Source organism: Pelobates fuscus, chromosome 4 (genome assembly GCF_036172605.1).
Source record: "Pelobates fuscus isolate aPelFus1 chromosome 4, aPelFus1.pri, whole genome shotgun sequence".
Classification (NCBI taxonomy): domain Eukaryota; kingdom Metazoa; phylum Chordata; class Amphibia; order Anura; family Pelobatidae; genus Pelobates; species Pelobates fuscus.
In genome coordinates this window covers 375,738,335-375,810,423 of record NC_086320.1, presented here as the reverse complement: position 1 = coordinate 375,810,423, position 72,089 = coordinate 375,738,335, and the positions used below count along the sequence as shown (strand labels likewise).

At 42.9% G+C, this 72,089-nt stretch overlaps 2 protein-coding genes across 7 annotated transcripts in view; both read left to right on the top strand.

Annotated features, from left to right (window-relative positions):
• The window catches only part of HIGD1A (HIG1 hypoxia inducible domain family member 1A), a 14,877-nt gene extending 3,599 nt beyond the window's left edge, over positions 1-11,278 (top strand). For 3 of the 6 annotated variants that reach the window (XM_063452802.1, XM_063452803.1, XM_063452806.1), the window contains exons 2-4: positions 3,317-3,424; positions 8,342-8,476; positions 10,572-11,278. In XM_063452802.1, coding sequence (XP_063308872.1) covers positions 3,317-3,424; positions 8,342-8,476; positions 10,572-10,621 — 293 coding nt within the window. In that variant the 3' untranslated portion in view covers positions 10,622-11,278. Of the gene's footprint in view, positions 1-3,314; positions 3,425-8,341; positions 8,477-10,571 lie in introns of all 6 variants that reach the window. The other 3 variants (XM_063452804.1, XM_063452807.1, XM_063452805.1) reach the window with 2 other exon arrangements.
• Positions 11,279-18,836: 7,558 nt separating this feature from the next.
• CCDC13 (coiled-coil domain containing 13) lies at positions 18,837-64,609 on the top strand. Its single transcript, XM_063453159.1, has 16 exons — positions 18,837-18,869; positions 44,854-45,077; positions 48,121-48,269; positions 48,841-48,983; positions 51,392-51,481; positions 52,677-52,793; positions 53,111-53,215; positions 53,960-54,124; positions 55,355-55,531; positions 56,555-56,761; positions 57,126-57,253; positions 58,744-58,821; positions 61,036-61,149; positions 61,850-61,989; positions 62,094-62,208; positions 62,800-64,609. Exons 1-16 carry the CDS (start codon positions 18,867-18,869, stop codon positions 62,969-62,971), a joined length of 2,127 nt encoding a protein of 708 aa, XP_063309229.1. The 5' UTR covers positions 18,837-18,866; the 3' UTR covers positions 62,972-64,609.
• Positions 64,610-72,089: the final 7,480 nt, after the last annotated feature.

Below are 72,089 nucleotides of genomic sequence, written 5' to 3'. Positions count from 1 at the left end.
TTGGGAGAACGGGGCCCTCAGTAGGCGTGTGAGAGGTCCCGCCGGACTAAGCGCGGGAGATCGGCCGCTTCTCCCACCAGAGCCTCACTGCAGGCCGCAATCCTATCCGCCCAGCAGTCAGCATCGCCGGTAGGACGGGGCCGACAGCTCCTCCGAGCGTTGTTGCTCGGCTCCCCTCTGCCTTCTAACAGCTGTTGGGTGTTTTTTGGGGGGGAGATAAGGTAGTTTTGGGCTGGATGTTGTTGTTTCATCGTGGAGTCGAGGTGCCCCACGTCCATCCAGCTCTGTGGTCAGGCCCCCCCCCCAGAGTGTACTTTTAACACAGACTGTTAGCATACCTGCAGTTTAAAAATACATGTGTAATGTTAGCTTAGTTCCCGCTGTAAGTTTTGGATCTAAGATGACTACTAGTACTTTGCAAGTGTGGCTTTTGTGAATATGTATGATTTATTTTTCTCACTTTCTTCCTGAATCCCTTGATCAACTGAAATCTTTAAACTTGTTACAGAGATTTGCTGGTTATAAAGCACCCCCATATGCATTCCAGTGACATGGGCCAGAGTCATGTATCTGTAATGGAGTTTCCATAATGCTCTTAGACTGTAATGACTGGGTTTTAGCTCAGAAATTCTCCCCTTTTTGGGGCTTTTTTTACCCCCCTCCCTCTCCCTTACTGCTTATAGAGGAGAGTGATGTTGATGTGTGAGCCCCCTGCTCCCTCTCAATAGGACGGACTGTAATTTGCATTTTGTGGTAACTTGATACCAAGTGCGTGTGAGTGGGGAGAGTAAGTCTCTTCCGATGGCTTCTGAAATGAGACTCCTCCTTGTGAGGAGAGAGGGGGGGGGGGGGGGTCTGTTACTGTACAATCACAGGGTTATTCACTAAAGTGAGAATTCCTCTGAAGTTTAAATTTTAAGGCCTAAATAGCCAAACTAAAAATAGAATAGACTTGGAATTTTCTTTTCTGGTATTTAGCCTAAAATTTTGAAATAAGCTTTGAATTGCTGTAAATTCTGACTTTAGTAAATAGCCCTGGCTGTTTAGTCATAAGTTCATTGGTGATCTATGTGCGCCTTGCAGTGGGGTTAAAGGAAATTGCATATGGTGTGTTATCAGGATTTGCACAAGGTGGAATCTTGTGTAAGAATGGAAATTACATTAATATGAGTGTAAGGGATGTAAAGCTGCAATGCAGGAAATCGTTTAGGCTTACTTTCCAGCTCCTGTACATATGTCCGCGTGTTACGTAATGTTTGCTGTTTGTTACAGCCTGTTATCAGCTATATTGAAGGGGGAATTCTAAGTGACTTCTTGTTACATGACACTTTCCATGATACAATGTTACTCCATTTGGTTGGAATTTGAATTATTGAGATTGAATGTCACGTGCAGAAAGGGTCTCTGGTATGTGAACTATGTATTTTGTTCCATCATATGGGGTTCTTACATTCTTACGTCTATCTTCTGTCCGTACTCCCACCTCCGATGCTCGCCTTCAAGACTTCTCGAGGGCTGCACCTTCCCGTGGAACTCGCTTCCCTCCTCCGTTAGATGCTCACCCAGTCTCCACTCCTTCAAAAAATCATTAAAAACCCACTTCTTCATAAAAGCGTATCAATTAAACTGTTAATTGCTCTCAACTGATTCCTCTTCTGCAACTGTCATTAGTCTAATACTATCCTTACCTTTTGTGTCATTTTACCCCACTCCCTCTAGCGTGTAAGCTCATTGAGCAGGGCCCTCAACCCCTCTGTTCCTGTGTGTCCAACTTGTCTGGTTACAACTACATGTCTGTTCGTCCACCCATTGTAAAGCGCTGCGGAATTTGACGGCGCTCTATAAATAATATAATAATAATAATAATGCTGACTCCATGCCTGGCTCTGACTCTGCTAATTGTTTGTAAAGCACCAACCTATTCAATGGCGCTGAACAATTGGCAGCCTAGAAGACCAGTAATTGCAACAAGACCAGTTGGGCACACAGGAAGTTGAGGTAATAAACAGTGACTGAGCAACTCCAGGCAGCCATGTATAGACCATATAGCTACAGATCCATCAGAATGGACCGGTTAGGGCATACAGGCAATAGTTTTATGTCAATATCATAATGCAGGGGTTCCCAACTCAGTCCTCAAGTACCCCCTACCAGTCCAGGATTTAGGGATTACCCAGTTGTCTAAAGCAGGGCTTGACAAATTTGCTTTATATCTAGGAGCCAGCTAAAAAAAAAGGTGGGAGCCAGTTTTTTTTGTTTTGTTTTTTTTATCCAACGACAAAAATACAATTCTTAAAGAAACACTATAGTTTAATGTAATGGCTCTGGTGTTTATAGACTGTTCCGTTAAGGATTGTATTTCCAACTCCTTACAAAAGTGTCTATCTCAGTGCTGCACAATGTGCAGCATCTTCATTCAGCATCTTCACGCTCTGCATGGAAGAGCTGAACGTTCCCCATAGAGATGCATCTCTATGAGGAGATGTTTATTGGTGGGGGGGGGGAGGTAAGAAAAAGCAACATTCCCATGTGACTGGAGGGTGTCCTAAACACATACATTCACTAATATACAGAATTACACACACACACTGGCAGACATATATTCTCTCACGCACTCACAAAGTATTATTTACAAATATTTATTACTACACATACAGACATACACACGAGATCTATATCTCTCTATCTATGTCTATCTCTCCACCGTCCTGTTACCCAAGCACGTGGGACTCCCAGTAGGGCTGGGAGAAGGTTACAGTGGGGCTGGATGTGGCTGATGGGAGTGGGCTGCCGCTGACCCAGACTCCAACCCTCCTGTCTCTTTATCCCAGTGCACCATGAGGAAGGGAAGGGAGCTGAACTCCTGGTGCAGGGGAATGGAAGGGCTGTTCAGCCAAATGGGGAGCGGCTGTCATTCCCCTGCGCGGTCTCAGTGTCTTGAGGAAGTAGTTACAGTTCACTTCCTCTCTGCGAGCAGAGTTAGCGGTGAGAGACAGGAGGAGGAAGGGACAGATGGGCTGACAAATCAAAGGCGCCAGGACAAAATTCTTGGTTGCCATGGCATGGGTTGGGAATCACTGTCCTAGTAGGTGACAAACTACCCCCTTTGGCAACAATTCTGTTAAGGCAGGCAAAGCATCATGGGAGTTGTATTCGTCAACAGCTTGGGGAAATATATATTTATATTTTTTGGGGGCGGGGGGGCGCAATCTTTCCTAGGACATTGTGACATGATCTCATTTTGAATGCAAAATGTATTTGTCAAAGATTTTGTTTAAAAAAGAATTTTACACAAATTTTTAAACCTTATTTTCAGACAAAATGGCCTCCAGCTCCGGAGATGTTCTGCCGACCTTTGAACAAGCTGATGGACAGGGTTCAAAGTTGGTGAGAAAAGCCAAAGAATCTCCATTTGTTCCAGTGGGTAAGGCATTCCACTTATCCATATAGAATGTTTGTTTCTATTCTATGCCAGCAGGACTCTCTATCCACAAATGTCTGAATTCTGTAACCTCAACGATGTAGGGATTGTCATTCTGTTAAAGCGGCACTGTCATGCCGAACTTACCTTTCCTCAATCTCTTCCTCTTCTCCCCCTCTCTCAGGATCTGTTATTCTTTTCTTCCTGTCTTCTTTAGTTTTCTTTAAAACCATAAGACAAAGTAGGGACTCTTTGTCTTATGGGATTCCTCCGCTTGACCAGCTCTGACCAGCGGAGGAGCAAAGTGTGCTTCATTTCCGCTGGTCAGAGCAATTTTCCCATGATCCCTAGCTTTCCTCCCAGTTCCCACAATACTTCCTGTCAGTATTGCCGAAAGTCCTGTCACTTAGACAGAACGCCGGCAAAACTGCCGAATTGCATCCTAACAGAATGAGCACCGTTTCTCCATTGGTGTTAGGATGCAATACGGTACTTTGTTCGGATCGGAATTTCATTCAAATGAATGAAACTCCGATCCTATTCATTGCTGTGGCTGCATCTTGCAGCCGCTTAGTAGATAACTCCCTAATTCCCACGGTATCAGGGAGCTATCTACTAAAAGGCTGAAAGACCTAAATTGGTCTTTCAGCCAAATTTACTAACACCAAGTAAAAATGACTTGGTATTAGTAAATAATATGCCCCTACTCGCTATACCGCGAGTAGGGGCATGTCTAGTAAGCAGTGAGCAGCCTGTGGCTGCTCACTGTAGAAAAAAAATAAAAAATATTGCCCCCACCCCTAAATGACGGGTGGGGGCCGTAAAGTAAAATAAGGGAGGGAGACCTATTGTCCCCCCCCCCCGGCCCCCACCCCTGAGCGGTGGGTGGGGGCCATAAAGATAATGAGGGGGGGGGACCTACTGTCCTCCCCCCCGGCCCCCACCCCTGGGCGGCGGGTGGGGGCCATAATAGTAGTAGGGGGGGGGGGACCTACTGTCCCCCCCCCCCGGCCCCCACCCCTGGCCGGCGGGTGGGGGCCATAATAGTAATAAAGGGGGGGGGGGACCTACTGTCCTCCCCCCCGGCCCCCACCCCTGGGCGGCGGGTGGGGGCCATAATAGTAATAAGGGGGGGGGGACCTACTGTCCTCCCCCCCGGCCCCCACCCCTGGGCGGCGGATGGGGGCCATAATAGTAGTAGGGGGGGGGGGGACCTACTGTCCTCCCCCCCGGCCCCCACCCCTGGCCGGCGGGTGGGGGCCATAATAGTAATAAGGGGGGGGGGGGACCTACTGTCCTCCACCCCCCGGCCCCCACCCCTGGGCGGCGGGTGGGGGCCATAATAGTAATAGGGGGGGGACCTACTGTCCTCCCCCCCCGGCCCCCACCCCTGGCCGGCGGGTGGGGGCCATAATAGTAATAAAGGGGGGGGGGGACCTACTGTCCTCCCCCCCGGCCCCCACCCCTGGGCGGCGGGTGGGGGCCATAATAGTAATAAGGGGGGGGGGGGACCTACTGTCCTCCACCCCCCGGCCCCCACCCCTGGGCGGCGGGTGGGGGCCATAATAGTAATAGGGGGGGGGACCTACTGTCCTCCCCCCCCGGCCCCCACCCCTGGGCGGCGGGTGGGGGCCATAATAGTAATAAGGGGGGGGGACCTACTGTCCTCCAGCCCCCGGCCCCCACCCCTAGGCGGCGGGTGGGGGCCCTAATGGAAAAAAGGGGGGGGGGGGACCTACTGTCCTCCCCCCGGCCCCCACCCCTGGGCGGCGGGTGGGGGCCATAATAGTAATAAGGGGGGGGGGGATCTACTGTCCTCCCCCCCCGGCCCCCACCCCTGGGCGGCGGGTGGGGGCCATAACGATAATGGGGGGGGGACCTACTGTCCTCCCCCCCGCCCCCACCCCTGGGCGGCGGGTGGGGGCACTAAGTAAATTCCCCCCCCCCCCCCCATCAAGGTGACTAGGGGTGCCCAAGCCCCTAGTCACCCACCCCCCACCCAAATAAAAAATGCCCCTACCTACCCCCCTCACCCTAAAAAATAGTGAGGGGGGAATAAAATTGCTAACCTGTAAAGTAAAATTAAACTTACCATTCGACGTCTTCTTTTTTCTAAAATCTTCATTTTTCAGCCCCAAAAAAGGCCAAATAAAAAACCATCATAGCCGTCGAACTAAAAATAAAATAAAAAACCCGAGCGCAAAAAAAAAACCCGACGAAAAAGAAAAAACCCGAGCGCACAAAAAAATAATCCATCTTCACCCATGGAGGGCTCCGCGCAGACTGAGCTCCGCAGGGCGGGGCAAGGCTTATAAAGCCTTGCCCCGCCCTGCAATTAGCCTAAGAACACTCTGATTGGTGGGTTTAAGCCAATCAGAGTGCTCTTTGTCATTTTACAAGCGTGGGAAAGTTCTTTGGAATTTTCCCACGCTTGTAAAATGACACAGAGCACTGTGATTGGATGGCTTGAAAGCCATCCAATCACAGTGCTCTGTGTCATTTTACAAGCGTGGGAAAGTTCTTTGGAACTTTCCCACGCTTGTAAAATGACACAGAGCACTGTGATTGGATGGATTTAAAGCCATCCAATCACAGTGCTCTGTGTCATTTTACAAGCGTGGGAAAATTCCAAAGAACTTTCCCACGCTTGTAAAATGACACAGAGCACTGTGATTGGATGGCTTGAAATCCATCCAATCACAGTGCTCTGTGTCATTTTACAAGCGTGGGAAAATTCCAAAGAACTTTCCCACGCTTGTAAAATGACACAGAGCACTGTGATTGGATGGCTTGAAATCCATCCAATCACAGTGCTCTGTGTCATTTTACAAGCGTGGGAAAATTCCAAAGAACTTTCCCACGCTTGTAAAATGACACAGAGCACTGTGATTGGATGGATTTCAAGCCATCCAATCACAGTGCTCTGTGACACTTTACAAGCGTGGGAAAATTCCAAAGAACTTTCCCACGCTTGTAAAATGACAAAGAGCACTCTGATTGGCTTAAACCCACCAATCAGAGTGTTCTTAGGCTAATTGCAGGGCGGGGCAAGGCTTTATAAGCCTTGCCCCGCCCTGCGGAGCTCAGTCTGCGCGGAGCCCTCCATGGGTGAAGATGGATTATTTTTTTGTGCGCTCGGGTTTTTTCTTTTTCGTCGGGTTTTTTTTTTGCGCTCGGGTTTTTTATTTTATTTTTAGTTCGACGGCTATGATGGTTTTTTATTTGGCCTTTTTTGGGGCTGAAAAATGAAGATTTTAGAAAAAAGAAGACGTCGAATGGTAAGTTTAATTTTACTTTACAGGTTAGCAATTTTATTCCCCCCTCACTATTTTTTAGGGTGAGGGGGGTAGGTAGGGGCATTTTTTATTTGGGTGGGGGGTGGGTGACTAGGGGCTTGGGCACCCCTAGTCACCTTGATGGGGGGGGGGGGGGGGAATTTACTTAGTGCCCCCACCCGCCGCCCAGGGGTGGGGGCGGGGGGAGGACAGTAGGTCCCCCCCCATTATCGTTATGGCCCCCACCCGCCGCCCAGGGGTGGGGGCCGGGGGGGGGGAAGGACAGTAGATCCCCCCCCCCCCTTATTACTATTATGGCCCCCACCCGCCGCCCAGGGGTGGGGGCCGGGGGGAGGACAGTAGGTCCCCCCCCCCTTTTTTCCATTAGGGCCCCCACCCGCCGCCCAGGGGTGGGGGCCGGGGGCTGGAGGACAGTAGGTCCCCCCCCTTATTACTATTATGGCCCCCACCCGCCGCCCAGGGGTGGGGGCCGGGGGCTGGAGGACAGTAGGTCCCCCCCCCTTATTACTATTATGGCCCCCACCCGCCGCCCAGGGGTGGGGGCCGGGGGGTGGAGGACAGTAGGTCCCCCCCCCCCTATTACTATTATGGCCCCCACCCGCCGCCCAGGGGTGGGGGCCGGGTGGTGGAGGACAGTAGGTCCCCCCCCCTCATTCCCATTATGGCCCCCACCCGCCGTCCAGGGGTGGGGGCCGGCGGGGGAGGACAGTAGGCCCCCCGTCCCCCCCTTATTACCCTTTTTTTTTTTTTTTTTTTTTTTTTTTACAGTGAGCAGCCACAGGCTGCTCACTGTTTAGTGGACATGCCCCTACTCGCGATATAGCGAGTAGGGGCATTGGGGAGATTTTAATCTCCCTTGTGCTATTATGGGGGTCATATTGACCCCCATAGAGTGAGGGGGGGACCTGGGGGGCTTATGAAGTGGTGGGGAGCTCTGCTCCCTGCCGCTTCTATAGTTACATATTACAAGGAGGGAGCTGCACGCCGGTAGCTCCCTCCTTGTAATAAACTGAACGAACAAACTAACACTGATACACAGTGTTAGTTTGTTCGTCTGATTTTTTCTATTCATTCATTCGTCTGTCTGATGAATGAATGAATAGGTGAAATTCCCGTTCGCATGTCCAGGTGTTTCACTGGGCATGTGCGGGAATCTCACAGTCTGTGTAGTGTGGGTAGATGACGTGTCCCATAGGGACTTCACCTACCCACACAAAGATGGCGGCGCCCTGAATAAAGATCGGGCAGAAAATAAAGAATAAAAAATAGGTAATGTGGCGGGCATAGGGGCATTTGGGGGTGACTAGGGGGTCGATTGGATGTAGTTGAGGCGGGAGGGGGGTTAAAAAAAAAACGGAATTCGGCATGACAGTGCCGCTTTAAGATACTGAAAGTGTAGAGCTGTATTCACTCACCTGGGATTTGTGGATTCACAGACCTACAATATTGTTATGGTGCTTAGAGTGCTCCTTTGTTGAAATGGGCAGGTTCCTGAAATAATGTCAATAAAAATGCAAACACTGGAGTCTTGTAGAAGGCACCTTTTTTTATTTTATTTTTCACAACTGGTGCTTCTTCTACGAACGTCCATAATCCTTTAAAACCTTTCTGTTCTGCTTTTCAGGGATTGCCGGTTGCCTTGCAGTTGTAGGTTATGGGATATACAAACTGAGGAACAGAGGTGACACAAAAATGTCCGTACATCTTATTCACATGCGTGTTGGTGCACAGGGGTTCGTTGTCGGAGCAATGACCTGTGGTATGTATTGTGTCAGGTGCAGTGAGAAACTTTAGGTACAACTGTTAGCAAATGTTTTCACCTCTTGGTTTTAAACGTTTATTACATTTAATTGAACTTTATGTTTTTGATTTTTATTTGGCTGTGTGGCCATTTTGTATCAGACTCTACTGTTCCCTGACCATGTGGTACTCAGCCTAACTTTCCTGCTGCTGCAGGCTCACACAGAGCAATTGTAGCAGCAGGCCGGTAAGATTGAGCAGCAGTGGATCAGATAACTGTACTATCTGAGCCAACATGACTGCTCATCCCGATATAAGACAAAAATATTTATTTAAATGTAGTTTAAAAAAGTTCATTTAAATGAACAATGATTTACATAAGTGAAAATGTGATGACCATTGTCCTTTTTATATAACTTGTGGGTCTGTATGTGATCTTACTGAGTTGTCAACTTTTTCAAATGTTATTTGCAGTGGGTTAAATATGAGCTGGTGTACATATAACCACCTGCACCCTACTCCTAGGTTGCAGGAAAAACTTAATAGGAAACCGTTATTCTCTCAGCTGGGCCTCACATAACCAATAAGAGACTGAAGTGCCCTAATTTAATAAAAACATTTGTCATAATTATATTGTGTACAAGTCAATTTGTAGAACCAGGTAGGGTTATTGTTGATTTGAAAATTGCAGAATAGGCAGAGTCTTGCATTTAAAAGGACACTTCAGACACCAATACAACTCTAATGCATTTGACAGGTTTTGGCCTCATTAATCTGCTTTTTTTTTTTTTTTTTTTTTTGGCATGCTCCAATCTTTGTTTTTGCACAAAGCAAAATAAATATTTAGCAAAATGCTGCTCCATAAGCCTGCCTCTTTAGCCACACCCCTCACTCAAGAAAAATTACTTTCTTAACAAATGTACGTACACAGCTCAGCCACTGAGTGAGCTGAACTACAAAATAAAATGCATTACCATCAGCAGGTGACTTGCGCTTCCTCCATCTTGTCCGCTTGTGTTTGAACGTTAAAATAAGAGGACATACAATGAGGTATACAGTAAATGTATCACTACCCGTTTGCAGCTTCTCTGACTATTTGCAGTGAGGTTGTGAATTAAAATCAGCTCATTAAGTGCTGTCAGTGGCTGAGACTGTGAGATACCGTATTTACTCATGTATAAGCCGGCTTTTTCAGCACATTTTTTATGCTGAAAAAGCCCCCCTCGGCTTATACTCGAATGAGTGAGATATCTCTGCTCTTCTGCATGGGAGGGTGGGGAGATAAAAGATCTCCCTCACCAGCCCATAGGCAGTGAAACGCGGCCGCTGGCGGTGGAGGGAGAGAGGACCCGGTGGATCTCTTACCTGCAGCTCTGCCGGGTTCCTCTAGCGAGGTCGGAACATTCCAGCTCTGATCTTGCGAGAGTGAACTCTAGCCCCACAGGGTTCACTCTCACCACTAAGACCACCAGGGATGGCAGCACGGTCCCTTCTCCCAGGCATAAGGTAAGAAGGGAGAGGGGATACAACATTTTATTTTATTAAATACATATTTAAGATTTAAATCTATCCCTTCCTCTCTCCCCCCCCCCCCCCCCCCGAAACACACAATCCCAAATATATTCCCACCACCCCAGGCAATAAGATTCCCATTGGGTCGGCTTATACGTGTGTGTGTGTGTATCTATCTCTATCTCTGAACATTTGAGTCCTCTTGAGGTTTGCGACTCCGCTTCTTATTTACTGTTTAGTAACTTAAATGTTTGTCCGCTTTCTGTGCAATGCCCTGATCATGTAAATTATGAAGCTACAAGTATGAAAACATCAGTCAGGTTGCTGCTTTATCTGTAACTATGGGTGGGCTCTGGGTGCATGGGGGGGGGGGGGGGGGGAGATAGCAATGGTTTGACAAGCCATAATGGCACTGCAAATTTGCTCTCAAAATGTTGCGAGGGGGGGGGGGGGAGAAAAATAAACAGGTGATTATGACTTTCACAGGCTTATATTAGCATAACCACTAAATGCCGTTGTGATTATGAGGCTTTCAATATGTTAATAAAAGTAATGTTTATTATATGGTGTGTATTTAATAATGACCCCATCTCTATTTCCAGGTGTGTTGTACTCCATGTACCGTGAATATCTGGCAAAACCCAAAGAGTAAAAGGAAGACCATTGGAAATGCCAACCAGGACCTCACATTGGGGTGTCACTTTATTTTACTGCATAAAGAATATTTTCTGAGAATGAGCTGCACTACATTGCAGAGCACTCTGGGACTCTAGGAGTTAACTTTTAATTTTGGTTTCATGATGCAAAGACACGTTTTATTGTGAGTTCTGCAGCATATACAGTACACAAATAGAAATGTTTATTTTGAAACTTTTTATTAAATTATTTTGAAATGGTGGGTTTTTGTGTTTTTTGTATAGTTCTGTAACCCATCCAGCATAGGCAGACAATTGTAAAATTTTCCACCGTGATACTAGACCTCTCCATTCACGCTGCACTCTGGCATGAAGGGGGAAATACACTTTGTAACAGTGATACTCAATCTGTGTGCTAATCACTGGCAGCAGGAAAGCCTTTTCTCTCATTGCAGCAGTGTGTTTTTCGTTTAACTTATTTTAATCTTTGTCTCCATTAGATGGGATTGTTATTAAATATCCTTCATTCTGCACAAATACAAAAGTCTGATCTAGTTACACACTTCAAAGTCTGTAGTATCCTCAATCCTTTTTATCTACATTCCGATGTGTGTTCCCGTAGTTTGCTGGCAATGTATTCTGTAAAATAAAATATTATTTGCAGTTATCTTGAATATTTCTTTGAAGTGCACTTTTCTCATCGGGTTGTGTTTGCTAAAATAGCATTTTTTTGCAGGTTCCCTCTCCCTCCCACCCCCCAATCCCCAGTTGCTAAGGGGTGAAAACCCCTTCAGTCACTTACCTGAGGCACTGACTATGTTCCTCGTCGCTTACTCCTTCTGACTCCGTCGGCCGGTGGGCCAGACTGATCCCGCCCACCGGCCGAAGAGACCTAATGCGCATGCGCGTGCATTAGGTCTCCCCATAGGAAAGCATTAAAAAAGATATACAATGCTTTCCTATGGGGAATAGAGCGACGCTGGAGGTCCTCACACAGCTATGAGTCAGGAAGTTTCCTCTAGTGGCTGTCTAGTAAACCCTGCAAGGTAATTATTGCAGTTTATAAAAAAAAATGCAATAATTACACTTGCAGGGTTAAGAGTAGTGGGAGTTGGCACCCAGACCACTCCAATGGGCAAAGTGGTCTGGGTGCCTGGAGTGTCCCTTTAATGAAGCAGTTTTTTGGTTTTTTTTTAATTCTTTATTTTTGTTGTGCTTTAAGGTTACACAAACTCTTGCACTGCCCCAACAGCGGTGGCACGAGAATCAGCATACATTGTTTAACAATAGAGGGCATTGGATAATTCAGCAGATTTTGTTTTTGTAATGGTAGGATTTGATAATGCATACAACTGATAACATACGCTTGATGATAGACATTCTTGGTGATACATACACTTGATAATGAATATGCTTGGTAACAAATACGCGTGATATTGATGAAGCCGTTTTAGTGCATAGATCATGCACCTATAACCTCACTGCTCAGTTTTCTGCCATTTAGGATTTAAATCACTTGTTTCTATTTATGTAGCTCTAGTCACACCTCCCCTGCATGTGACACTCAAAGCCTGCATGAACAAAATGGGTAATTTTTAGTCCGTTTCAAAGTTTTCTCCTGCTCTGTGACTTGAGCTTTAAATCACACACAGGAGGCTCCTCCAGAAGGGTCAAGGCGATTAACAGAGCATATTTTACCAGGAAGGATACATTGAGATTTCTCTCATTTTCTGCCCTGAATCCACAAAACATTGCATTGTTACAATATTACAACAATGCAATATATTATACACACAATAGGCAATAAATATATTCAACCATGACCGGTGCATTCTGTATTGAGATGTTGCATAAATCTCTTAAAAGATTTTATATTGAGGGAAGATTTGACTGTCCCGGAGGTTATTCCATAATTGCAGTGCCCTGTAGGAAAACTTTATTTTTGTATTGCGGTATGCTAAATATCGTGCTGGTATCTGAGGTGATAGTAGGTGGAAACAGCTGGGGAGAGCATTCTACTCTGGGTGGGAGCTTCCCAGAAATGCTCTTATGCACAAGGCTGGAAAGATGAAGAGTGTGTCGGGATTCCAGCAACAGCCAGTTTAGCTCTTTTAGCAAGTCACAATGGTGGGTCATGTACTTACATTCTAGTACAAAGCGGCAGAACGAATTATATAACTTATTAAGATAGGTTTGCGGTGCGGGTGCATACACTACATCTCCACAACCAATGATCGGCATTAGCATTTGTTGCACGGTTTCCTTACTGTAGGGCTTAGACCGGATTTGTTTCTATACAGGGCACCTAGTTTGGGGTAAAGTTTTGAAGAGCTTTTTTTTCAATGTGAAGGCCAAAGGATAGATTGGGATCTAGAAACATACCTATATATTTTAAAGAACTGGATGAGGTCAGTGTGCTATTTGAATTTGTTCTGATATAGTTGTTGGGGTTTTTTTTTAGCTTACATAATTTAGATACAATTCCAAAGAGCATTGTATTAGTTTTGTCAGTGTTTAGGAAGAGTTTAACTGCTATCAACTTTTCTACCTCTGTGAACTGGTCTTGGAGCACTGCCTCAAGCTGCCGTAGATTGGGTTTACTAGCGTAGATTAGTGTCGTCTACATACATGTGTACAGTTGAGGATTTGCAGACGTTGGGAAGATCATATATAAGTAATGTGAATAGTAGGGGGCCGAGTATGGAGCCTTGGGGAACACCACACGTGACTGGAAGAGCACATGTTAACAGACGATCACCAATACCTGATTTTTTTTTGTTTTTGAAAAATAGCTCCAGTTAAGTCCCCCTCCTCCCAGCACTGAGCGTCCGCAACATTGCTGGGATTTGATCTGGTCTACACTTTTTTTTTTAATTATGTAGATGTTTAACGACATTAACTGGGACAGGCCTAAAATTGAATTTTTCTATGAGGATTTAGCAGGGCTTGATCTGCATTTGTGGTCTGAAAACAAGTGGCATATGTTATCTTGGCAGTAAGGGTGGTAGCACATCCAAAAAAATAATTTTGGGTTGGGAGTGGATTGTTGGGATTTGTATGCTACTTATGATTTTCCAAGTTTCTTGGGTTTGATAGGTTATTCAAATTTTCACTGAAATATTGGGCCTTTGCCATTTTTATTTTGTGCATGCATTTTGCAATTGTCTAGGCACCGTGATCATTCATGGAGCCAGTACGCTTGAACTTTGACCACCGTGAATCTCAACTGATACATTTGAATGAGGTCAGCTGTAACCCTTCTATTCGCACTGTATGCAGAGGGGCATGCAAATGCCAAACACACAAGAATTCAGACTGAAAACATTCTGCAGAGCCTAGATCTGGGATTAGACGTAATCTGTGCCATGGTGTGTTCTTGAGCTCGTTTAAAAAGGATTCAAGATTACATTTCTTGAATGACCTGGTGATTCTAATCTTGGGAGGGGATTTAGTGGCCTTTATTTTGCGTATACAGTACACTAGATAGACAGTGGTCACTGAAACTGTGGGAAAACACCTGCCTCCTGTCAGGACAACTGGAGAGAATTATAGTTTTACTAAAAGGGATCTCGATTGTGACAGAAAGGAAATCAAAGGTGGTGGGGGAACTCTATGGACTTGTATACATAAATAATGCCACCACCTCTTTGCTCTGTCATTTCTAAAACATGAATACCCCAGTATTGCGATGATTGAGTCTGGTATTTTAGTTGTTAACCATGATTCTGAGAGCACAATGATTTTTAGTTTGTAATGCGAACACCAAGCTTGCAATGCATCCAGTTTAGGGAGTAAGCTACGGATGTTGCAGTGCACAAAAGAGAGGCCATTCCTAATGGGGACATTTTGTGAAATGGGGTTAGGAGGGCTTTTTTTTTTTTTTTTTTTTTATTATTCAATTATCGCTCTCCACCAGCACTCGGCAGATAAGTTAAAGCAACAAAGCAGACCATGGTTTATAAGAATTTGTTTTCCAGTTTGAGGTGTGTGCTTATGGTCATGATGTGTGTAAGAAAAGGGTTATGCAGAATAATAGTATGGTCATATTTGGATTCATGTTAGTGGTATGACGTGTGTAGATTAAAACAAAACACATATTAAAAATTTAAAATGAAAAGAGAAATAAAAGTGTACATAGCAGCAGTTTCCAGAGTGTCGCGACATGCACACAGGGGTGCCGTGGAATGTACCCCCGGTGCTATGATTATAGCACTGGGGAAACATTACTGCTCAACAGGGACCCAGTTGAGTGCTGCGGTCCTTTAAAGGGAAACTCCAGTGCCAGGAAAACAATCCGTTTTCCTGGCACTGGAGGGTCCCTCTCCCTCCCACCCCCCAATCCCCAGTTGCTGAAGGGGTGAAAACCCCTTCAGTCACTTACCAGGGGCAGCGACAGGTCCCACGTCGCTGCTTCCTCCTCCCCCGCCGCTCCTCCTTCTGGTTACGTCGGCCGGTGGGCGAGACTGATCTCGCCCGCCGGCCGAGGAGACCTAATGCGCATGCGCGGCAATGCCGCGCATGCGCATTAGCGCACCCCATAGGAAAGCATTGAAAATGAATTTCAATGCTTCCCTATGGGGAATAGAGCGACGCTGGAGGTCCTCACACAGCGTGAGGACGTCCAGCGACGCTCTAGCACAGAAAACCTGTGCTATGAAGCAGGAAGTGTCCTCTAGTGGCTGTCTAATAGACAGCCACTAGGGGAGGACTTAACCCTGCAAGGTAAATATTGCAGTTTTAAAAAAACTGCAATAATTACACTTGCAGGGTTAAGGGTAGTGGGAGTTGGCAACCAGACCACTCCAATGAGCTGAAGTGGTCTGGGTGCCTGGAGTGTCCCTTTAAGACCGCGACCAGGCCCCTGTAATGTCGGCTGGCTGGGAGGAAGTGACAGCCTGTCACTTCCTCCCAGCATCATGCAGAGAGACTGCGAGGTAGAGGAGCATGAAGCTCTCAAGGCCCCTTCACTCCCTCCAGCAGGACCAGGACTCCAAGCCACCCTCCTGGACACACAAGGTAAGCCAAGAGGGTGGCTGGAGATATTAAAAAAAAATAAAAAAATTTACACTGTCCTGAACGTAGTGACACCTGGCGTTGGGGGGGTGCATTGACATTGTCCTGAATGCAGTGACACAGTGCTGTGGGGGGGCATTGACACTGTCCTGAACGCAGTGACACAGTGCTGGTGGTAAGGGGGGGCAGTGAGACAGTGCTGGGGGGATCCAGTCACATGGTGCAGTGGGGGGAGGTCCAGTCACATTGTGCTGTGGGGGGGTGTCCAGTCACATGGTGCAGTGGGGGGCGAGGGAGTCCAGTCACATGGTGCAGTGGGGGGGGGGGAGGTAATCCAGTCACATGGTGCAGTGGGGGGGAGGGAGTCCAGTCACATGGTGCAGTGGGGAGGGTATGATACCGGAGAAACTGACGGAAGCGAAGCACAGAGAGATGGACACAGGTTTCTTCAGGAAGGAAGAGATTCTTTATTGGATCACCGATCGGGACTCAGAGGGACTAACGTCACCAAAATACAACAAGTTCTGAGCCCCGGACAATAGTGCAGGCTCCTTATATAGGCACATAACTCCTCCCATATTAAGCTCCACCCGCACATTCTCTTGACCAATCAATACAAATAAGAATTAACTTCCTGCTTGACCGCATGGCCTGTCCAGCACAATGGAGGAGGGGAATACTACATCCTGTATTCTTGCACATGCTCCGTACACTACTGATCGTATCTTGCCTCGTGCAACCAACTGATCGATACGTCAGCATATGCACGTACACATGCCACGTGGTAATCTCGGCCTACTAAATTTATTTTTACCGAGATTCCACCACAGGTAGTCCAGTCACATGGTGCAGTGGGGAGGGTAGTCCAGTCACATGGTGCAGTGGAGGGGGGTAGTCCAGTCACATGGTGCCGTGGAGGGGATGGTCCAGTCACATGGTGCAGTAAAGGGGTAGTCCAATCACATGGTGCAGTGGGGGGGGGGGGTTCAGTCACATGGTGCAGTGGGGGGGTCCAGTCACATGGTGCAGTGCTGGGGGAGGGGGTCCAGTCACATGGTGCAGTGATGGGGGAGGGGGTCCAGTCACATGATGCAGTGCTGGGGGAGGGGGTCCAGTCACATGTTGCAGTGCTGGGGGGGGTCCAGTCACATGTTGCAGTGCTGGGGGGGGTCCAGTCACATGGTGCAGTGCTGGGGGGGGGGGTCCAGTCACATAGTACAGTGCTGGGGGGGGTCCAGTTACATAGTACAGTCCTGGGGGGCTCCAGTCACGTGGTGCAGTGGGGGGAGGTCCAGTCACACGGTGCAGTGGGGGGTCCAGTCACATGGTGCAGTGTGGGGGGGTCCAGTCACATGGTGCAGTGTGGAGGGGGGGTCCAGTCACATGGTGCAGGGGGGGGGGGGGTCCAGTCACATGGTGCAGTGCTGGGGGAGGGGGTCCAGTCACATGATGCAGTGCTGGGGGAGGGGGTCCAGTCACATGATGCAGTGCTGGGGGAGGGGGCCCAGTCACATGTTGCAGTGCTGGGGGGGTCCAGTCACATGTTGCAGTGCTGGGGGGTGGTCCAGTCACATGTTGCAGTGCTGGGGGGTGGTCCAGTCACATGTTGCAGTGCTGGGGGGTGGTCCAGTCACATGGTGCAGTGCTGGGGGGGTCCAGTCACATAGTACAGTGCTGGGGGGGGGGGGGTCCAGTCACGTGGTGCAGTGGGGGGGGTCCAGTCACGCGGTGCAGTAGGGGGGGGTCCAGTCACATGGTGCAGTGTGGAGGGGGGGTCCAGTCACATGGTGCAGTGGAGGGGGTCCAGTCACATGGTGCAGTGTGGGGGGGGGGGGGTCCAGTCACATGGTGCAGTGTGGGGGGGGGGTCCAGTCACATGGTGCAGTGTGGGGGAGTGGTCCAGTCACATGGTGCAGTGGGGGGGGGTCCAGTCACCTGGTGCAGTGGAGGGGGGGTCCAGTCACATGGTGCAGTGGGGGGGTCCAGTCACGTGGTGCAGGGGGGGTAGTCCAGTCACATGGTGCAGGGGGGGTAGTCCAGTCACATGGTTCAGTGGGGGGGGTAGTCCAGTCACATGGTGCAGTGGGGGGGTCCAGTCACGTGGTGAAGGGGGGGCTAGTCCAGTCACATGGTGCGGGGGGGGGGGGGGTAGTCCAGTCACATGGTTCAGTTGGGGGGGAGTAGTCCAGTCACATGGTTCAGTGGGGGGGGTAGTCCAGTCACGTGGTTCAGTGGGGGGGGGGTCCAGTCACATGGTGCGGGGGGGGGGGGGTAGTCCAGTCACGTGGTGCAAGGGGTGGGGGGCTCCCTGTATTCCGCTCACTCCCAGCTCTCTGGCTGCCTGGTTTCAGGATGCGGCGCTGTGAGATGACATCATCGCGCGGTTTCCATGGAGGCGGTTGCCCCGGTGACGCGTGACGCCATCTGCTGCGAACTGGAACACACTCCTAGACACCGGATACCGGACCGGGCTGGGAGTACCGATACCGGGCTGGGAGTACCGATACCGGGCTGGGAGTACTGGGAGTACTGATACTGAGCTGGGAGTACCGACACCAGGCTAGGAGTATCTGACACCGGGCTGGGAGTACTGGGAGTACCGATACCGGGCTAGGAGTATCTGACACCGGGCTGGGAGTATCTGACACCGGGCTGGGAGTACCGACACCGGGCTAGGAGTATCTGACACCGGGCTGGGAGTACTGGGAGTACCGATACCGGGCTAGGAGTATCTGACACCGGGCTGGGAGTATCTGACACCGGGCTGGGAGTACCGACACCGGGTTAGGAGTACTGGGAGTACCGATGCCGGGCTGGGAGTATCTGACACCGGGCTAGGAGTATCTGACACCGGGCTGGGAGCCGGGCTGGGAGTATCTGACACCGGGCTGGGAGTATCTGACACCGGGCTGGGAGTATCTGACACCGGGCTGGGAGTATCTGACACCGGGCTAGGAGTATCTGACACCGGCTGGGAGTACTGACACCGGGCTGGGAGTATCTGACACCGGGCTAGGAGTATCTGACACCGGGCTGGGAGTATCTGACACCGGGCTGGGAGTATCTGACACCGGGCTGGGAGTATCTGACACCGGGCTGGGAGTATCTGACACCGGGCTGGGAGTATCTGACACCGGCTGGGAGTATCTGACACCGGGCTGGGAGTATCTGACACCGGGCTGGGAGTACTGATACTGGTCTGGGAGTACCTGTTACCAGATTGGGCTGATCATACAGCGAGTACTGTACATGGTGAGTATTACTACCATTATTACTGTGGTATTGAGGGCCTCAATGGGGGCATTAAGGGCATTCTGCATGGGCTATATAACTTTTATTAATGATGGCACTAGGTGTTTAATTGTGGGTACAGAGCACCTTGTATAATTATAATTTTATTTATTATTGGTTAGGGCAGTATTGGATATTATAGTGTGGGCACTCAGTGTGAGCAAATATTCTGATCATTATTATTATTATTACATAGGACGGTATTGGATATTATATTGTGGTCACTCGGTGTAAGGGAATATTTTGATCATCATTATTATTATTACATAGGACGGTATTGGATATTATATTGTGGTCACTCAGTGTGAGGGAATATTCTGATTATTATTATTACATAGGACGGTATTGGATATTATATTGTGGTCACTCGATGTAAGGGAATATTCTGATCATTATTATTATTATTACATAGGACGGTATTGGATATTATATTGTGGGCACTCAGTGTGAGGGAATATTCTGATCATTATTATTATTACCTAGGACGGTATTGGATATTGTATTGTGGTCACTCGGTGTAAGGGAATATTTTGATCATTATTATTATTACATAGGACGGTATTGGATATTATATTGTAGGCACTCAGTGTGAGGGAATATTTTGATCATTATTATTATTACATAGGACGGTATTGGATATTATATTGTGGTCACTCAGTGTGAGGGAATATTCTGATCATTATTATTATTACATAGGACGGTATTGGATATTATATTGTGGTCACTCAGTGTGAGGGAATATTCTGATCATTATTATTATTACATAGGACGGTATTGGATATTATATTGTGGTCACTCGATGTAAGGGAATATTCTGATCATTATTATTATTACATAGGACGATATTGGATATTATATTGTGGGCACTCAGTGTAAGGGAATATTCTGATGATTATTATTATTACATAGGACGGTATTGGATATTATATTGTGGTCACTCGGTGTAAGGGAATATTCTGATCATTATTATTATTATTATTACATAGAACGGTATTGGATATTATATTGTGGTCACTCAGCGTGAGGGAATATTCTGATCATTATTATTATTATTATTACATAGAACGGTATTGGATATTATATTGTGGTCACTCAGTGTGAGGGAATATTCTGATCATTATTATTATTACATAGGACGGTATTGGATATTATATTGTGGGCACTCAGTGTGAGGGAATGTTCTGATTATTATTATTATTACATAGGACGGTATTGGATATTATATTGTGGGCACTCAGTGTGAGGGAATATTCTGATCATTATTATTATTATTACATAGGACGGTATTGGATATTATATTGTGGTCACTCGATGTAAGGGAATATTCTGATCATTATTATTATTACATAGGACGGTATTGGATATTATATTGTGGGCACTCAGTGTGAGGGAATATTCTGATCATTATTATTATTACCTAGGACGGTATTGGATATTATATTGTGGGCACTCAGTGTGAGGGAATATTCTGATCATTATTATTATTACATAGGACGATATTGGATATTACATTGTGGGCACTCAGTGTAAGGGAATATTCTGATGATTATTATTATTACATAGGACGGTATTGGATATTATATTGTGAGCACTCAGTGTGAGGGAATATTCTGATCATTATTATTATTATTACATAGGACGGTATTGGATATTATATTGTGGTCACTCAGTGTGAGGGAATATTCTGATTATTATTATTACATAGGACGGTATTGGATATTATATTGTGGTCACTCGATGTAAGGGAATATTCTGATCATTATTATTATTACATAGGACGGTATTGGATATTATATTGTGGGCACTCAGTGTGAGGGAATATTCTGATCATTATTATTATTACCTAGGACGGTATTGGATATTATATTGTGGTCACTCGGTGTAAGGGAATATTTTGATCATTATTATTATTACATAGGACGGTATTGGATATTATATTGTGGGCACTCAGTGTGAGGGAATATTCTGATCATTATTATTATTGGTTAGGGCAGTATTGGATATTATATTGTGGTCACTCAGTGTGAGGGAATATTCTGATCATTATTATTATTACATAGGACGGTATTGGATATTATATTGTAGGCACTCAGTGTGAGGGAATATTCTGATTCTGATTATTATTACATAGGACGGTATTGGATATTATATTGTGGTCACTCAGTGTGAGGGAATATTCTGATCATTATTATTATTACATAGGACGGTATTGGATATTATATTGTGGTCACTCAGTGTGAGGGAATATTCTGATTATTATTATTACATAGGACGGTATTGGATATTATATTGTGGTCACTCGATGTAAGGGAATATTCTGATCATTATTATTATTACATAGGACGGTATTGGATATTATATTTTGGTCACTCAGTGTGAGGGAATATTCTGATCATTATTATTATTACATAGGACGGTATTGGATATTATATTGTGGTCACTCAGTGTGAGGGAATATTCTGATTATTATTATTACATAGGACGGTATTGGATATTATATTGTGGTCACTCGATGTAAGGGAATATTCTGATCATTATTATTATTACATAGGACGGTATTGGATATTATATTTTGGTCACTCAGTGTGAGGGAATATTCTGATCATTATTATTATTACATAGGACGGTATTGGATATTATATTGTGGTCACTCAGTGTGAGGGAATATTCTGATCATTATTATTATTACATAGGACGGTATTGGATATTATATTGTGGTCACTCGATGTAAGGGAATATTCTGATCATTATTATTATTACATAGGACGATATTGGATATTATATTGTGGGCACTCAGTGTAAGGGAATATTCTGATGATTATTATTATTACATAGGACGGTATTGGATATTATATTGTGGTCACTCGGTGTAAGGGAATATTCTGATCATTATTATTATTACATATGACGGTATTGGATATTATATTGTGGGCACTCGGTGTAAGGGAATATTCTGATCATTATTATTATTACATAGGACGGTATTGAATATTATATTGTGGGCACTCGGTGTAAGGGAATATTCTGATTATTATTATTATTACATAGGACGGTATTGGATATTATATTGTGGTCACTCAGTGTGAGGGAATATTCTGATTATTATTATTACATAGGACGGTATTGGATATTATATTGTGGTCACTCGATGTAAGGGAATATTCTGATCATTATTATTATTACATAGGACGGTATTGGATATTATATTTTGGTCACTCAGTGTGAGGGAATATTCTGATCATTATTATTATTACATAGGACGGTATTGGATATTATATTGTGGTCACTCAGTGTGAGGGAATATTCTGATTATTATTATTACATAGGACGGTATTGGATATTATATTGTGGTCACTCGATGTAAGGGAATATTCTGATCATTATTATTATTACATAGGACGGTATTGGATATTATATTTTGGTCACTCAGTGTGAGGGAATATTCTGATCATTATTATTATTACATAGGACGGTATTGGATATTATATTGTGGTCACTCAGTGTGAGGGAATATTCTGATCATTATTATTATTACATAGGACGGTATTGGATATTATATTGTGGTCACTCGATGTAAGGGAATATTCTGATCATTATTATTATTACATAGGACGGTATTGGATATTATATTGTGGTCACTCGATGTAAGGGAATATTCTGATCATTATTATTATTACATAGGACGGTATTGGATATTATATTTTGGTCACTCAGTGTGAGGGAATATTCTGATCATTATTATTATTACATAGGACGGTATTGGATATTATATTGTGGTCACTCAGTGTGAGGGAATATTCTGATCATTATTATTATTACATAGGACGGTATTGGATATTATATTGTGGTCACTCGGTGTAAGGGAATATTCTGATCATTATTATTATTACATAGGACGGTATTGGATATTATATTGTGGGCACTCGGTGTAAGGGAATATTCTGATCATTATTATTATTACATAGGACGATATTGGATATTATATTGTGGGCACTCAGTGTAAGGGAATATTCTGATGATTATTATTATGACATAGGACGGTATTGGATATTATATTGTGGTCACTCGGTGTAAGGGAATATTCTGATCATTATTATTATTACATAGGACGATATTGGATATTATATTGTGGTCACTCGGTGTAAGGGAATATTCTGATCATTATTATTATTACATAGGACGGTATTGGATATTATATTGTGGTCACTCAGTGTGAGGGAATATTCTGATTATTATTATTACATAGGACGGTATTGGATATTATATTGTGGTCACTCGATGTAAGGGAATATTCTGATCATTATTATTATTACATAGGACGGTATTGGATATTATATTGTGGGCACTCGGTGTAAGGGAATATTCTGATCATTATTATTATTACATAGGACGGTATTGGATATTATATTGTGGTCACTCAGTGTGAGGGAATATTCTGATTATTATTATTTAGGACGGTATTGGATATTATATTGTGGGCACTCAGTGTGAGGGAATATTCTGATTATTATTATTTAGGACGGTATTGGATATTTTATTGTGAGGGAATATTCTGATTGTTATCACACAGCTTTAAGTTTAAGATTTGTGTCTTCTTAGGTCATCTTGTATCAAACCGCTTACAATGTTTACACTATTTTTATGGCAACCTTTGTCTGGTGGACACCTGGTGTCTAGGTGTCAAGTAGGGATCATATCTTATTGATATGTTGGGGCATGGGCCTGTTCTATGATTTATTATTATAGAGCAGGGTACATGTCTTGGTGGGGAGTGTACAATGTTGAGCCCATGGTTCAATAAACTCATGTCTTCGCCATGCAAGAATTAATTGGAGCTTCTGACACATTGAAAACCGCAGCTACTGCAGCATCTCTTGAGAAACAACTGTCATTCAAAATCCAGAATCTCTGAAGTAAACCAGACACCTTTAAAATCTAATATTTAAAGTTATCTCCCATACAAACAGCTAATTACAAGATTAGCCCTGCATGTTATGCACCACTTCTTTTAGTGTGTGATTATATTTCTACATTTATTATAAAAGGGACACTATAGTCACCTGAATAACTTTAGCTTAACTAAGCAGTTTTGGTGTATAGAACATGCCCCTGCAGCCTCACTGCTCAATCCTCTGCCATTTAGGAGTTAAATCCCTTTGTTTATGAACCCTAGTCACACCTCCCTGCACGTGCCTTGCACAGCCTTCCATAAACCCTTCCTGTAAAGAGAGCCCTATTTAGGCTTTCTTTATTGCAAGTTCTGTTTAATTAAGATTTTTTTATCCCCTGCTATGTTAATAGCTTGCTATGTTATGGTACTTTTTGAAAGTAAACCAAAATGTTCAGATGTCTATCTGTTCCTGTCCAAATCAATAAAATTAAATTGCGTATATACGCTGAAGTAATTAAGTCTGACACACGAGGTTCAGGTTAAAATAACTTCGAGAAAGTTTATTGGCAAGTGAAGTAAAAGCGGGCGCGCAGGCCCTTTTAAGAGGCATTTTGCGTCATCATTGATTATTAGAATATCAGCAAATAAACATCATCAATTGGATTAATTGTTAAGTGACGGAGTTAGTGTCTTACCTATTGGTTCGTAAAATTAAGAGGTTAGTCCCGTGCCCACCCATCAGAGGTGGGATTATTCTGGACACGGGTGGGGGACAAGGGGGTCCTAAGCGTCATTTTACACAATCAATGATATCAGGCTTTATGTCCAGGTGCAAGGTCTCTTATGAATAGAACATTTCATTACTACTGTGTTCTGTGGCCTTCAAACTATACTATCTTATAAGTCCTAAGGAGTAGCCGGCAAGTCTTAAGGAGTAGCCAGCACCTCCTGGTACTTGTCCTTGAAGGAAACACGATCTTTGTCTACTGTATTAATTGGGTTGAGAAGTTCAGTCACGTAATGTAGTTTTAAAATGAACAAGTTAAGTCATGAGGACAAAATGGAGGATTGAAGAAGTCAGGTTATGAGGACAAAATGGAGGAAGAAGTCACAGTATAAAGTTAAAATGGAGTTAGTACAATAATTCAATACAAATACAATAAAGATTTTTAATAATTCCACATCAGTCCCCCCTATGAAATGTTAGATTCTAAGAGATAAAACTTTATTATGTTAGTATCAGAAGACGTGTTAACCCAAGGCACAGAAACCCCGTGGCCGCTAGCTAGATGTTAATGCAAAGTGCAAAGCTGTCCCTAGATCTGACCCTAATAGGCTAACCATCCGTCAGTATGGCTCTCGAACGCTTCACACCCAAGGGTATCCCATGGCAGCTAACCCACCACTTCTCCACATGGGGCCTTTACCATTCACTGACAGATGCTGTCCCTAATCTAGTCCCTTCCTAGAATTCCTGCACTTTATCAACAAAAGGGATAATTTGCAGCGGCAGACAGGGTGAGTTGATGTCTTGAATTTCTTGGTCATCAACTTCGAGATGGGTAAAAGTGGGTGCCGCTTGGTCAACAGTCTTCATGAGGGATTTTCTCAGACATGGGAGGACACAACAAAAGAGAAGAGCAAAAATAAAAAGAAAAATTAGTATAGCCATACCAATCTGCATTAAAGCCCTTTGCCATCCTGTCATCCAACCAAACCATCTTTCCCAGGGATCTTTTATCCCAGAATTCCTTTTTAACTCTTCAGACAGGTCATTTAATTTTTCTATGGCTAGTGTGACTTTACCATTAGGGCCTGTGTTTTCTGGGATGTAGGTACAACATGTCATGGTGTCGGGCAAAATTTTACAAACCCCTCCTTTTTCGGCTAAGATCATATCTAGGGCCATTCTATTCTGGAAAGTCATTTGGGATGTGGCCTGCAATTGTTCGGCCAACCCCTGGAGGGCGTCTCTGGTGTAATTAACAAAACGCTGTTGGTTATAATAAATGTAATTTATCCAATTTAGATTCTTGTTTGCGGTAACTATGGTAAAAATTGATTCAAATCCTGCAGCAACTTCATCCCTAGCTTTAAACTCATTGGGCACCCCCCTGGGCACTCCAATGGCATCAATATATACATGAGGATCAAAACTTCCTTTCACTGGGGCGTCACGTTTAACCTTAGTGTGGCTGAACTCATGGGTGTTGAGGTGTGTGTCAGAAATAATATGTATAGGCATAATGGCCTTAGTCAAAGTACACTCTCCCCACCATTCCGTGTCCATTCTGGATCTCAGCTGTAAATCCCCACACAACCAGTAAATGTCTCCCAGTGACCTAGTGTGATGTTGCAGCAAGCGTACAGGGACAGTTCTGTATGTAGCACAATAACCTTTGGAAAAGTTACCCACAAATTTACCAATACCATCGTACATGGCATAGCAAGTGTAATTACCTTTATATACGGTAATACCATCAGGGGGTTTGACATCGTTGGCTAGGAGAGGATACTCCTTTGTCCATGCAATACATATGGACCTGTTAAAATTATAGTGATAGGCAAAAAGGCTTAAAATACATTCTTCTATATCTACGGGTAGGATTAAAGGTACGGTACCCAGGTGAGGCCGGGCACCGCCACACACATAACATGCAGTTCTATTATGCTTATTAGCATTATATTTCATCCATTCTAACCATAAATTTACATCATTAAAACCTGTTTCAGCGGCCATGGTGTCTTCAAAGGTGGGGTTAGCAATGGCCATCATGTCCTGAAAGGTCTGGATATGAGGTTTTAATGGATTGGGGACCATATGGGTGGCCCCTTGCCACTCAGAAGAGTTGCACATATCTTTGAGGTAGAAATGTCCTAATTTCTGGTAAGAACCCCTTTTCCAGTACATTCCCATCACATACTGGTCTGCATCTGTTGGGCTTGGGTGTTCAATGTTAAGGATTAATTTCATTGGTGTGCTCCCCCCAGGCTTTCTCAAAGTCATTCTCTGGAGAAGCGATCTACCATGATCATCTACTTTAGCTACGGCACTTTTTGGTTTGTAACCCCAGGCAGGCCCGGCATTCCATCCCGCCGCCCCCCAATGGTCACAATTGTGCCCCCATTGTTTGTCAACTACACAAACATATGGGTCTTTCGAATGAGGGATATCTCTATAGATGCTTTGGATTTGTGGTGTGGGAAATGGGCATTCTACAATATCACAGTAGTCAAAGGTATAAGTAGCCACCTGGGTGCACGATGAATTATACCAGAAGGTGTACCCACTAATATCTTTGGTAATGGCTACTTGCTGGGCCTCTATAAGGCTAATTAGGGAGAAGGTGTACCAGAGATACATGTTTGTGCGGTATTCGCTTCCTCTGGGGCAGGAGATTTCTTGCAGTGGGAAGCGTGGATCCAATGTGGCCTACCGGCCAGTTTGACAGAGGTTGCGGTAATCAGAAGAACTTGGAATGGACCGTCAAATCTTGGTTCCAGGGTATTTTTCCGCACAAACTTCTTGACCAGGACCCAATCTCCGGGAAGCAGGTTATGTGAGCCTGTATCCAATTCGGGATCTGGAATTGAAGAGAAAACTTGGGCATGTATTTTGTTTAAGGCACTTGCAAGTTCAGTTACATAATCTACTAAAACATCTGATTGGAGCTGCAACTGTTGCGGATAGTAACAACCTAGTCTGGGTGCTGTCCCAAATAGGACTTCATATGGGGACAGTGAATGCTTCCCTCTAGGTGTGTGCCTAACACTAAATAAAGCTATTGGCAGGCTTTCTGGCCAGGGCATCTTTGTTTCTTGTGACATTTTCAACATTCTGGTTTTTAGAGTGCCATTCATGCGCTCCACTTTACCACTACTTTGTGGGTGGTAAGGGGTGTGGAAGGCCAGAGTCACCCCTAGGGCAGTCCAAATTTCTTTAGTCACTGTTGCTGTAAAGGCTGGGCCTTGGTCACTTTCAATGACTTCTGGAAGTCCGAACCTACATACTATCTCGGTAAGTAGGCGTCTTGCAGTTGTTTTTGCAGTGATATTGGCCACTGGGTATGCCTCTGGCCATCCTGAGAACATGTCCACTATGACTAGTGCATATTCATGGGGCCCACTCTTGGGCATTTGGATGTGATCAATTTGAATTCGCTGGAAGGGGTACATGGGCTTTGCCAGGTGTTTTGCAGGCACCTTGACTGGTTTTCCTGGATTGCATTTTGCACAAATGACACAGGCTTTACAGAAGTTGTTGATCAATGTTGTGATTCCAGGTGCTTCATAATACTTCTGTATGAGGGCGGCCATCAGTTCTTTTGACAGGTGTGCAGGCCCATGTGCCCATTGGACCACTGCTGGGTACAAATTTCTGGGAAGACAAAATTTGAAGTTGTTGTAATATATTCCGTCCTTTTGGACAGCTCCTTTCTTTTTCCATTTCTGAATTTCCTCAGGAGTGACTGCAGCTTGTTGTTCTTGTAAAATTCGCAAATCAGTAGGGAGAGTTTGCAAAGCAAAAATAGGGACTTCTTCTTCTTGTTCTTCTTCTTGTCCGGACACTTCTTCATCCACTTCCTGCAGATCCCTGGCTGCTAACTTAGCAGCTTGATCAGCCAAATGGTTGCCCCTTGCTTCATCTGTATCCAATTTCCCGTGGGCCTTAACTTTCAAAACGGCCACTTCTTTGGGGAGTAGGAGGGCATCCATTAGCTCCTTAATTGCAGTGCTGTGTTTGACTGGTGTACCGGCGGTGGTAAGAAATCCTCTAGTCTTCCAAATTAGGCCGAAGTCATGTGCCACACCCAGAGCATATCTTGAATCTGTATAGATATTGGCACGTTTTCCTTCGGAAATTTTGCATGCTGAAGTCAGAGCCTGTAATTCAGCTTCTTGCGCAGACATTGCTGGCGGTAAGGATGATGATTTGATGACTTCGTCTGTTGTGGTTACGGCATATCCTGTGTGATATGCTCCTCCTTCATCGGCATATCTCGATCCGTCCACAAACAGGGTAAAATCCGGATCTGGTAATGGGTTCTCATGCACAGTTGGTAAGTGCACTGTTTCCATTTTCATCTGTTCAAAACAGTCATGAGGTGTTTCTGGGTCATAATCATTCTTTATGACCAGATCTTGAAATTCTTTTTCCAGGAAATGGCGTGGCCATGCTTCTAGAAGGTCAGTTGTTGGGTATTTGACAATACCATTTTCCTGTAGCTGTTCTTCATTCATGGTGGCCCATAGTTTTGCCATGGGCCCAAGATCATTCCATGACCTTGTCTTCATCTTGGTAACAGGAATATGTGGGATAGCAGTATCCCAATGACGGTAGAGGTAGTTAAGTTGTTGAGGTAGCTGGATCAAGACCATGCTATTGCCTTCAGAGTCACAATAGAAGTCTTGTGCAGTAAGCTTTACATCGGTCCGGTGGTAAAGCTCGTCTTCATAGCAAGGTTCAGGGGTAATGTTCGGCTTGTACCACATGGTACAGAAGGCGTAATCCGGGCCTTCACAAAGAGGTGTCTCATCTTCATAGAATGACAAATGTGGATGCATGACTTTCTTAATACATCCACAGAGCAGGTAAATGTAGGTTTCATCCGTGATAAATCCATAATAGATACCCCCCTCAGGGAGTGGAAGAAGAGTGGACGGATTAAGCACTTGACATCTTTGGATGGAAATGTTGTCAGGCAACAGAAGATGACACTGTAAGCGCAGATGTCTGGCTGGGGACACGTGCTTGAGCTGGACTTGGTTGATGATGGCGGAGATGTCATGAGGGGCCAAAACAACCAGAGGGTGGCCAAGGACCAGGTCTGAGGTTCTTTCTATGAGCTCTCTTGCAGCAAAAACAGCCCTGAGACAGGAAGGGGTCCCTCTGGCCACAATGTCCAGTTGACATGAGAAATATCCAATAGGCCTCTGGCGGCCTCTTAAGTCATTAGTTTGGGTGAGAACTCCTGTTGCATGGCCTTGTCTTTCAGAGACAAACAACTTGAAAGGCTTGGAGTAGTCAGGTAGGCCCAAGGCAGGAGCAGAAGCAATGGCACGTTTTAGAGCATCAAAGTTGTCCAGGGCTTCATTGGTCAGACAAAACGGGTCAGATTTAAGAGCATCATAGAGAGGTTGCATAAGCAGAGAGGCTTCTGGGATCCATGCTCTGCAGTAGGAAATGAGGCCTAGGAAGGCATGAAGAGACTTCGAAGTTCTTGGAGGTGGAATGTCCAGAACAGCTCTTACCCGGTCCCGAGTAAGATGTCTGGCACCTTGAGATAGGCAATGTCCAAGGAAGACCACTGAGGATTGACAGAATTGTAGCTTGATGAGTGAAGCTTTACATCCTTGTTCTGCCAAATAGGAAAGAAGGCTAATTGAACACCTTTCAGTAGTGGGTATATCATCTCCACACAGCAATAGATCATCCACATACTGAAGCAAGACAACTTCCGGGTGCTCAGCTTGCCATGGGTCGAGGATGGTACCCATGGCCTTTGCAAATTGACTTGGAGAATTTTGTGCCCCTTGGGGCATGACAGTCCAGGTATACTGTTGCATCTCATGAGTGAAAGCAAACAGGTATTGGCAGGATGGGTCCAGTGGGACACTGAAAAAGGCATTGGCCAGGTCAATAACTGTGAAGAATTTTGCAGATGGAGGGACTCCAGAGAGCAGAGTATGGGGATTTGGTACAAGAGGGGTGTCCAGGACGGTAGCTTCATTGACAGCACGGAGATCCTGAACCATCCTGTACTTCTCTGGCTCACCCTTTGGAGTTTTCTTTTTCACAGGAAATAACGGGGTGTTGCATTCAGATTTACATTTGACTAGGGCACCCTTCTCCAAGAGTGCCTTAATGTGGATAGAAATTGCAGCAGACTGTGCTGGTTTTAATGGATATTGTGGTTTTCTTGGTAACTTAGCTCCTGGAATAAGCTTTACCACCACAGGGGGAACATTTAGGTGACCTATGTCCTCTGGGCCTGAGGACCATAACTTGGCGGGCACCTGTGTTTTTAATTCCTCTGGGAAATTGGACCTTAATTCTGCTGCCTCCTTACGGGGCTTTCCTAAATGCAGCATCAGAGGCAAAGAGCATAGGGCTGAAGTGTCTGATACAGACAGAGGTGTAAACATTTCTACCTGCCCATCCGGGGTAAAGGTGATGGATGCTTGCAGGCGTGAGAGGACATCAGCACCTAACAGGTTAATGGGGCATGTGGAGGATACTACAAAGCGAGCGAGCAGGCTAGAACCAACTCGTAGCGGGGTTGTTAGAGGGCTATGTCTCGGCTGGCCATCCACTCCAACACAAGAGACATCGATATTTGACAGAAAAGATGGGTCTGGCAGGTCTTGTTCTCGCAGAACACTACGGGCTGCACCTGTGTCAACAAGGAATGTGGTAGGGTGGCCTTCAATAGGCAAAGTCACTGTGGCGAGTGGCCCCCCTTTATCCCCTGTAGACACTGCCATTACAGGGGTTACAGACACAGGCTTGCCAGTTTCCTAATCATCTGGTTCTTCAATAATTGGAATCCTTTTCTCGGTCTTGGGGCCTGGGGCAGGCTTAGAGAACTTTCTGGGTGCCCCAGGTTCTTTTTTAGGTTCCGGACAGTCACTTCTGTAGTGTCCCTGAGCCCCACAATTAAAACAAGTTACATCCTCTAACTTGACACCCCTGGTGCCAGGGGTGATGGGGGTAGCGCGGGCCACCATGAGTGGAGCTGGATTGGGTCTTCTTGGGGTCTGAACAGATTCCAGACCTCTAGCAACTAAAAGCAGGGTATCCAGGGGAACTACCTTGTATTCCGGACGAGCAGCAATGATTCCCTTGCGTATAGAGTCTTTAACACCTTGGACAAACGCACCTGACAGCATTTGTGAATGAATCTTGTCAGTAAGATCAAACCCCAAATCTGTGAACATTTGATACAGTCTTGCATGAAACCTTTCCACCGATTCTCCTTTATCTTGAATAACATCAGTAAGGCCAGCAGCCTGATCCGCAAGTTTGTCCTTAGCCCATTCTCTTAATTGGGTGCAGAAAGTTACTCCAGAGGGGTAATCAACATCACTGCTGAGCAGATCTGTACTAAGGTGTCGGGCCATACTTGGCCAATATGCATCCCCTGCTTTTATAGCACAAATGCTCAGTAGATCCCGCCATGCTGCGGAATAAGTCTTTTGAATTTGAACTATCCCTCGGTAGAAGGGCATAGGCTGTTTTTCTGGGTCAGGGAGTGATTTCATTAGAGCACTAGCTTGAGTGGGATTGAAAGCAACATATTTAGGAGGGGCCTGTTCTCCCCGACCTTTGTGGCCAAAGGGGTCATCGATAGAACGAGGAGTTGGGGCTCCCGCGGCAAGTTCCGATGAGACATGGGATACCCTGTCCATGTCGTCATCATCGAATTCTATGATGTTGGCTCTTTTGCGCGGTGTAGGGCCCGCATGAGGTGAAAGGATCGGTGGTCGGGAACGGGCCCCAGATGCAGGGGTAGCTAGCGAGTCATAACCTGGGGATAGGTAGTCGCCGGGAATTACCGGCATCAGGGCTGAACTGGGGGCCGCCATATTGGTGGCCGGAAGAGGTATTACATTAGGGTTAAGGGAAGGAGTGGCGGCCATGTTGGATGTGGGCATACCCGGAGTCACCTGTGCCGGACTGGGCATGACCGGAACCTGGGGAGTGGCTTGGGGAAGGGGTAGTGAATATCCGGGATAGGGCAGGGTCATGGGATACGGGAAGGGGTAGGGCCAGGCTGGGGAGGGAAAGGAGGTGGGGTATTGGACTGGGGCGGAGATGGGAGGGGACGGAGAGGGATTGGTAGGGGTGGGTGTAGAGGGAGGCGCCGGGGCGAGGGTGGAAGAGGTGGTTAGTTGGGCGGATGAAGAGGGGAGGGGATCATTAACGGAGAGGGAGTGTAGGGAAGGAATGGCAGATGAAATGTTAGGGGGAGGTACAGCAGGTAGTGTAGGGATGGATGAGGATGATGGGAATGTTAGAGACGGGGAAGGGGAAAAGAAGGATCCATCAGAATTCAGGACCGGGCAGACAGGGGAGGTGACGGGATGGGTGTTAGGAGGATTGGGAGTGGGGAACATGGTCAGCTGGCTATCACTTATTGCTGACTGAATCTTGGGGATAGACATTCCCTGGGCGCCGTTTCTGGGCGCTGGCTGAGGGTAGATCCCAGCAACACAATTATTATGATACACAAACAATTTCACACCTTTGTGATTTATCTCTTCCTCAACCCAACCTTCTAGCTGAATAGCCTTCGCTACTCTATACCATGCTTCAGCAGTCTTTAATAAACCATTATCTGTAAGCTTGCCTTTCTTTTCTGTCAGTAACCTACGCCAACTTTCTGGTTGCAATCTTCCACATGTCGGTACAGCAATTCTACATACTTTTGCAATCTTTTCAACACCTTTAACCATTTCCTCACCCTCTCTGTCTTCAACTAAATCACATGCTAACCAGCCCTTACTGGGCTTGCTTAAATCCTGTCCCATAATCCCTTTACCCCTATACCAGCGTCCTAGATATAGGGAGAGAGAGAGAAAGGAAAAACTGAACAGGAACGTCTACAATGCTCGACTGCCACCCGAGAACCGTGGGACTTTCTCAGGTGCGTCTTCCCAAAACGTAGACCAGTCACTGAATCCGCCTACCCGGGATGGTAGACACGGATTGGAGCGAGGTGAGAAGTGTGTGACCAATCACTTCTCTTTCAAGAGAAATGGGAGTGGATAGTATAATAATATAGGAAGTTTAGGAAAGATGAAAGGCAAGGAAGAAAATCCTTAGAGACAGACACCGGAGTTCATGAGACTCCAAATTAAACAGACAAAACAACAATACAATTGAAATACAGTGCATGCATCACAGTTCAAATGAAATCAACAGTAATCCCTTTCCTTCTACATGTGCTTACTCCAAAGTCACCTTTCTCAACCTCGTAGTGTCCCCGCTCGGAGAACGACTTCCTCAAGTCTCACTACCAGCGGCCAAGGATAACAGCTAACACCGGTCCGAAATCCTTTCCAGCCTCCCTCGTTACAGCAGTCCACAAGAATGTGGCCACCTCTATCCTCACTCCCGTAGTGCCCCTATAAAACCCACTTATAAGTCTCACTACCACGTGATGCGAAAAACAAGCAATACCTGCTTGAATTCCCCCAGGAAACAAAGTCCCCTGCCACAAGGCTAAGTCTCCTACCACAATTAAATAATCAGTGGACCCTCAGCTCAACTAGAGCCGAAGGGTCCGGGTCAGGACGTCCCCAACTCAACTAGAGCTGGATGGTCCGGGTCAGGGCGTCCCCAACTCAACCAGAGCTGGATAGCCGGAACGCGCACAGTGAAGCTAGCTAGGCTATCAAAGTGACACAAAACGGGATCACAGGGAAACTGTGATTCTACACAGATCCCACAGTTCCACAAAACTTCTTTTTCCTTACAGCCACAGCCACGAGGCTCCTAAAAGAAGTAAACAGGCAAAGAAGACCCCCCAGGAACACACATCCACGGGTCAACCCCTCTTTTTCCTTACAACCACAGCACCGTGGTTCCTAAAAGAGGTAAAACAGGAAACAGAAGACCCCCCAGGAACACATCCACGGGTCCACCCCCCTTTATCCCAAAAGGGGTAAAATACAAACAGATAGACAGACACACTGAAGACCCAGGCAAATCCCCTCAGGTCCACCCCCCTTTATCCCAAAAAGGGGAAAACAAGCAAACAATTCAAACACAATTCAAACACACCCAGGCAACAGATAGACCAAAATGCAGGTAAACAAGTGAGTAACGAGGCACCGGGCAAGATATTACCTGTCTTTGATGTCCTCCCGGGAAGCAGTCACAGACACGTGGACGGGTCAATCAAAGGGGCCGGAACATACCGGTGGCTCTGCAGAAGTCTCTACCGTGTATTTGGAGGTGATCAATCTCCCTTCCTTCCCCCCGGATTCCTCCGTCCACCCTTGTCTTCCTTAGGACGGCTCGCCGGCCGGACATAGCCCGGTGCCCCACGTTGGGCGCCAAGTTGTTATGGTACTTTTTGAAAGTAAACCAAAATGTTCAGATGTCTATCTGTTCCTGTCCAAATCAATAAAATTAAATTGCGTATATACGCTGAAGTAATTAAGTCTGACACACGAGGTTCAGGTTAAAATAACTTCGAGAAAGTTTATTGGCAAGTGAAGTAAAAGCGGGCGCGCAGGCCCTTTTAAGAGGCATTTTGCGTCATCATTGATTATTAGAATATCAGCAAATAAACATCATCAATTGGATTAATTGTTAAGTGACGGAGTTAGTGTCTTACCTATTGGTTCGTAAAATTAAGAGGTTAGTCCCGTGCCCACCCATCAGAGGTGGGATTATTCTGGACACGGGTGGGGGACAAGGGGGTCCTAAGCGTCATTTTACACAATCAATGATATCAGGCTTTATGTCCAGGTGCAAGGTCTCTTATGAATAGAACATTTCATTACTACTGTGTTCTGTGGCCTTCAAACTATACTATCTTATAAGTCCTAAGGAGTAGCCGGCAAGTCTTAAGGAGTAGCCAGCACCTCCTGGTACTTGTCCTTGAAGGAAACACGATCTTTGTCTACTGTATTAATTGGGTTGAGAAGTTCAGTCACGTAATGTAGTTTTAAAATGAACAAGTTAAGTCATGAGGACAAAATGGAGGATTGAAGAAGTCAGGTTATGAGGACAAAATGGAGGAAGAAGTCACAGTATAAAGTTAAAATGGAGTTAGTACAATAATTCAATACAAATACAATAAAGATTTTTAATAATTCCACATCAGCTAGACCCTGCAAGAGCCTCCTGTATGTGATTAAAGTTCAATTTAGAGATTGAGATACAATTATTTAAGGTAAATTACATCTGTTTGAAAGTGAAACCAGTTTTTTTTTCATGCAGGCTCTGTCAATCATAGCCAGGGGAGGTGTGGCAAGGGCTGCATAAACCGGAACAAAGTGATTTAACTCCTAAATGACAGTGAATTGAGCAGTGAAATTGCAGGGGAATGATCTATACACTAAAACTGCTTTATTTAGCTAAAGTAATTTAGGTGTTCCTTTAAGGGATCAATCATTCCATCTCATCACAAATAATGATTAATAACCCCATGTAAACATCAAGACACTGCCTATAAACGACATGATATATAAAAAATAAATATGCCATTAATAATAAAACGAATATAAAAATTGAGTATAATAAATATTAGATATTTACATTAAAAATGGTTAAGAATCACATAAAAGCCATAATGTCGACATCAACATTTAAACCAGGATCTCTCAATGTCTTAAGTTTATATATCCATTGGGTTTCACGCTGACACACCTTTTTCACTATATCCCCCTTTCTATTATCATGTTGAACTATGTCAATCCCAAAACATAAAAACTGCTTAAACTCAAAGAGAGCACAGTTTGTACAGTGTCTAGGTACACCGTGTTTTACATCTTTATTCATAATGGCCCGTTGATGTCCCAAGATGCGTTCCCTAAGGGTTCTGATTGTACGTCCCACATTTTGCGCCTCACAGGGGCATTGTATTAAATAAACAAAATTTTTAGTGGAACAATTTATAAAGTGCTTAATTTTGGAGGTCTGTTTGGTTGCAGAGCTACTAAATTCCTTAATTACACATCTTGCAGTGCCCATATTTGAAAAAGCCATTGGGTTTAGGAAAGAAAGTGGAGTTTTGTTTATCAATGGATGGTAGAAGGTAGGGATCGACCGATTATCGGTTTTACCGATATTATCGGCCGATATTCGGTATTTTCGGCAATATCAGTATCGGCCAATATAGCTAACGATATTGCCGATAATACCTCCTAGGACCGCCAGGCTCATTACAAGCCTGGCGGTCCTGGGGGGTCCGGCAGCAAGTGCTAACTTACCTTGCCAGCAGCTCCTGCAGCTCCATGTCTAAATCTCGCGAGACCCGCGGCCGCAGAGCGTTGCCACGGGTTACCATGGCAACGCTCCGCGCGGCACTAAGGGCCGCGAGATTTACACTGGGGAGCTGCAGGAGCTGCTGGCAAGGTAAGTCAGCGCTTGCTGCCGGACCCCCACAGTACTTAACAAACCACCGGACTACCAGGGAATACTACATCCCCCCTCCCTGGTAAGAAGCAAGGAGGGGGGACTAAAAGAAACAAAAAAAACACCATTTAAATATTAAAATAAAATAAAAATAATTAACCTAAAAAAATCCCCCCCCCCATTTTACACAAATTAAATCACTACACAAACACACACACACTGCATTACAAACATACACATACACACTACACAAACATACACACTACACAAACTGCATTACATACATACACACTACACAAACACACTGCATTATATACACACACTACACAGACACGCTGCATTATATACACACACTACACAGACACACTGCATTATATACACACACTACACAAACACACTGCATTATATACACACACTACACAAACACACTGCATTACATACACACACTACACAAACACACACTGCATTATATACACACTCTACACAAACACACACACTGCATTATATACACACGCTACACAAACACACACACTGCATTATATACACACGCTACACAAACACACACTGCATTATATACACACACTACACAAACACACACTCTGCATTCACTATACACACTACACAAACACACACTCTGCATTCACTATACACACTACACAAACACACACTCTGCATTCACTATACACACTACACAAACACACACTCTGCATTCACTATACACACTACACAAACACACACTCTGCATTCACTATACACACTACACAAACACACACTCTGCATTCACTATACACACTACACAAACACACACTCTGCATTCACTATACACACTACACAAACACACACTCTGCATTCACTATACACACTACAAACACACTGCATTCACTATACACACTACACAAATACACACTGCATCCACAACACACACAGCTCCCCTGTCTAAATACACTTCATCCACTACATGTGGCATGTTTATTTTGTGCATTTACCGTTAGAAATTGTTTATTTTTTCAAAATGGTAAATGTACAGAATATCGGCAAGTTATCGGCTATCGGCCTGAAAGTTCACAGATTATCGGTATCGGTATCGGCTCTAAAAAATCAATATCGGTCGATCCCTAGTAGAAGGCTTGGGTGCTAAATGAGATTTAAAATCCCTGGCTTTATTGTAAATGACTTTAGGTCTAGGTGGTAAAATTCCCTTTAAAACATCATCCTGCAATAAAACTGGCCAACATTTATTAACTGCTTTTCTATTCATTTGGATTTGCTATTAAATTGTGTGATAAAAGACATTACTACATTACTGGCGTTACTACAACTTATATGTAAGACTTTTCTATATATTTTTTTTAAATAAATGTGAATACTTGCCTTTTAATTTGTGTGCCTGTTCTACATCATTTACTTCGAGGAACAAGCTTCATACAGAGGAATACCCTTTGGATTATCTTCTATAAACGCTATTACCCGAAACAGACTTTCAGAAATGGGATGTAATATTGAATTTTCCAGCATTTGACTTCTGGTTACCATCTGATCCTGTTTATATTTGGATATATTTTCATTTTCTATTGGGTATATACACCTCCACAGTGCACGTATTATATTTTACTTGTGGTATCACATATTTGTGCTGCTCACTACTTTGAACTGTGATAAAAGACAAACTAAAATCCATTTTATTTCTATTTGGCCTGTTAACCCAGGTTTCAGGTTTTTTCCTACACTGTCATACAAGGTCTCTAGTAGTATTCAACAAGCCTTTGGGGTGGTGCCTGTCAGTGAATCTGCTTTCGAAAAATTTGGTTTGGGACTCAAAGGCCTCGTCCCTGGCACAGTTACAACTTATGCGCATGAACTGACCTTTAGGTATATTTGTTAACCACTGATGATGGTGGCAACTTTTCAAATCAATATAACTATTCTTACCAGTAGGTTTTAAAAAGGTCCTATAGAAAATTTTGTCTATTGATTTGGATATCTGGGGTATATTTCAAACCTGATCATTATTATTTATATACCGGTACATTAAATATTTAGACAAACCAGATTGTGGACAATCCCAAATAATAATGACGTTATCTATAAAACGTGAATGAATGTCATTAATGATGCTGAGGATATGTCCTGTGTCTTTAATATAAGATTTAGTTTTAGGTACATATTTTTGTAGGAAATAATCGACATATTGAGACAGATTAGCTGTTAGGCTACCAATGCCACTTACACTAGGTCTGCCTGGTTATTTTATTAGGGGTTTATGGACCTTGGGTAAATAATAAAATGTGGCCAGTCTAGGGTGAGGATTAAATCAAAATTTGAATTCATTTTGACTTAGGATATCCTGATCCTTCCCATCATTTAATAAATGAAGAAGTTTGGTGGTATATTCTACAGTGGGATTATTGGGTAACAAGCGACACGTGGAGTTGTCTCCAAGGAGTCTCATGGCCTCTGTTAATCCAGATCCAATAAAACCACTGCACATCATGTCTACCGCACAATCTTTTAAAAGCTGATTGTTCCCTATTGCTCAAGTTAGTTTTGGGACATTTCTTTGATTCAATAGCCTGGGCATTAATATAACCAGGGAGGTTGGGTGCAATAAGGTTAAAGCGTGCCCTGGAAAAAGTGTAACTAAAATGAAAATGAATAAAAGCCCAGGAGGATGTGAGACTGGATTTACATTTATCCTAGTTCACAATGTCTAATATCATGTGAAACTATTTTTAAACAATGCAGTTAAATAGCAACTGAGTTGAAATGACACTATAGGCATCAACAAACCTTAGCTTAACCCCTTAAGGACCAAACTTGTGAAATAAAAGGGAATCATGACATGTCACACATGTCATGTGTCCTTAAGGGGTTAAAGGAACACTATAGGGTCAGGAACACAAACATATATTTCTGACCCTATAGTGTTAAAAACACCATCCAGTTCCACTGGAACCCTCTTGTCCCCCTAAATATAGTAAATCTTACCTTTTATTCCAGTCTGCTGCTACTGCTGTCTCTGCCCCTGATCTGCCTCTTTGTCTGACATCATCAGGAGTGTTTATCAAAGCCAATCACAATCTTTTCCTGTAGATTTGGCTGAGACTGTCAAGGAGGCAGATCAGGGGAAGAGACAGCACAAAAGTCAAACACAGCGCTGGCCAATCAGCATCAACTTATAGAGATACATTGAATCAATGCACCTCTATGAGGAAAGTTCAGTGTCTGCATGTAGAGGGTGGAAACATTGAATGTAAGTCACACTGTGCAGCACAGCCCTAGGAAGCATCTCTAGCAGCCATCTGAGGAGCGGCCAGTGGAGTTGTCACTAGGCTGTAATCTAAACACTGCATTGTCTCTGAATAAATAGTGTTTACTGCAAAAAGCCTGAATGTAATGATTCTACTCACCAGAACAAATACAATAAGCTGTAGTTGTTCTGATGACTATAGTGTCCCTTTAACCCCTTAAGGACCAAACTTCAGGAATAAAAGGGAATCATGACATGTCACACATGTCATGTGTCCTTAAGGTGTTAATGAAGCCATATTGGTGTATAAATCTTACCCCTGCTGTGTCAGTGCTCAATTATTTGCCATTTAGGATTTAAATCACAGCCCTAGCCACACCTAAACAGTAAGTCACATGCAGGGAGGTGAGACTAGGGCTCTATAAACAGAATGATTTAACTCCTAAATGGCAGTGAGACTGCAGGGGCATAATCTGTACACCAACATGCTTTATTAAGCTAAAGCTGTTTTGTTGCTTATAGTGTGCCTTTAAATGAAAGGGTTCTGAGACCCGAGGAGAAAGCTAGATTCTGATTAATGTCAGTATTTACTAACCATGGGATTGCTATGTGGACATCTTCTAGCTAGCCAGGAATTTGTTTCTGTAGACCCTGGGGATGAGAAGCTAAACCTCCAACTATCACAGAACTTCAGCTCCCATGATGCTTTGATACTACAAAGGGTGATCTACCTTCCCCCAACCCCAGAACGAGCTGCGTCAGAGTATTCCCAGAGGAGGCAGTAACAATAGCTTCTCCAGTTTGGCATTAAGGCTTTACAGGTGTATTGGTTACAAAGTGGTTACTTGCTGTCACTATATACACGAAGTATTGAATATTTATATTCGGTCTGCAATTCACACCTTCTCCCAAGTGACAAGCCCTATGGGAGTAATCAATAGTGTGTTATAGTCCCAGTGCTAGGTACAGAAGGATCGTTACACTATATGTGCCTTTCATTGCGGGGCTTAGTTCCCTGTGTTATCCTGTGTTTAGGGAAGAGGGACGTAGATGGTTTCTGTTTCTTTTTGTAAAGTGTTGCTGCCATTTCCAACAAGTGCTGGCAGATGGTCCGTCTGAGTATTTACAGATTATAGGAAGTAAGGGCTTTCGCCTATACATGGCTATTCACTAGACTGAGAGCTAGGAAAATGGAAAGGGAATAGCAAATTCTGGATCTAACGTGCCTGTCTGCCCACAATGTGCAATTCCTTGTCAGTTCTCAGTTTATTGAATAAAGAATACTTGCTTAAAGTTATTAAGGCATTTTCTGTCATGCCGAACTTACCTTTTCCCTATTGTTTCATCTTCTCTCCCTCTCTCAGGATCTGTTCTTCATTTCTTCCTGTCTTATCTAGTTTTCTTTAAAACATAAGAGAAAGTAGGGACTACTTTGTCTTATGTATTTTTCCTACACTTGACCAGCTTTGACCAAAGAAAGAGCTTCAAACAGCTCACCACAATACTCACCCTCCTCCGTGTTCTCGCGTTGCTTCATTCGCGGTTCGAACGTCCTGTCATTTAGATGAGGGCATCGGCGAATTCTCCGAATTTGTTTCAGTCTGTCCATTTGTGTTAGGCCAAAAATTTGTGCATTTTTATCGCTTCAGAATTTAATTTGCAGAATGAAATTCCCATCAGTTCCGTGGCAATAGACAGGCTTCAAATCAAGGGTGCAAAAGTAAAAACACTCTTTATTAAAGCCATATTATCTTTATTATAAAAAATAAAAAAAAAACACATGCGATTAAACCATGGGTCGTCAACCTGGTCCCTACCGCCCACTAGTGGGCGTTTCGGGATTCCAGGTGGGCGGTAGGGATTTTCAATTTTTTTTATAGATTGGGTGAGCGGGCGGGCGGGTGCGAGCCGGCGGTACCCCTGCGACCGGGTACCGCCATCACCACTTGCGGCCCCGGCCCGGGCGGCAATCCGCCGGGGCCGCATTTGGAGGGGTGCATCGGGTGGCCCATGCTGTCAGGGCCACCCGATGGATGTGGATTGTGAGGGGGCCTGGTCAGCGCTGGGCGCTTTAACAGCGCGACCGGCCCCCTGTGATGACATCATCTCTGCTGGGAGGAAGTGATTCCCCGGTCACTCCTCCCAGCATACTGAGAGCCCGCGCGGGAGGAAGGAGGAGGAGGGAGTCAGAGTGGGAACTCTGACTCCCATCCACCTGAGCCACCACTGGACCCCAGGGAAAGTCACCCTCCTGCACCTTAAAGGTATGAAACAGGAGGGTGACTTAAATATAATGTGTGTTTGTTGTGTATGTATGTCTTGTGTGTGTCTGTATGTGTGTCTTATGTATGTGTCTTGTGTGTGTCTGTATATATGTGTCTTGTTTTTGTATGTATGTCTTGTGTGTGTGTCTGTGTAAGTGTCTTTGTATGTATGTCTTGTGTGTGTCTGTCTGTGTGTCTTTGTATGTATGTGTATATATATATATATATATATATATATGTGTGTGTATGTATGTGTGTCTTGTCATTGTATGTATATGTTTCTTGTGTATGTCTGTGTCTTTGTATGTATGTCTTGTGTGTGTCTGTCTGTAGGTGTCTGTATGTATGTGTGTCTTTGTATGTGTCGTGTGTGTGTGTCTGTATATATGTGTGTATGTATCTGTGTCTTGTCTTTGTATGTATATGTTTCTTGTGTCTGTCTGTATGTGTGTATGTGTCTTTGTATGTATGTCTTGTGTGTGTGTCTGCATGTGTGTGTGTCTGCATGTGTGTGTGTGTCTGCGTGTGTGTGTGTCTGCATGTGTGTGTGTGTGTCTGCATGTGTGCCTGTCTGTCTGTGTGTCTGTGTACCAGCAGGGCCGCCTTCACAAATTTTGGGGCCCCTAACACAGCCCAAGGTCTGGGCCCCCTTCAAGCCCGCCCACAGGGCCCGCCTCCAAATCCTGCCCACAGGAATACACACACACACACTAACAGATACAAATACTGAAACAGACATACACACTGGCATACACACAGTGCACAAACACTGGCATACACACAATGGCATACACACACACACACACTGGCACACACATACACTGGCATACATACACACACATACACTGACATACACACACACACACATACACTGACATACACACACATACACCTCATTTTCAGCCACCCTCCTCTCTTCCTTACCATTTCGTCGCAGGAGGGTGGCTGGGGATGATGTGAGTCGACTGCCTCTCCTCGCGGCCTTTCTCTCCTCCTTCCCGCGCGGAGTAAACTGGGAGGAAGTGACCGGACGTCACTTCCTCCCAGCAGCACTTGCTTCCGGCTGCATTTTTTTTTTTTAAAGGGGCCCGGTCGCGCTATTACAGCGCTGACCGGGCCCCTGAAGATAATAGGGCCCATTGGGTGGCCCTAAATGCTTGGGCCACCTGATGGGCCCCATAAGCGTGTGGGCCCCGGTGCAGATGCACCGGCGGCAGTTCCGCTGATACACGTGGGTCATGCCCTGATGGCGGCCCTGTGTGCCAGTCTGTTATAGTGGGATACCTAGCTCAGCCTTCCTACTGGGCATTGCTATAAGGAAGGTTATAAAAAGGGGGGAAAAAAGGTGGGATGTGGAATTGAGGAGGGAGAAGAGGGGAGATGACGCACAGATGAGAAATCCTATTATGCGCAAACAGAGAAGTCGTCTGAATATCCGTTCATAAGGACCGTTGTTTGTTCCTTACGAAAATCGAACCAGATATCAAATATTTAGTCTTGCAGCATCAACCTCAAGGATCTCATTAATCACTAGTAAAGGTAATTTCAATTTACTTTATTGTTTTCTCATTAAACTTTATAAAGTTAAAAACATTATAAACCTGCATTAATTGGAAATAAAAAGATAAATGAACGTACATTTATTTTTTTTTTAAAACACCCTCCTTTCGAAAAAAATATTCCGCGAAAACTGGTGGGCGGTAAGGAAAATTTTTCAACCAAAAAGATGCATTAGTGGGCGGTAGTTAGAAAAAGGTTGACTACCACTGGATTAAACAATATTACAAATGTGACCTATGTAGTCAATTTGAAAATTAGGTTACTATTCCAATAAATCAAAGTTCTAATTACAAGGAATTTTGTTTTTCACTCATCTTCTCTGGGCTGTTGCATTTTTACTGTGTAGACCTGTTGTAGCACACGAACGGATGTCCACATTTTTGAAACCACATCTTGCAACGTACAATATATTATTTGTCATTGCTCTGTATTGAATGTGTAGGGAACAAAACTAAAACATGTGATTAGGACTACATCATATATTGCTGAGACTTGGAGGGAGAGGCTGTATAGAAAATAAGACAGACTGCCGGTGCCACAAGGAGCCAGGATTAGAGGTGGACTACAGGAAAGACTGAAAAAGAGAATTAGCAAAAAAAAACATAATCTGAAGGGGAATATTAAAACACAGCAGATATTCAAACCAGGAGCTAACCTAACACAGGGTGACTGACCAGGGATACACTATAAAAAATAAACAAACATTTTATAAACATTGATATCTTAATAAAATATCTGAATAGAGGTTTAATTAGCGCTAACTTGTTTATTTTGCCACTGGAAAGACTGCGCATTGCAATTCACACCATTTAAGCAGATAATAATCAGTAATATGATGCATGGTTTCCAATGAACATATTGTCACTCTGCACGGTATCTCGTTAATAACCCAGGTCACCATGAATTCTGACGAAACGGTGAATGAAAACTTACGGCTTCAGTTCAAGGCTCTGCAGGAACAACAGCAGAAACGCCTGCAGAGACTGATGGAGAGAAAGAGAGAGAAAGAACTACGGCAAAGTCAGAAAGACGAAAATCAGAAATCCACTTTTGGGATAGAAGACGATCTAAATCTCATTAAAAAAGGAGACAGTTCTTTGTCTGACATAAGCAAAAGGTATGTGAGCCTTTGAATAAGCCATCCTTGAAAAGTGTGGGATATAGATTTAAAGGGATACCGACTGCCACCTGCAAAGGACAGGGAGCTAAGATTGAGACGCCCAGTTGGAGGTTAAAGAGATGTGGTTTGCTACATTTAACTTCATTTTTTAAACCTCAAAATTACATATTCATTTAATGTAGAGATAAGTAAATAGGACATTAAGTATCCTGCGAAGTGACAGTTTTCCTTTAAATATATTGATATAATAATAATAATTCCATGGCCTGCTGACGCCATCTAGTGCCAGATAACTAAATAGCAGAATAAATGTTCACAGTAGTGGCATTGCTAAAGTGCAGTCTCCTGGAATATGTCATGGAGGGTATAGTGACACAGTCAGAAGGTAAGTGGAGAATAACATTTTTTAATTCACTTTAAGTTTACAACAGTTTGCACTTTAGTGAACCTGTGAGTTTATTCATTAAACTGTGGAATTCTGGGATACCAAGTGAATGTCACACGTTAGCCCAGAAAAGCTAAATTAGAACCAGATACTTTTAGTTCATCTATATTGGCCTAGAATGTGAAATTCACTTTGGAGTCCCATATTTTCACAGTTTGTGAGTAAATCAGGTTCACTAAACTGTTTGGATTTTAACATACTTTAGTGAAGAACTCTGTGACAGTGTATTAAACACCATCCAACCATCCAAACCAACAAACCCCTTTAATTACAATTTCTGTAAGATGGTCACTTAACATATTTATTATGATTTTATTACAATGTACTTTTATAGAACGGTTTCCTAAAATTCTGTTTCTGATAAAAATGAAATTAAAAAGTTTCATCTTATTTCCCCCCAATTACAACAAAATAAGTGACTGTGATACAAGATGTATTTATGCTAAAAGTTGACACTTGTATTAACCCGTTTACTTCAGAAGCTGTGTCCTTAAGGGGTTAACACCTTTTTATGCATACTGTATCTCCCAAAAGTGAGTACACCCCTCACATTTTTGTAAATATTTTATTATATATATTTTCATGTGACAACACTGAGGAAATTGCTACAATGTAAAGTAGTAAGTGTACAGCCTGTATAACAGTGTGAATCTGCTGTCTCCTCAAAAAAACTCAACACACAGCCATTAATGTCTAAACCATTGGCTACAAAAGTGAGTAGCCCCTAAGTGGAAATGTCCAAATAGTGCCCAAAGTTTCAAAATGTTGTGTGGCCACCATTATTTTCCAGCACTGCCTTAACCCTCAAGGGCAAGGAGTTCACCAGAGCTTCACAGGTGGCCACTGGAGTCCTCTTCCACTCCTCCATGATGACATCACGGAGCTGGTGGATGTTAGAGACCTTGTGCTCCCCCACCTTCCGTTTGAGGATGCCCCACAGATGCTCAATAGGGTTTAGGTCTGGAGACATGCTTGGCCAGTCCATCATCTTAATATGTCACAGTACATGTTGGCATTCATGGTTCCCTCAATGAACTGTAGCTCCCCAGTGCCGGCAGCACTCATGCAGGCCCAGACCATGACACTCCCACCACCATGCTTGACTGTAGGCAAGACGCACTTGTTTTTGTACTCCTCACCTGGTTGCCACCACACATGCTTGACACCATCTGAACCAAATAAGTTTATCTTGGTCTCATCGGGCCACAGGACATGGTTCCAGTAATTGTCTTCAGCAAACTGTTTGCAGGCTTTCTTGTGCATCAACTTTAGAAGAGGCTTCCTTCTGGGACGACAGCCGTGCAGACCAATTTGATGCAGTGTGCGGAGTATGGTCTGAGCACTGACAGGCTGACCCTCCACCCCTTCAACCTCTGCAGCAATGCTGGCAGCACTCATATGTCTATTTCCCAAAGACAACCTCTGGATATGACGCTGAGTACGTGCACTTAACTTCTTTGGTCGACCGTGGCGAGGCCTGTTCTGAGTGGAACCTGTCCTGGAAAACTGCTGTATGGTCTTGCCCACCGTGCTGCAGCTCAGTTTCAGGGTATTGGCAATCTTCTTATAGCCTAGGCCATCTATATGAAGAGCAACAATTATTTATTTTTTTTCAGATCCTCAGAGAGTTCTTTACCATGAGGTGCCATGTGACCAGTATGAGAGAGTGTGAGAGCCATAACACCAAATTTAACACACCTGCTCCCCATTCACACCTGAGACATTGTAACACTAACGAGTCACATTTCCACTTAGGGGTGTACTTACTTTTGTTGTTTGAGGGAACAGCAGATTCACTGTTATACAGGCTGTACACTTCCTACTTTACATTGTAGCAGATTGTCATTTCTTCAGTGTTGTCACATGAAAAGATATTACATAATATTTTACAAAATGTGAGGGGTGTACTGTAGAGATACTGTATATACATGTGTATATCAGAAAATAAACACATTACATTTCAGAAAATTGCAGAAACATCTGAATTCCATATGGGATATTCACTAAACTGGAAATTACTGAGATTTTAAGACCAAAATAGAGTTGGATACGGTTTTTGTTCTTTATAAGGTTTTTTCTCAATTCTTGACAATTCTACTGTCAAATCTTCCAAATTTCTAGTTTAGTTCATAAGTCCACCAGTGTTTGTAACTAATTTAGATCCCATACCAATCTAGATTACTAGTTACTGAATGTGTCTTTGTTGTCAGGAATCTAAATTATGTACATGACTGGGGAATTAACTTGGAGGCCAATTTCTTAAATGTGAATCTAATAAGTACCAAACTAATATCTAAAGAATACCTTTCATTATACTCGTTCCATTGTTAAAGGGGTGTCCATTGCACTGGGAAAACCAGTGATGCTACTGTAAACGGTGAACAGTTGAGGCCTGAATATGACGTGCTTGTTCCAACCAGTGCGGACACACATATTTAGCATTGTCACACAGTTTTGGGTCGTGACCCGTGAGTTACACGCTTAACTTCTTCTAAAGCGGTCTTTTTTCTTGTGAATATAGGCTCTGTGTCTCTGTTACTTTAAATCTATAATGTCATTACTGGTAACCTAATGGAGATGTTTTTCTAAACGTAGGCTTCTGGAAGATGAGAATGAGCAGCTCCAGAACCAGTTACGTGAAACCAAAGATGAAAACGGTAGATTGCACAAACTGCTAAAGGAGAAAGAATTTGAGATCAAACATCTCAGGAAAAAAATGGAAGAAAGCAAACTAGCGCTTGCAGGTGGGTCTGACGTGATCTCAGCAATCTTCTCAACCATTTGCGTATCTCTGTGGGACTCGGATGTCTACTCAATGCTCATCTTTTGCAGCTCTGTTTGTTTCCCTTAAGCAATGCTCTATCCTTCAGCCTTCTTCTGTCTCTTACCCATCACCTCTTCCCCTGTCTCACCGTCATCTGAATCTTTCACCATCCTCCAGGGGGCTATGTATTGATGAGCTCAAAAGGTTATAGAAGTGTTAAGAATTGTGTTAATGTCTGTTAACATGTTAGAGCCTCACCTGTATGACCTGTCAAGGTTCTACATATTATGGACATCCGCATGGAGGGTTCACTGCTGCTGAACAGGAAGAATTACTCAGAGATTTGTTCCAGACATGTAACTGTTGGCCATATCGGGATTGACCTAGTTAAATGCCCTTGGGGCCTGAAAAGAAGTTGCTGGTATGAAGATGAGGAGACTGCCAACTGCGAATGGGGTGGCTCCATGCCAACGTAGTATCTTGCTTTCTGTGCTTTGTTCCTTGTATAGATTGCTTCAATAATGCCATCGCATGAATGATTTTAATTTCAGGGACCGCAGGTATGGCTGGGGACGTCGCAGCAACTAAAATTGTTGAACTGTCAAAGAAAAATCGTGAACTTACAGCAGAAATGGAGAGTGAAAAAACCAAAGTAAAACAGTTGAACAACAAACTTAAAGAAACCGAGAAAGAGGCAAGTCAGACTAAAGAGAGAAAATGATCATGGATTGGGTAAAGCTGGCTGCACATGGGCCAGGGGAGTGACATTACAAGCCTGTATATATATAAAAATACATCTTTGGAGCGCTTGAGATTCAAATTTACCAATGTACAGTAAATCTAAAAAGTGCTACGCACTAAACATTAAACCTGTGATGCACACTTCAGTGTTATACCTCAAAACACACCAACCACCAAAATAAAACTGGAAACGAAGTGGAGCAATATTTAGGTGAAGAGTCCCACACCAAACACTACAAATAAATAATGTAAAATTCTCATATATAGCCAGTAGATGGCGTCAGACAGTCATCACCTCACATAATGTCATGAAAAAGACAAAAAACACAGATAATTGTACAGATAACATAGAATAATCTATATATATGGGAATGAGAAAAGTTACTATAGTAACCAATAAACTTTATTAGCACAAATGAAAACAAATTTATTAAAAATGAAGTGGTAAAGAATCTGGCTTACCAGATCGGCATTTAAGGTCATATTGTGAGTAAATGCGGATCAAACCGCTACTCACTAACCGGCTCAGTCCGTATTGAAGCAATTACCTGATTGTTCATTGTTGGATCTGAATACAATTTTATATATGTTGATCTATCCTCATCGGGAGAGACTATCGGCATAGACCCGAGACACCGCATCTGTCAGCCCCAGAACTCACAGGACCTCTGAGCCAGATTGTACTGTTGGTGGTCGTTTGGACTCAATACTGACTGATCCTGTTAGTGAGTAGCGGTTTGATCCGCATTTACTCATAATATGATCTTGCAAGCGGCAGTGGGAATTATATACTACTTCATTACAGCTAATAAAGTTTATTGTTTACTATCGTAACACTTCTCATACCCATATGTATATAGATATTTTATTGTTTATATTCTATTTTATAATTATTTTAACGTAGATTGGCAATATTATTTGTGTGTTTTCTTCTTTTTCGTGACATTATGTGAGGTGATGAGTGTCTGACGCCATCTACTGGCTACATAAATAATTCTACATTATTTATTTGTAGTGTTTGGTGTGGGACTCCTCACCTAAATATTGCTCCACTTCGTTTATAGTTTCATTAAGGCTGTATGTCTGGTGAGCTCCAAGGAATCATGGAACACATTAGAAGCTAATCTTACAGTTCTCCCAGGTAGGTAATGGGTCATTTCAATCCAGCTGATTACTTTATCTGTATAAATTATTACATTGTACAGAATAAAAAGCTGCATTTTTTTTTTTTTTTTAGCTACAGCTCATTTTTGGTGGTAAGCAATGGAGTCAGTTAAAACCCTTAATTTAAGGTAAAAATCATTTAACTATTGAGGAGAAGGTGCCTAAATGGGAAATATACTACAATGTTCTCTTGCTACCTGTGCCCAAGTTGCCCATATTCAACCCTCTTTGTCTAAACTTTGCTTTCATGGATGGGATGAATTGGCTTTGGATGCGGACGTGTCCATTGATTAAACCTGTTTGGGATAATGTTTTTCCCAGCTCTGTGACACGTTAGACCCATCACTCCGATGTTGAACCCCTAGATGCTGAACCCCTAAGTCGCCCATCTGTTACATCTTAGTTTGACACATAGTATTTGCCAAGCTACCCAGCAGTAGACACTGCCCCCTCCATCCAACCTGCAGATTTAGTTCCCGTGGAGACCTGCAGACACTCACCATCTGCTTAATAAACAGGGTTTCCTTGGCTGAGGATAAATGTAGATTTTTCATTTCACCATCCCCTGGTGTTGGGTTTTTCTAAGTCAGGTATTTGCTCGTTCTTTGCACGCCCTCGGGGGATGCATATTTCAAAGTGATGCCAGTTTATTCAGAAACCGTTCATAGTAATGCTCAACAAAACCGCGTGCGTTTAATTTCCAGTAAGAAAGGTACATTCTTCCACGGCCTAATAAATACAGGTTAATGCTAAATAAAGCCTATTGTGTTTATTGTCTTTCCTTCTGACTTCTTCTTGCAGGAGAGCATGTGCCCGCCATCACCATACTTCCATATTTGTCACAAAATATCGACTTTGCTGCCCATTGATGCCCCACCCTCGTTCTATAAAACTTAATTTGTCCCTGAATATAATTCAGTTATGGTTTTCAAGAGATGAAAAAAATAACATAATCACATAATGTATTATTCTAAAATATTCTACAGTATTGACAGTCTAAGACAGAAAGGACCTGTATTAGGAGATAAAAGAAAGGGAATATTGAATGTTTTCCATTAGGGATGTGGAGTTTCTATGTTAACAACTAATATCATTTTTATGTAAACATTCAAATGAGCTATAGTATGTATGCTTGTAGTTTTACTGACCATTATTTAATATTACGTTTTTATCTTGTTATTACTTTTTTTCCTGCAGCTTCAGAATATGACAGGGAGACTTCAGTGTAGTCCGGGAAAGGATTCTGGAAATGGACAGCCAGTGCTAAGGACTGTGGAACAAAATAAAGTAACTTCAGCCACATTTATACAACTCTGTCCTCTCCACCGTGAATCATAGCTCTCTCTATCTCTCTGTATAGAAACCCCTTTTATGTGTTAAGACAATATTAGGACAAGATAGGAACAATAAGCATATTCATTGCTTTATATTAGATTAACGCCCCATGTTAAAGGGATACTCACACTGCTTCCATAAAAAGGTTTCTTTTCAACCAGATCTTAACTTATTTTTGACGTTTTTTTATCTCATTGAAATTAATCACACACATGTAGATCCTACAGGCTCTAGCAGGCTATTAACAGAGAACTTTGCCTTTCAGAACTTTGGAATCGTCCTATTTGTACCTTGATAAATAAATATTTAGCTTCCATATTGATTTGTCCCACAGATGCAAACCTTTTACTTAACAAATAAAGCCTCCTTAAAGGACCACTATAGGCACCCAGACCACTTCAGCTTAATGAAGTGGTCTGGGTGCCTAGTCCATCTAGGTTTAACCCTTTTTTATATAAACATAGCAGTTTCATTGAAACTCCTATGTTTATACTGAGGGTTAATCCAGCCTCTAGTGGCTGTCTCATTGACAGCCGCTAGAGGCGCTTCCATGATTCTTAGTGTGAAAATCACAGCGAGAAGACGCCAGCGTCCATAGGAAAGCATTGAGAATGCTTTCCTATGGACTGGCTGAATGCGCGCACGGCTCCTGCCGCGCATGCCCATTCAGCCGAAGAGGAGGAGAGCTTCCCGCCCGGCGCTGGAGAAAGAGGTAAGTTTAACCTCTTCCACCCCCTAGAGCCTGGCGGGAGGGGGACCCTGCGGGTGGGGGCACCCTCAGGGCACTATAGTGCCAGGAAAATGAGTATGTTTTCCTGGCACTATAGTGGTCCTTTAATTGCTTAAATCGTGTACTAGTGCAATGCCAGGCTGTGAATTGCTTTCCAGGTTAAACTAGTGCTGCAGTTGGCCAACCTTGTGCTACACAAAACAAATACTATAGCACATCATTATTAAAACCATTTTGTTTTTAGTGTTTTCTGAGTAATGTTAATGAATGGTTTATGAAGACTAACACAGTGATCTATGTATTGCAATTCTTGTCTCTTCCCATTCTTTATTTCTCTCCTTAATTTCTGTTAACACAGGCGTCAACTAATCTAATTTTTTTTTATCTCATCTGAATTTACTGTTTTCATATTTTCAGATAGAGAATTCAGAGATTAAAGTTTTGCAAGAAAAATTATCCACAGCCAATATGAAACTGACCGAATATCGCAACCAAATCCAGTCCTTGAAGCAGGAGCTGAAGATGGTCCACAAGGTCAGATAATCTATTATTGGGCTGTAATATGTATTGTTTTTTTGTCATGATTTCTGCTTACAGTATTACAGTTTTTGTTATATTTGGATAGACAATTTGTAAAAAAGATTGTATTTCTATATGGGCGTGCAGTGGCTGTCTGTTCATAATGATTGTGTACTGGTATATATATATATAGAGAGAGAGAGAACGCACCACTATTGATTTATTGCCTTTGTACTAAGTGCAGGCTGTGCTTTTTGTGATTTTTATTTATTTATTTATTTATTATTAATCTGGTCATGAATCCATGTACATAACATTTCCTTTGCATTCAGGTCCTAGTAAATGAAATAGGTGATGATGTGAACATACCCCAGCTGATGGCATCGGCAGGGACCTGGAGGGGGCGCTCACAGCAGATCCTGGCCTTACAGGGCAGGGTGAGTAAATTGCAATACAATTAATATTATTTATTAAACACCAACATGTTCTGCGGCGCTGTACAACGTGTGGACAAACAGTCAGGTGACTTGTTGGATATATAGAAACAAGAGACACTGCCCTTCTTCATCACACTAACTGCCTAAATTACTTAGGCTAACCTGGGTGTTTATTCATAGGAAGAAGACAAACATGTTCCTTTATTCGCACATACTTCAATATGATAGAGCAACAATCAGTTACACTTAGCTTCTACTCTGCCAACCCAATCTGTCACAGGCAGGTTCTATAGTCCCCAGGCTCTGGAGCGTTGCTGACGTATCTTTTTTATTTTCCTCTTTTTGTGTTGGTATTCTTTATCTCTGTGAGCAGTTCATTGTCAGTATCGGAAATTTAAGTATTGGCCCTATTAGCGTGTAATATAAAGGCACGGTTCCATTATTTCTAGAGGTGTTCCGGGTACCTTAGGTTGAACATGTAGCATTCTGTTTTTTACATTTTGTCCCTTGCATGTGTTTTTTATGTTTATCTTTGCCAAAATGCAAAAACAAAAACACTTGAAATATTTCCTGATTGAAAAGGGCATCACTTTTGTCAACTCTGCTGTGAATGGGGAAAATGCAATCGTTTTGAATTATTTCTTTTTCAATTTTCTCTCTGTGATCTATAAGGCTGTAACACAACGTTGTGTTCCTTTATTGTTCTGACATTGATTCTTGATGTCCGGCATTGAATAACTACAGGTCCGTGAGCTGGAAAATCAGCTTGGCCAAGGAAGAAGTCCAGGGTCTGGGTTGAGTTTGGAAGAAGAAATGCTGGGAATCTCTGCCTCAAAGAGATATGGTGCTCAAGAAAAGAACCTGTATCGTTTACGTGTTGTGGAAAAAGACAAGAAGGAGACGCTGGAGGTAACATACAACCAATGAGACATTCAGAATGAGAACGGTAGAAGACATGGGTGGGACATATATGTGAGGGTCATGTAGATAAAGCTGCTCTGTCAACTTCTGCGTGACAAAGACCCCCCCAATCGTAACTTCACTGCTTGCAGTGCCGTGGCAGGGGAAGGTAGGTTTTACTTACCTGAAGCTGTGCCTCGCGGCTGCTGCCATCTGCATCCGGGGATCCTCTTCAGCTCCTGGCGCTTCATCTGCAATGAGCCAAAGTGAGTGCTGTACTCTCGCGCATGCATGAGAATACACCAATGAGGAAGTGGAGGATTCCGTGAGCCACGGGTGCCTCCATAGAAAATGCCTTGTTCCTCACAGTTATTACTGGTAACAACTGGGGCAAGTGAAAAAAACCTGATGGCGGCAGGTCCGCCTATTGTGAAGCATAGGAAAATACATTAAACAAAGTGTTCCCTTCTTAGTAAATCCCAACACAGTCAATGTGAAACAGGCACTGTATAATGGTAAATGAACACATAATAAAATGTTATTGTTATTTATAAAGTGTTTACATATTCTGTAGCGCTGTACAATAGGTAAGTAAATATACAGGACAAGGGCAAGTTTTACATCCAGGAAGAAGCAGTGAGCAGTGCCCGTCAGAAAGTATCTACATAAATGTGAAGAGGGACAAGCTAGAGGCTCCAAGCCTTACTATTTAAGGGATATTTTTATTGTCTGAATATAAACAAGCAGCACCCAGTTAATATTAATGGTGACCCGTGCAGAATATCAACAGACAGAAAGCAGTACAATATCGTCAAATAAATAAACAATCCTTATCCAAGTATGGCTGGCTCAGTGCTTTCCCTTTATTGTGCCATCAAACAAGATTTCAAAAGCGTCTCCCTTCTCAAATCATTTTTGGAAGTGTTGGAATGCAATTCAGCTGATTTTTGTTGATTTTGTGGTGTTGGTGTTGTAGAGCTGTTATGGTCCCCTGTGTTGATGTTGTGTTGGTGTTGTAGAGCTGTTATGGTCCCCTGTGTTGATGTTGTGTTGGTATTGTAGGGTTGTTATGGTCCCTTATGTTGATGTGGTGTTGGTGTTGTAGTGCTGTTATGGTCCCTTGAGTTGATGTTGTTATGGTCCCTTGAGTTGATGTTGTGTTGGTGTTGTTTAGCCCTTCTGTCGATGCTGTGTTTATATTGTGTTGATGTTTTCTTCCTGCCCTCCTCCCCATTACAGAAAGTCACAGGGGAACATGAAGCCCTGAAGAAGGATCACGAGGACCTGAAAAAGAAGCTGGATGCCTCAAAGGCCAGAAATAAAGTGCTTTCTAATGATGTGAGATCACTGAAGATGCAAATAGCAACACTAGTAGAGAAAGGAAAACATGACGATGAACTTGTAGACGCATTGCTGGTACCTTTTATTGTTTATCTCATTATCAGAATCTTTGACTATTACTCCATTGTTATAGCCCTTCCCTGCAATGTTATGCTGTTAAATAAATCAGTGCTGTGGAATTTGTTGGCGCTTTATAAATACCAGTAATAAATCAATAAATAAAAATAGAAAGCATGTGTCTTTAGCACTTTAATCACGATTGGTCAGACATTTGCTGTTTAGCTGTCTTGTTCAGCAAACATAGCCCACAAAGCTGGATGGGTAAGAATGAGCCATCACTGGTTGTTCTCGAGTATGTTGAGTCTTGGATTCCGGTCTCTGGCTAATTGACAAAGGGAACAGAAGGGAGTTCCACTGTTCTAGATGGCAGTGAGACTTGTTGTCACATTCTGACACACTTACTTGGTACCTGGGTGAATTTCAGAGGGAAAAGGTACGAGTGATCTATCCCACAAAGGGCAAGGATTTTTGCTCCCCAACACCCCAAAAGATAATATTGGAGAGCAATTCTCATCTAATCGCCCAGCCACTACAGCTAATTGTAAAGCTTTTTATAATGGTTATTATAGTAGGACTCTATGGATACAGTCTCTCCATTTTTTGGAAAACTTATTTCAAGCCGTTTGCCAAAAAACTGTGAATTGTTTAGTACCCAAAAACCCATAGACTCAGCTCAGGGACCCTATGTAAGTTGGATTGAGAGGGTAAGATTAGGGTGACAAGAATTCTCAGGTTTTGTCAAACCACTTATAAACAGTTTGCTTCATAATTGCTGCAATAATCTGTGATGATGATGATGATGATGATGATGATGATGATGATGATGATATTTGGAGTGTCTCTTTAATTAAATATGCTTTTCCTGAGTACTGTTTTAACTTTGTGGATCTTTTTAGCTATAAAACCTGTATTTTATTTCGACTTAATCTGCAGTAGTTTTTTGTGCATGACCATTTATAGCTTTTGAAATCCATGTATCACTTTCTAGTCTTTACATACGTTCAATAAAAACTGCCAATTCAATTTCCACCTCTACAGAGCCAGCAGAAGAGCATGCAGGAGGTCCTACACCGTCTCAGCCAACAGGACCAAAAAGATAAGCAATCCACCGAAATGCTGGCGTCACAGTTAAACAGTGAGACTCAGAAACAGAATTCCCTGGTTGCTCAACTGAAGGCAATGGTGGCCGAACGAGAGGCCAAAGTCAAACAGCTCGAGGATGAGGTCAAACAGCTGACACTAACAGTAAGATTGGCGAGTTCTGTGAACGGGAGAACGAGTAAGGCCATTGGTCAGGAAAAGCCACACAGGGTTATTTACTGAACTGTGAAATATCTGGAATTTACCAGGGAATTGCAAATTGTAGGACAATATAGACAAACTGGAAAATTCCTCATAATTTCCACATTAGTGAATTATCGTTATGCATTTATTGTTGAATTGTATTAAATAATGGCACTTCCTTTTATATATCTGACTTAAAGAACTACTGTCATCAACTTTTATTTTCTCGATTTTTAAAAGTTTATTACATTTTATTAAACGTAATGATATTTTTTTGATGACAGTTGTCCTTTAACATCATATTTACTTACTACCATTTCTACAGATGCATCTAGACAAACCACACAGCGGGAGAAGTTCTGATGGTCAGAAATCTGGAGATGTGACATCAGCAAGATCATCAGCTTCTGCCAGATCATTGTCGGATTTTCGTGCAAGGCATGGCTCGGGCAGGTGAGAATGCATTCCTCCATTTTACAGGTCTGTAAGAATGCAAAGCATCATGGGAAATGTAGATCTACAAACAGCAGAGGGTGTCTATTCCTGGTGTAGATATATCATGAACTGCGATTTGGTTCAGAAGATTTGGACATTCATGTGATAGATAATAAAGTGCAATATAGAGCAGTAATTGCTGACCTGTGGCACTCCAGCTAAACAAGTCATCTGAAATATATTAAGTAGCAGCTGATGTACTTGAGGTTATACATATACAGTCCATATACAAAATAAATACAGTTAAAAAATCCCCGCGCAAGGAGTGCGCAGCCAAAGGCAATAAGACCCAATGGAAACCCACTATTTATCAATATTGTATGGGACGACGAGTCCCCTCTACGAATTAAACCTTCAGGTTAGCTATACCACAGACGCTAGAATGGCCCCTATTCGCTTAGAAGATACTCCTAGGCTATATGCAACCATTATGATGACAGGCGAATCTTGACCATGTACTACACAGTCACTACCTGGCTCACCCAGAGGTGACACACTCACCCCTTAATGTACGACCATAAGATGCAGAAGTTTGCATATTCAATACATGTAACATAACGAAGTTACCGATACTGATACTGTACTACCTTCTAATTGCTAATATTGTTTAGGTTTTCATTTCTTTATAATCATATTGCTGTTCCCGATTTTGCGAGACCTGCGTGTCTCCTATTTTGCTATCCTATCGCACTGTTGTACATTTTCGATGACACAAATAAAAGCCGTTTGAACAAAAAAAATCACTATTTTGTAGATATACTTGCAATGAAAACATGCATGCATTGAATTACACATTTTTTCATTCGGGTATATCTAAAAACAACTTTTAAATGCTGCAGGTTTCTTTTCTGCAGCCTTTTCAAGCCCTCCCCTTCTCCCCACACCCAGATTTCCTGTGACTGTCCAATCACAGACTTCCCAATGCGGCTCGCTGAGAAGTCTTTGCAAGACAGGTGCTCTGGACAATTACTGCCTCTTGTGTTTAGCTCAAGCAGATGAGCCTTTTAAATACCCCGCATTCCACTGTGCGTGGAAGACAGAATTGTTATCTGACCCCCTGCTGATGAAAGCACCACACGTGCTATAAATGTTGTGTTCAGTTTCAAGAAAATGCTGAACACATAAGCACAAAATATAGAGCAGGTCTTAAAATACTATATAATTATGCAAATACATTTTTTGATGAGCGAGATGTTTTATCTCTAAGATTGCCCGTTAACACTCTGTCATGTCTTTTTTTTTTTTTACATACAAGGAGATAGCATTGTAACATGTTCTTTTAATTCCAGGCTGTTTTTCATTGTTCACATGCAGATTAAACAACTAGCCTTGACTTGCTTTGGGTTATATCCAGATTCCCTGCAGCCGTACACTTTTAGAAGGTACTATTAATAGATTTTAATAAAACGTTTTGTAGTTATTAACGAATCTCATTTTCCTTTTCTAAGTAGGGCTATTTCCAATATGGGCCATGAACTCGTTGACAGCGCAGCCACCAAGCCAGATAATGCTGTTTCCGCACGGAGGTACATTAAGGGCACTGCATGGGTAGCTATTGTGGCATTTTTTCTGTAGGTGCTTAGCATGATGCACTTACATTTTAAAGTAGAAGTTAAATGTCTACACTAACTGCTCCAGGACCAGTGACCTATAAATCCACTTCCTGGAATTTCCACTTGTATAATTTCCGTGTAAGAGCAAATCAGCAAATGTCATTTATCAGTACACAGTGAATACTGCAAATAACAAAACAACACGGACACCCGTGGAAAAGTGATGAAAACCACAAAAAACTTTAACTTAACTGATAGGTACACGGCCTCCCAGGGTTATCTCCCAGCTGATAACCAAATTGCAAGACTGTATAGTTGATGGGATATTTTGGGATATTGCTAGTGTACCTATAATAGAGGACAAAACATAGTGCAAATATTGCTACTAAAATATAATGAATATTGCCGGTGATCAGAATGCACTCACATATTCCAGAATAATAAAGCGTGTTATAGGTGCCTCCCCTTGGTGGAAATGGGGGGTGTGTTCCTTTAAAATTCCCTCCTCAAGTGATAGCCGATAGGGTATCCAGGTCAGCATAGAATCTCACAAACAGCAACCAAAGGAATACTTAAAGGCGATTTATTCACTTGAAAAAGGTTGAATAAAAGGTTGAATTGAATAAAATAGTAAAAACAAATAAGAAAGAGATGCTGGTCCTACGCGTGGTTGGATGCTGTTGTTTGTACCTGTAAAATTTGATTTACTGAAAGAGGTCCCTGAGGAAGTCCTTGCTGTAGAAGGACGAAACGCGTAGGACCAGCATCTCTTTCTTATTTGTTTTTACTATTTTATTCAATTCAACCTTTTTCAAGTGAATAAATCGCCTTTAAGTATTCCTTTGGTTGCTGTTTGTGAGATTCTATGCTGACCTGGATACCCTATCGGCTATCACTTGAGGAGGGAATTTTAAAGGAACACACCCCCCATTTCCACCAAGGGGAGGCACCTATAACACGCTTTATTATTCTGGAATATGTGAGTGCATTCTGATCACCGGCAATATTCATTATATTTTAGTAGCAATATTTGCACTATGTTTTGTCCTCTATTATAGGTACACTAGCAATATCCCAAAATATCCCATCAACTATACAGTGAATACTGTCTGAGTCTGCCCGCTCCCACAAACATACTACCACAAGCCGTGGCTGAGAGTGGTGGGAACGGTGCAGAAAAGGCTAATGTGAAATACCCTGAAATTTCCTAATTTACAAAAAATAGATATTTATGGGTTGTCAGATTTTCTAAAATGAAATATTTGCCTTTATGGGGAGTGAGATTTGAATTGTTGGGCTGCAAACAATAGCTGAAAATTAGACATGGGTCCAACATCAAAATGGCAAATTCAGAATACAGGCATAATCCTTATTGCTGTGTTAACGTAACCAATCGTGTCTTATTTATTAGGCTGTGTGTGTGTGCATGTATGTATTTACTGTAGTAGCACACAACCACAACTACACTGTAATGTGATCTGTGTGTAAAAATAATATTGTGTAATTTTTGAAAATATATTGTTTTGAGTAGTGATATTGGGTTCGGTGACTGTCTTAAATTGTCAATTACTGTCTCAAAGGGGGAGATGTATCAATGTAAAAGCAGATGCTTGGGCAATATTTAAATAATAATCACCATGGAAACCAACAGAATGTCTCTCAATATTTAGCACTCTGAACCCAAAATAGCTCCTGTTTGCTTAGATAACCCCCTCCCCTAAATGTGCGATTTGTTGCTTGTAAATGACAAAAAAAAGCCCATACGAAAATCATTGACTCCTGATACAGCCTTAAACAACAACCATTCTTCTTCAACTGCTGTTCTGCTCTCTATATTATTATAGGGACAATGTAAACCTTATTTTCTGTTCATTTCCTACGTTTGTATTCATTTCTTCCTGTCTCTGCCTCTCCCTCTCTGTGAATTTTGGTGAAATGACACCATAACTGAAAAGCACCAGATCTGTTCTGTCCTACATTTTCAATCCTACAAGTCAGGTCAGCACAATTCATCTGTTAGTGAATAGACCCAAGTATCTCCATTCATGATATGGTATAGAACACAACTGCTTTTGCTGGTTTTATTTTGTTTTGTTTTTAGTTGGCCAAACTTTCCATAAGTAATATTGCTACCATACAAAGCCATATTCTTTTATATTGATTTACTGTTTTTGTTCTTATCTCCAGCAGTTCAGAGTTTCACGCACTGCAGACGCAGGTTACGCAGTTTAGGGCACTCTGTCAAGCAGCCGAAGTGGAGAGAGACAGGTTAATGGAGCTGGTTTCTGTCCTGCAGAGAAGGTACAGTCATGGGCAGGCCACCCTAAAAATACTGAGAGTACAACTCAAAATGCATGGCGTGGCAGTATTAACTGTAAACTGACAGGCCAGGCCGCCATTTGGTAAAAGGATCCTGTTATACACAAATCATGTACATGACAGGTTCTCATATATATTCAGTCTATACGTTGTGCTTGGTGTGTCCTAAGGATGCAGCAGACCAAAATATTACATTTTGTACAGATTACCATTAACAATCTTATTCTTAAAATCCATCATTTCCTCTTAAAACCCAACCTTTTTAGGTTAATAAATATAAAATCTTCTAACATAAACTACGTTTGAAAATGTCAGCATTTTAGCTGTTCTAGAGTCAAGGATGTTTTCTTTGCAGAATTCCAAATTCTCCCTGTAAGCATTTTATCTTTATACAACAGTTTTAGTGCTGAAACGGAAAGAGTTTGCCAAGTAGCTCCTTATCTTGAACATAAAAGCTACTTTGATCTCTTACTTAATGGTAATAGGGCACAAGTTATGCATTTTCTATCAAGTCTGATGATGCTAAAGGAAGTGGGTAGTGGGCCAGTTGTCACACTGTTTAGTCGACGTTACTATTATTGTGTATGAATATGATCCAGTCAGTATGAAAGATGCTAAATAAAGCTATTGATAGTTGGTATATTCTACTCCCGTAAGCTGACCCAACATATTGTTATCTTAGGGTCGAAGAGAGCACCCAGAAAGCTCTGCAAGCTGAGAAGAAGCTTCAGGAAGAGAGGCGGCGATCTGTCCTTCTGGAACAACAGCTTGAGAAAATGAGAATTGACATGTCAAAAAATACTCCCACCCGAGGAAAGATGGGTATGGTTATAGGGGACATTGAAATGTTGTGAAACCTGAATCCATTGTGTTCTACCCGTTGGACTCATGTTAACAGCAGACTTTTCCAACTGGTGTATCTTTAGGTCAGTCTCTCACTAGCTCCAGACACCTGCTGAATTTCTCTGAAAGAACAGATCAGTCCTACACACAGACCTCTGAAGTTCCCCTGGAGACTCAAATAGAGGAGCTAAATACAAAGTAAGTTCTAACTATATTATTCGTGTTCAGCATATACATGTGTGGGTTTTGTTTTCCTGTCAGATGAAGTTGTTTTGGTACATTCAGAAAATGGCAGACAGGTGTCACAATACTATCAATGTTAGTCTGACAAATAAGTTTTACTTAATGTATCCCATGCTGCGAAATGCATTGGCACTGTATATATACATTAATGGTATTATTACAAAAATGCCAGATGACTAGCAATTACAGAAATATTCCTTATACAATATACACTGACGTTAAAAACACTAGTCCAGAGAGGGATCCTGTTGCCTGTGAAACAGAGAAAGGTTTTTTAAAACTAAATGGAATGTCTGCTAATTTGATGGAATTGAATAGTATTAACCAGGAACTGCATATTTTAGCCCAAAATAGACAGACGGGTACATTCTTTGGTTATTTTTCCAGCGTAACTATTTTCAGCCTAAATTGTTCAATTCCCACAATAAACCAGTATTCCAGGTTTAGTAAATAAAAAATAAAACTTTAAAAGTGAACAAAAATATTTGTGCGTCTTAAACGTGTTATTATCCTGTGTGATAATGTGTGTGATGAAATGTATTCCAGGGTGGCCATTCAACTGGATGAAAATGAAGCTTTGAAAACGGCACTAAAGGAAACTCTAAAAACAAAAGGGGAGGATCTTAAACTGTACCATGAAATGATTGGGGAAGTGAAACAGATCTTCCTGCAGGCTCTGCGCCAACACAAGCAGGATCGAGGATTGTCTAGTGACTAAGCCATCACATTCTAACTGCAAACCTTGACATGGTTAACAAACCCATACAAAGGGGAACAATGTCTGTAATAAGAATAATATTACAGAAATTCAAACCGCCATAAAACGTGGCTAGACGTGGATGACAAATTGCACCATGGATACGGATATTAAAGCTCAGCCATAAGTTTATGGCATTTAAAGACCATTCTGCCAAGCAATTATGCTGAAAGACATTAAGCATTTTACAGCCAGCGCAGTGAAGATTACGTTTCCATCTACTGGCGCTCTGAGCGTCATCAGATAATGAGGTTTATTCACTAAACAGTGACATGCAGTGAACTGATAACCAAGCTGCAAAAATTGCCAAGTTTAGAAGAAAATCCCATTCAGGTATATTGGCCTGAACAATGCAAATTGGTTAATAGGCCGCTTGTCACTGTTTAATTAATAATTAATCAAACGCAGTTCATGAAGTTTGGATGATGAATATGTATTGTGAGGTTGTTGGTGAACAAGTGAATCTCCTAAATGATCTCCAAAAAGACTTAATACAGAAAACCTTTACTGGACAGGAATGTTAATTCCCAAACAGGGAAGCGTTTTACAGAAGGCTTCATTCAGGATTTATCAGATTGTGGTAAATTCCAATCAAAATGACCAACTTTAGTAAAAAATAACTGATCTGAAAAAAGAATCAGCTCACTCATAGTCACAGGGCGGGTACTTTAACATTTAACAGTTTACAATTCATATTATTTCAGTGTTTAGTCAGTAAATCCCAGAGACTCTCTCTCTTTCTCTCCCCTATGTTACCAGCAGGAGCCACCATCACTTACTCGTGCAAGATAATTCTAAATGAGTCACTAAAATGGAAATTGTGACAGTGTAAGTTCAGCAACTATTGTTGGGCTGTTAAATTACCTGATTTGGATAGTTTTTCCAATTCAGCAATTTTGTCCATAAATTAGCAATTCTTGTAAGTTTTCCACAATTTCTAGATTAGTAAATCATTGCCAATAGCGATAGCAAAGAGCTTACATTAGCCAATTAAATGGCAGGACGGACTTCTAACTAGAGTCCACAGAACCTGGAGATACATGATTGAGCCTTGGAGGGGGAGAGGGTTCATTTTACTACAATTCTTAACAGAAATTCAGGATCCAACCTTTTTAAGAAAGATGTTCTAAGTAACTGGTTAGCTGTATTATCAGACTACATTATACTTTTAGGTGTTTGCTTCTCATTGATGAACATTTAAAGTTCACACATCTTTACATCTTTGCTTTTGTTTCTATTACATTTAGTTGTTTTACTTTCTGGAGATACAACAGGAATTGTCATTTAAATTGTTGAAAGGTACAGGACTCAGCGATCTGACTATCAAACTGGTCCTTGCTCGTGGTTATTGCACAGACTCTTGAATTGTGCCTGAAGTCTCATTTTTTGTTATTGTCGATTAAATCGTTAAAGCTTACAATACATAGGCCATCTGATTGCCATGGTGTCCCTCAGACTTCTGATTTGTGCATTAAGTTGTTGATGAGTTATTCCGGCTGGTGGTGAAACAATGAACTTACTGTCCCCAGCTGTCAGGGAAGTGAAGGATGAGCCTGGAGTGAAAGGGTTAACCTATCCTTACTTGCCACAGCCTGGGATGAAGGGGTTAACACAGTTACTCGCCGATAATTAAAAATGCAGAGTACCTGCATCGCTGAGCCTGAAAATGAACGTAAGGTGTTAGGAGTTAATAGACTCTGCCCCTAGGTGTTTACTTGAATCAGGCTCAAGGGCCTTTCAATGTCATCGCCCTAGAGATGGTGTTAGATGCCTGGGAAAGCCCATTAATCCTACAGGGAGGGATCTAAGTAAAGGCTTCTGAGATCAGAGTGTCATGTCTTAACTGCCGGCATTAGCGCTACCCTGACACTTCCGGGTAGACAGAGCTTGGCCACACCCCCTTCTCTGACGCGGTCTCCCCACGCTACATAGGGAGACCGCGCCAGATTCACAACGCTGGATTATTGAAAAGCCTTACCGCGAATATCAAAACCGGCTAGCAAGTATCTTCAACCCTTTTGTGTATCGAACCCGGACTGGAAACTGTTGCCCCACTCTCTCCTCACCTCGACCACGGAATGTAAAAGGACCTTCTCTTTACTGTTAAAAACTCTCTCCTCCCCGGAGGAGAACTTAGGCAAACCTGGACTTCCTCCATTTAAAAGCTAAGTAATAATATCAACCGTATTGGATTCTGCCTGCTTTCAAGTCTGCTTACCTCTCACTCCAAACTAACTCTTACCTGCTGCAACCTACAAATCTTAATTGCTTGGTTCCATGGACTGGTAAATTGCTTTCTGCTATACTGCATACCTATCATAAGCTGCTTACTCCGTTTAAACAAACCACCACTGAATTAAAGATACAGTACCTGTACTATTCTCTACTATCCTAGTCATTAATCTAAATCCTGAGTTATCTGCAGTTGTGTTCCACATATATTCATGTAAGCATTACAGAATAATCCAGCCTTTGTAATGGATCCAGCAGATTTCAATTCCAAGTTTACCTTATTGAATCAAAGAGTTGATACACTTGCCCAAGGCATGCAAGATCTACAGGTTGCAAACGAACGGATCCTTACTTATGTAAGAGACTTACAAACACATACTCCTCATACTGTTATGCACTTGGCTAGCGACCCTGCTGTCTGTAATCCCGAAAAGTTTTCTGGTGATCGATCCAAATACAGGGAGTTTCTTAATTCCTGCAAATTATTGATTGTCTTAAAACCTAGATCTTATCCCACTGAAAGATCCAAGGTTTGTTCAGTTATCTCTTTTCTAAGAGGTGAACCTATGGCCTGGGCCCATTCCTTTTTGGAGAACGATGACCCCATCTTAGACTCATTGGACGAGTTTTTTGAAGCCATGTCTCTTCTTTATGAAGATCCCAATAAACAATCTACAGCAGATTTAACCATTAGAACCTTACATCAAAGAAACAGACCCGTTGAAGATTACATTGCTGAATTTAAGAGATGGGCAATAGAAACTCAATGGAATGACAACCCTACGCAACCAGTTCCGAATTGGGTTATCTGAAGCAGTAAAAGATGAACTCTCTAGAATTGAACTCCCTACTACATTGAATACTCTGATTCAACTTTCAATCAGCATCGACAGACGACTTAGAGAAAGAAAGGCTGAAAATGCTCTCTCGAGCATTATGGAAAAAAACATTCAGTCCTTCAAAGACGCCTGAAAAGCCATCAATACAAACAGAACCTATGGACATAGGGATAATAAGAAGTCCTCTTACTCCAGAAGAGAGAACCAGAAGACGACAATTAAACCTCTGCATGTACTGTGCCTCACAAGATCATATGATCCCAGAATGTCCCCTATTGAAACGTCCAAAAGGCGGTAAGCATGCTTCTATCACTTCTATACTAAGTGCACTTCCTTCAAAGTCAAGCGCTCAATTCTCCTCTATTACTCTCATATTACAGTGGGACAAAGAAAGAATTACGACTGAGGCCATTATTGATTCTGGTGCAAACGGGGTGTTCATCGATTCATCCTTTGTAACAAAAAATAAAATTCCTTGTGTTCGTAAAAGCACTTCTGTCTCTGTCAGAGTGATTGATGGCTCCTTAATATCCTCGGGCCCTATACTAAACGAAACTACGGTATTCCTTTAAGAATAACTACTACCAATATTCATTCTGAATTTCTTATATTTGACGTTATCACATCACCTCTTTATCCGTTAATACTGGGAATCAACTGGTTAAGGACCCACAATCCACAAATTATATGGTCTCCCTTCTCTCTCACCTTTAACTTTGCTTATTGTAAAGAAACATGCTTACAACATATCCCCATTTTTCAGGTTACTGAAGAACCGATTATACCTACCTGTTATTCTGAGTTCACAGATGTATTTAGTAAAACGGAAGCTGAGACACTCCCACCTCATCGTCCCTATGATTGTCCAATAGACCTCATACCTGGTGCTTCTATCCCTTTTGGGCACATCTATCCTCTCTCTGAATCAGAATTAAAAATCCTCAAGGAATACCTGGATGAAAACCTCCGTAAAGGATTTATTAGACCTTCCAGCTCACCAGCTGCTTCCAGTATGTTTTTTGTAAGAAATAAAGACCAGACTATACGTCCCATCATAGATTACAGAGCTTTAAACAAAATAACAGTTAAAAATCGTTACCCTCTTCCCCTGATAAATGAGTTGATCGAAAGGTTAAAAACAGCTACCATCTACACTAAGCTTGACCTCCGTGGGGCATATAACCTTATTAGAATTAAAGCTAACGATGAATGGAAAACTGCCTTCCGGACCAGATATGGCCTTTACGAGTATCTTGTTATGCCTTTCGGCCTCTGTAACGCCCCCGCAACCTTTCAACATTTTATAAACGACATCTTCAGGGATCTTCTAGATGTATGTGTTATCATTTATTTAGATAACATCCTTATATACTCTAACAGTCCCGAGGAACACAGGAAACGTGAGATGGGTGTTATCCAGACTCAGAACTCACAAATTATACGCTAAACCAGAAAAATGTATTTTCAATGTTAATGAAATTACCTTTTTAGGGTTCATTATTTCACCTCATTTGATAAGCATGGATAGTTCCAAAATCGATTGTATCCTCAGCTGGCCCATTCCTACTAATGTAAAAGATTTACAACGCTTTCTGGGGTTTGCCAACTTCTATAGAAAATTCATTAAAAATTACTCCGACGTAGCTCATTCACTTAATCTACTTAACAGTAATAAACATCCTTTTACTTGGAATGAAAAGGCTCAAGCAGCCTTCGATGAATTAAAGAGAAGATTTACAACTGCTCCTATTCTTCAACTTCGGAACCCCGAATTTCTCTACGTCCTGGAAACAGATGCTTCAGAGACAGCTATTGGAGCTGTCCTTTCCCAACACAAAACACCTCAAGATCCTCTTCATCCAGTTGCCTTCTTCTCACAATCCATGTCACCTGCTGAAAAAAACTACCCTATCGGTGAAAAAGAATTACTGAGTATAAAAGCAGCCTTCGAAACCTGGCGACATCTTCTTGAAGGAACACAAACTCCTATAATGGTATATACTGACCACAAAAACCTTGAATATCTTCACTCCAACAAGACTCTTTCAGCCAGACAAGTAAGATGGAATCTTTTTTTCTCTCGGTTTAATTTTCAAATTATCTTCAGACCCGGATCCAGAAACAAAAAGGCGGATGCCCTTTACAGAATTCACCAAGATCTTGACCTGAGAGGTACTCCTGTAATTGGAACTCCTCCTTATAAAGTCATTGGAATCATAACATCCCTTCTAGATGACATAAAAGGTCTAAACGAAGACGCTCTTGAACTTCCCAAGTCAACCAAACTATCAAAGAAAAACGGTATCTACTACTTCGATTACAGAATTTACATTCCTCCCATATTCAGGAATAAAGTACTCAAATTAATTCATGATTCTCCTTTGGCTGGTCATCCTGGTATAAAGAAGACCCTAGAATTATCTAAGAGATATTATTGGTGGCCGCGCCAGGACAAAACTATCGAATCCTATGTTAAAACTTGCTCAACCTGCCAAAGATCCAAGTCTGAACATCATCCACCATTTGGTCAATTATTGAACCTACCGATCCCGGAAAGACCTTGGCAATCCATTTCTATGGACTTCTTGGTAGAACTCCCTCCTTCTCAACATCATACCACCATTTTCGTAGTAGTGGACCGCTTCACAAAAATGTCCCATTTTATCCCCTTGAAAAAGTTGCCTTCATCATCTGAACTTGCTAAAGTATTCATCGATAATATAGTAAAACTTCATGGACTTCCTGATGAAATCATCTCAGATCGAGGGACTCGGTTCACCTCCAAATTCTGGAACGCAATGTGTTCTTCTCTCCATATTCAACGCAAATTATCTTCAGCTTATCATCCCCAAACCAATGGGCAAACTGAGAGAGTTAACCAATGCATAGAACAATATTTACGGTGTTATTGTTCTCACCTACAAGATGATTGGATCACATGGTTACCTATGGCAGAATTTGCATACAACAACTCGGTTCATACCAGTAGTAAAATGACTCCTTTCTTCTCAAATTATGGGTTCCATCCCTCTTCGTTTCCTACTCATACCATTCCTTCTTCTAACCGCACCGTTTCAAATCAAAACTCTTTCATGTCTTCCCTATTTCTTAAATTACATGAAAATCTAAAACTTGCATCGTTTAATCAAAAGAAGTTTTTTGATACTAAAAGGCATCCTCCTCCTGCTTATAAAATAGGTGATCTTGTATGGCTCTCCTCGAAGAACATGTCCACCAACCGTCCTTCAAAGAAACTGAGTTCCCTCTTTCTTGGTCCTTTTCAAATATTGTCAATCATCAACAGTAACGTTGTTAGATTGAAACTTCCACCTGCTTGGAAACTTCACCCTGTCTCCCATGTTTCCTTGCTCAAACCTCACCTCTCCGACCCTTTCCATAGAGATGCAGTTACTACTCCTGATCCTATATTGGTACAAGGTGAAGAAGAATACGAGATCCAAAAGATTCTGGATTCACGGATCCATCGTGGCTCCCTGCAGTACCTCATTAGGTGGAAAGGTTACGGAATCGATGAAGACACTTGGGAAAACTCCTCTGTGGTCCATGCTAACAGGTTAATTACTGCGTTTCACAGGCGCTATCCGTCTAAACCATGTTGATAGCACCCTGTGGGTGCTTCTTACAAGGGGGGTACTGTCATGTCTTAACTGCCGGCATTACCGCTACCCTGACACTTCCCGGTAGACGGAGCTTGGCCACACCCCCTTCTTTGACGCGGTCTCCCCACGCTACATAGGGAGACCGCGCCAGATTCACAACGCTGGATTATTGAAAAGCCTTACCGCGAATATCAAAACCGGCTAGCAAGTATCTTCAACCCTTTTGTGTATCGAACCCGGACTGGAAACTGTTGCCCCACTCTCTCCTCACCTCGACCACGGAATGTAAAAGGACCTTCTCTTTACTGTTAAAAACTCTCTCCTCCCCGGAGGAGAACTTAGGCAAACCTGGACTTCCTCCATTTAAAAGCTAAGTAATAATATCAACCGTATTGGATTCTGCCTGCTTTCAAGTCTGCTTACCTCTCACTCCAAACTAACTCTTACCTGCTGCAACCTACAAATCTTAATTGCTTGATTCCATGGACTGGTAAATTGCTTTCTGCTATACTGCATACCTATCATAAGCTGCTTACTCCGTTTAAACAAACCACCACTGAATTAAAGATACAGTACCTGTACTATTCTCTACTATCCTAGTCATTAATCTAAATCCTGAGTTATCTGCAGTTGTGTTCCACATATATTCATGTAAGCATTACACAGAGGGAGCACCAGGAGCCCCGTCCTTGGGCTAGAGGTCCTATGCCTAGAGATTGATCTGTGATATAGTGGATGGAGCAGGAGATACCCCTGGGGAGGGCAACATACATTATGATAGCCAGGGAACATCACAATGTGAATAATAGCATAAAGAAGAACTATCCCCACAAAACTATTTGAAAGGAAATATATATTTTTTTTAAATAGACTGAGGCAGGGGAGACCATAGGGTCTAACTGTCGGTTTTCAAACACTAGGTGCAGAGAGTAAAGCAGGGGAGATCATAGAGACTAACTGTCGGTTTTCAAACACTAGCTGCAGGGAGTGAAGCAGGGGAGACCATAGAGACTAACTGTCAGTTTTCAAACATTAGGTGCAGGGAGTGAAGCAGGGGAGACCATAGAGACTAACTGTCGGTTTTCAATCACTAGGTGCAGGGAGTGAAGCGGGAAGACCATAGAGACTAACTGTCGGTTTTCAAACACTAGGTGCAGAGAGTGAAGCAGGGGAGACCATAGAGACTAACTGTCGGTTTTCAAACACTAGCTGCAGGGAGTGAAGCAGGGGAGACCATAGAGACTAACTGTCAGTTTTCAAACATTAGGTGCAGGGAGTGAAGCAGGGGAGACCATAGAGACTAACTGTCGGTTTTCAATCACTAGGTGCAGGGAGTGAAGCGGGAAGACCATAGAGACTAACTGTCGGTTTTCAATCACTAGGTGCAGGGAGTGAAGCAGGGGAGACCATAGAGACTAACTGTCGGTTTTCAAACATTAGGTGCAGGGAGTGAAGCAGGGGAGACCATAGAGACTAACTGTCGGTTTTCAAACACTAGGTGCAGGGAGTGAAGTGGGGAGACCATAGAGACTAACTGTCGGTTTTCAAACACTAGGTGCAGGGAGTTAAGCAGGGAGACCATAGAGACTGTCGGTTTTCAAACACTAGGTGCAAGTAGTGAAGCAGGGAGACCATAGAGACTAACTCTCGGTTTTCAAACACTAGGTGCAGGGAGACCATAGAGACTAACTGTCGGTTTTCAAACACTAGGTGCAGGGAGTGAAGCAGGGGAGACCATAGAGACTAACTGTCGGTTTTCAAACACTAGGTGCAGGGAGACCATAGAGACTAACTGTCGGTTTTCAAACACTAGCTGCAGGGAGTGAAGCAGGGGAGACCATAGAGACTAACTGTCGGTTTTCAAACATTAGGTGCAGGGACTGAAGCAGGGAAGACCATAGAGACTAACTGTCGGTTTTCAAACACTAGGTGCAGGGAGTGAAGCAGGGGAGACCATAGAAACTAACTGTCGGTTTTCAAACACTAGGTGCAGGGAGTTAAGCAGGGAGACCATAGAGACTGTCGGTTTTCAAACACTAGGTGCAGGTAGTGAAGCAGGGAGACCATAGAGACTAACTGTCGGTTTTCAAACACTAGGTGCAGGGAGGGAAGCAGGGGAGACCATAGAGACTAACTGTCGGTTTTCAAACACTGTGTTCAGGGAGGGAAGCAGGGGAGACCATAGAGACTAACTGTCGGTTTTCAAACACTAGGTGCAGGGAGTGAAGCAGGGGAGACCATAGAGACTAACTGTCGGTTTTCAAACACTAGCTGCAGGGAGACCATAGAGACTAACTGTCGGTTTTCAAACACTAGCTGCAGGGAGTGAAGCAGGGGAGACCATAGAGACTAACTGTCGGTTTTCAAACATTAGGTGCAGGGAGTGAA

What these genes read in the sequence shown, in the direction of transcription:
- CCDC13 (XM_063453159.1), top strand. An exon ending in TTGTCTGACATAAGCAAAAG is followed by an intron (nt 45,078 to 48,120) that starts GTATGTGAGCCT and finishes TTCTAAACGTAG; the next exon opens with GCTTCTGGAAGATGAGAATG. An exon ending in GTTTCTGTCCTGCAGAGAAG is followed by an intron (nt 61,150 to 61,849) that starts GTACAGTCATGG and finishes TTGTTATCTTAG; the next exon opens with GGTCGAAGAGAGCACCCAGA.